Source organism: Pygocentrus nattereri, chromosome 10, assembly GCF_015220715.1.
Source record: "Pygocentrus nattereri isolate fPygNat1 chromosome 10, fPygNat1.pri, whole genome shotgun sequence".
Classification (NCBI taxonomy): Eukaryota; Metazoa; Chordata; class Actinopteri; order Characiformes; family Serrasalmidae; genus Pygocentrus; species Pygocentrus nattereri.
The window spans coordinates 24,989,235-25,051,862 of record NC_051220.1 but is presented as its reverse complement, the minus strand read 5'-3'; the positions used below and the strand labels follow the sequence as shown (position 1 = coordinate 25,051,862).

Below are 62,628 nucleotides of genomic sequence, written 5' to 3'. Positions count from 1 at the left end.
CCACTTGCTCATGTAATTGTTCTTAAGAGAAATATTAAGAATAATATTTTTTGGAAGAAAAAATGATTTATCTGAACTTTTTTCATAACTGTGCTGTCTTAAGACACTTTTCTGAATCCAGCCCCAGAGTCAGTAACTATAGATCTGAAGTGTGCTTCCTCCATTTTTTATGTCTGCCTGGAAAGTGTCTCAGCAGGCATAGCCATGCAGAACTATTTTGGAGATGCCCTTTTGCTGTGGCCTTATTAAACATAGACCATTACACAAGTAAATGGTGGAATAAAAGGTGGCAATGTAGGGCATCATAATGTGGGGCAGCTGAGAGCTTTAATCTATTTATTTGTCTCTCTGACAAGATTTTTAGCAGTGTAAAATAATGATAAGTCTCAAATTTGGAGCGCACCAAGTGCACTGTAAGGGGAAATTCAGTATTAAAGTTACACTAGTTATAAAACCTAATTGCAACATTGTATATACAGTAGGGATTAAAAGTCTGAGACCACTATTAAAAATGTTTCTATTTAACATTCATTTCTAATTTTTTCAGAATTTCTTTCTCATTTTTGTCACCGTTTTGATTAAATGACAGTGTGCACTTGGGCTGGCATGCGTTTGATAACCAACAGTGTCAGAAGCTTCTTATTAGTAGATTGAATCCACCCGAGAGTTATCTGAACATGAAAGCCAATTGATGGAACAAAACTCAAAAAACAACTGACTGAAACTTTTTTTGCAAAGGCCCTCTCATGGAAATGTCACAAACTTGTTTAAATTTGCATAGAGGCCTACAAACAGTACAGAATCCTGAACATTTCTTCTTCTTTTAATTTGTCATAATGTTTCTTTGTTTTATGTTTTGATTCCAGATTTTTTAATGTAGTGTTAGACCTTTGGACCCCACTGTATTTCTTTCTTTCTTTCTTTCTTTCTTTCTTTCTTTCTTTCTTTCTTTCTTTCTTTCTTTCTTTCTTTCTTTCTTTCTTTCTGTCAGCCATAAAGAAAGACTTTTTCTAAATTATCCTGTATTTATTTTGGAAATGTCTGTCCTTTTACAAGGTCCCTCTTGTGAAAGGCAAAAAATGTAATAGTAGATAATGTAGCGACCCACTATTGGCTACCACTGCCTCTGAGAAGCTCTGGAGCCACAATGCTGTCAGAAGTGGGATAGCACCACCAGTGGTCTGGAGCAGAACAGTATTGCAAAGAACTTCAAGGCATGCGGTAAGAGTGGCAGATCCCAGAGAAAGACCATGATGATGAGGTGTGGTGAGGCTCCACAGGGAAGATGGCCTGGTGAGACTTGATGGCAGAGGTGAACAAGAAGCCAGAGCAGGAAGGCCTGATGACATGGCCGCATAGGAAGGCCTGACAACGGGACCTAAGGCTTGAGGCTGGAGGTGGCAGGGCAAAGCATGATAGCAGTGCCAGCAAAGGGGAGGCTAGTGAAAGTGAACTGTCAAAGACTTCAGAGTGAAGGTGTGCAGTGGAGCAGTAGGTGAGCCAGTGTTGTGGAGAGAGGGAACACCACCCGTGTGGAGCTATGGCCTTGGGTCGGTGGGTAAACAAATACACCAGATAACTGGAAGGCAACCATTGTCCAGCTCAGGTCAGTGGGGCCCCAACATGCATGAGTGGCACTCATACCAGGGTTGTCAAGGAGGAACCATGCCTCTGGACGAGGACTGGGGGCACTGAGGAGCAAACGCCCCATGATGTTGTGCTGGCCGGGACTGTGCATACCAAGAGACTTGGCTTAAGCCAGTAGGTCACCATGATGGTCGACCTTTTGAAATTTGGAATTAGTGGCCTGCTACTGGCTGCCACTGCCTCTGAGAAGCTTGGGAGGCATGGCCATGTGAGCACTAGAGGCCTCCTACAAAAGGGACACTAATATTGTTGTTCTTCTTCTTCTTCTTTCGGCTGCTCCCTTTAGAGGTCGCCACAGCGGATCATCTGCCTCCATCTTGCCCTATCCACTACCTCCTCTACTTTTACACCAACCATCTCCATGTCCACCTTCACTACATCCATAAACCTTCTCTGAGGTCTACCTCTTCTCCTTCTACCCGGCAACTCCATCTCCAACATTCTTTGCCCAATATATCCACTATTCCTCCTGAACACATGTCCAAACCATCTCAACCTGGCCTCTCTGGCTTTATCTCCAAACTACTCCACCTTCAATGTCCCTCTGATCTGCTCAATTCTAATCTTGTCCAGCCTTGTCACTCCCAACGACAATCTCAGCATCTTCATCTCCGCCACCTCCAGCTCAGCCTCCTGTCTTTTAGACAGAACCACAGTCTCCAAACCATACATCATAGCAGGACACACTACTGTCTTGTAAACCTTCACTTTCACTCTTGCTGCTATCCTTCTGTCACACATCAGCCCTGACACCCGTCTCCACCCACTCCATCCTGCCTGCACCCTCTTCTTCACCTCTTTTCTACACTGTCCATTGCTCTGGATGGTTGACCCAAGATATTTGAAGTCATCCACCTTTACGACCTCTACTCCTTGCATCTTCACCTTTCCACCTGCCTCCCTCTCATTCACACACATGTATTCCGCCTTGTCTCTACTGTCCTTCATTCCTCTCCTCTCCAGTGCAAACGTCCACCTCTCCAGATAAGGATAAAGCATGATATCCAGTAATCTGGACATTTGGTAATAATGTCACGATTGGCTCCTCCCACTCCATGTGCTTTTTTTAATCTTCCATGTGCGTTTGTTTTGGTCCAGCACCCTCATTTCATGACTCCACCCCTGATTGTTTCCACCTGTCCCTCATCAGCCCTGTTGTATTTTAGCCATGTTTGCCCCTTGTGTTTGTTGGTCTTTGTGTTGGATGTTCTGTTTGTTCTGTTCTGCTCTGCTTGTTCTGTTGGATTCTGGTGTCTGTCATGTCTGCCCCCCCCCCCACCCCCCCACCCCCCGATCAATCTGTGTTGGCTCTATGACCCTGGACCGTTTGGACTATGACCCTGGATTTGCCCTTAAAAAATGTCACTCATCTCTGCATATGCGTCCACCTCCTCACTCCCCGTTACAAATAAATTATACTTTGATTTTTATAATGGACTTATGTTTTGTAAAATGCAGTCACTTAAGATTTTTGTTTGTTTTGTTAAAAGTATAATCGAATGTGTATTTTGGAGTGAGAGTAGGTGATGTTCCATGAATTTGGGGATAATATAGTTTTAGAGATTTCAGTGGATGTTACTGTCCAGTACACAGGACATTGGAATTAGGCACATAAAATCTGCAATTAAAATATTTATTATCGTCAGGATTACACACCAATATAAAGACCTACACATCGTGTTTCAGAAATATCATTTTTATCTATTACACTAGCATATAAAATGTATGTAATATGACTAATCATATATGTAAATCTGTGTAACATGTAATATAGTCTATGCAATGTTTTCTAACATTTTGCCATCAATAACCTTGATTGTTTCAACCATTTGTTGATTTTATATACAGTAATTAGATCAGTGTATATGCTATGTGTTGAAAAGCTCTTTGTTTATTATTATGATATTAAAAATTATTATGAAAACTATTTAATATTTTAGAAGCCTTTTATGTAAAAGGTCAGGTAGTTTCAAGAGCTCAAAACATCTTCCTGCAACTTTATGTACAGTAAAAAGTTGTAAAACTTGCTTTGTGTCTTGTGATGGTGATAATATGTTACATTTACAAAAACTCCCATTTTATGCACCTAAGTCTGAATATTTAGTTTCCCAGTACACAAAAAAACTGTTATAATTTTTATATGTTATTTAGCATGTAGAGGAGGACGTGTCATAACAAAATATCGGTTGTTTATAAAGCCTCCAATCTAAGGACTGAGGAGGATACTGATTTATGAGCATGTTAGACTATATCTTATGAAAATACTGATTAATATATTACAGAATAAGTATTTCTTTGTTTTCTGAATAATGCATGACAATGCAGTTAGTTGAGGCTTGCCTAAGCATTTGAGTTTAACTGTTTAAATCACTGCTATCCGAACAAAACCTCTCCAAAATGGTAACTTTACAGGAGAAGGAAATGAACATTCTGAACATTTAATGGAAGGTAATGTAACCAAATTCATTTCCAAGTCATGTCAGATCTCTTCTGTTGGCCTGATCAACATAAAATGTTAATACAATATAAAGGCCTACTGCTGTTTTCAAATGAAAAAAGAAAAAATAATGACAAAAAATGAGATTCTATTGTAACAGCAACAAAATGCTCAGGAGCTGCAGGAAGGTCATCTTCCATCCCTCTCTAACACAACTTAAGAGTGACTCAATCATTTTCATTTGTTTTCTGTGTAATTACTGAATAATAAGGATTATTACATCATCTTAGGATGTACTAAGTTAGATTTCATCACTGTCCAAAAGAAACGAAACAAAACAAAAAGTATGTCAATTTTTTCAACATTATTTGTACACAACAGGTGCCTTTTACTTCATGTTACAGACTCCTGGTAATTGGACCAATAGAAATGCTCCAATTCTATCTCTTTACATCAGAACATTCTCATAACATTCTCAGAACATTATCTTCTTCTGTAAAATTACTACTCTGGAGATATTTTTTATTTCATTTATCCATTGAAAATCAAATGTTTTTAATAAAAAAAGATGTTAATAATATAAATGTTTTAATTTTAAAACTGAAAATAAGATCATACAATGCATTCAATTTGTCTGAAGTTGTTGGGCGCAAAATCTTGGCTTTCATTAATTTGATGGATTTCCTGAGCCTAATACAATCTAAAATGACCTAATTATTGGTCCCACAGTGCTGGCAGAACTGCTTTGGCACAAATTACACTGAAAGGTTTATTATATCATGCTTTTTATATTTTTTCCCTTATGATTACATCACATGAGCACAGCATTTCAACCGTACACAGTAAAGTATGTATTATCATCACTTTGTACATACAGTTATGTTCTTATTTAACATGCAACCTAAAAGCTAGTTATGACCAAAAGTCATGTGTATCTTCTATCTCAGAAGCTGTAAGCTGCACCTCCTCATGTAACCCAAATAATTAAGTTGTGCATAAAACTGAAAACATCCCACACATTATTCAACTATTTATTTATAAGTTATGGGGATGTTTTTAATAATTTTGTACACTCAATGCTATTTTTAAGTTGAATCAAAATATTGCAATTCAATGTAGTCTGTTGCCATGGCAACTTTGAAACTGCGATGTTCAAAAGTTTGTCTCTCAAATTTTTAAAATTACTCAACAAACGTGTATAACTGAGTGAAACTAAGTAAAGTGTGTTGTTTAAGTGAAATACAGTAACATGTTTGTTTTGTTAACACAAACTTGTTGGATAAAATGTTTTCTCAGTGGCTCCTGGCTCCATCTATTTGAATATGGTGTATTTCTTTCCATTTGTTTTACTCACCATCAATGCTTTCATTCCACCCAGCCTACATTGTCCTTCTGCAATCACACTGCGGTATTTTACCTATAGAACGAATTACGAAAGTCTGAAAATTTGAAGCTAACACCAGCTTATCTCAGAAAATGCATCCTTGATCAACAAATCCCTCAAACTTTCACTTGGAGATGTTTAATGAGTTTACTGTCTTTGCTGGGTCGGTTATGTTTTTATTTCATTACAAACCGCTGCAGCACTGGTGGATAAACTTGATGTTGCCTAAAAAATGATGGCAGTGTGACTGTGCAGGTCTGTGTTTGCATTCACACTAAGGATTAACCTCTCAGTGTTTAACAAAGTAGTCAGTATCATCTATTCAGAAGTTTCTTGATTACCTGTTGAAATGTATAATTAAACTGGGAGTTTAGGTTTGACTAGGTCAAAAAGTCAAAATAATATAATTAGAAATTACAAGTTGCACAAGCATGTGCTCACCTTAATCTAACACATGAATTTTAGTTATTCTAACATGCAGTGTTTCCTCTCTCAAATATATTTAGCTGAACTTGCTGGTTTGTTCACCAGTGTTTAACCTATTCTTTTAGGGCAACAGGTTACCTCAATTTTTTATTGTTTTATTAAGTTATATGAACTTACTTGGGTTTGTAGTGCAAAAGAAAATAAATAAAATAAATTGTTACAAAGGACCAGCATTTTAGATAGTGTATCTCTTTATTAATAGTGGCAAAGTAGCAATAGTTTATCAACATCAAATGTATGTACAACATTAATAACTGGAAACAGCATTAAAATTCTTGACCCATGGTAATACATCATTTCAAATGAACTGAGCAAAATGCTCTGGTTATATTAATTAAAAAAAGGCAAACGGGCAAAATATATTCTGTTCACACTTTGCAACATAAATGTTGCTGTTTTAAATACAGTATAGACCTTTACTTTTGGTGTATTAATAAAAACCCTTAGAAGGATTTGGAAAATGTTAATTTGGCATAGACTAATGCCCCCAAGCAGGTCGTTTTCATATTCAAAGGCCATGCACACTCCTATTAGCAGCATATCTGGTTTCTTTGGTCGAGTTTCAACATTTTGCTGATTTGAGCCCAAAATTTGGGCTAATCTAAGGCATTTTAAATAGACAAATATAAAGTATCATTTATCACATATCAGCTTATGCTGACTGAAACCTGTCTCTCTTGTTGCAAAATCATTGCCCAAATCAACAAATACACAGTTGTATGGGCACCCCTGGTCAAATTACACGTTTCAAAGTACAACGAAGTACACATCCTCTACAGAGAACATGTCTGCACATTTTATTGCACAATTACTGTTTATATTCTGAATTTAATATATCTGAGACAGGGAGAGACATAAAATGTAGCACAAAAGTTTTATATTTTATGTTTTACTGTAAGAGAAAAAGATCAGCAAATAAACATAAGTTGTGCACAAAAATCTGCAGGAAAATGCCATATTTACATTTGTTCCCCTTAGAAAAACAACAAAACAAGGGGAATTCAAACTTGGACACAGTTGTACTAAATTCATCAGCTCATGAACTGCCATCATTGTGTACAGCAGTGTAGTTTTACTCTAAGTCTGGAAAATGGAAACACAGTGTAACTGTTGTCTTGATACCAGTAGAGGTCAGCATGTCCCTTGACAACGGGGCAACACCTATCTGAATTGTATCAGGCCTGTAACGCAGCCCATTATTTCCCAATGGACATGGTAAAGGATATTTTGGATTATGCTTATTTTTACTCAGTTGACAACCAATCTAGAAACTGGACAGGTCAAATTATGAAATAACTACGGTTATGAGAGAGTTACAACCTCTAGTTGGTAAGTAAAACTAAAAGAAGGACTATCTGCAACGGTAATTACATGCATTCTGAGAACTCTTTAATACTGCATAGGAAACAGCTAATCAAGTCAACGAATGAGCATCACAAAAGGTGAACTTCGGTTTTCTGGTATAGTCAACTGTTTTAAGTGATTCAGATTGGCCTGTTCCTTAATGCTTGAAAAGGAAAAAAATCCCAATTTGTACTAATGCTATATGTTAGCTAAGTAATTAGTCCAAAACAACCAAAAACAAGTTTTTCTCTACTGGTTTGCAAGCAATAAATAAAAGGGGTAAGAGACCATATAATAATAATAATAATAATAATAATAATAATAATAATAATAATGTTTCAGTTATAGCATCATCAAATTTGTAGTCCTGTGGGCTGATTTTCACCTCAGACACTGAGGTGGGCCCACTGTTGTGCTTCATGCGAAGCATGTCAGAACATGTCACCACACACCAGGCACTTCCTGTATATGAAATGTCCCCCAGGGTGGCTAGGGTGATCTCCCCATCACCATGACAACCCTGCACCTTGGATGTGGTGGTGGAGGAGACACAGGAGGCTGTGAAGAGCGAGGGGGGGACAGATGGTGGGGCTGGCACTGAAGGGGCTGACTGCACAGGATGGGCAGAGAGCATGGTGGGACTGCATTTACCTTCGAGGAGGCTGACACCTGAGAGAACATGCTTATATTTCAGTATTTAGCTCATTAGCGAGAAGCAGGAAACCTTTTCTATGTTACTTATACAGCATAGCCAAGTAACATGTGTGCCTAAAACCCTTCTTAACCACACAGTACAAACACTTTAAAACATGGCCTCAAGCTGCTTTAATATAGGCTAAAACATTCATTTTCAAGCACCTGGGGGTTATGAATTCAGCCAAAAGCAAAGTAAGTGCAAATGTTACAGCATAACTCACAAATGGGGTTAACTGTAACTGGGGTTAACACTGAGCTTTTATGTTTGTTTTGGTCTTTTTGCTTGTAATTGTTTGACTTTATTATTTTTTCCTTGAGGAAAAGCACTTTGCAATAAAAATGTCAAAAATAAGAAAAGATAAAAAGTTTAACAGCATTTTTAATGTATATGGGAGGATATGGACATTGTTTACTTTGACAGGCTTAGTTGTAACACTGCATTAAATCTAATCTTGCCATGTGGAGTCTGCATTTTAGCCTGGTTAACTCTCACTGTGAGTTTATATGCTACAAAATGGCGCAATACTACAGCCACCAAGAGAGTAGTTAAAATAATATAGAAGTAAATTCTGTGACTTATACAAAATTTAGTAATTGGAAAATGCTATTGATGAACATTTTTTGTACATTTATGGTACAAAAACAGACCTGAATCTTGAGAAATGTCTCTTCGACTGCTGTGGAAATTTACAGCTTACAACTTTGGGATCGGAATACAAGAAAGTGACCAAAAGCTGCTTGAACCTGTTTTAACTACATAAAATATCTGTGTTACCAAGTTAGGTTGTGTCCAACTCTTCTTTACTTCATTAACACTATAGTTGTCAAACAACATGACAGTCATATATAATTCCATGAACTTTGCAGTGACTTGATTATTAATAACCTGGTGCATTAATGCAGAATTTATGTGATGTTGCTTTGACATGGCTTGGCCAATCAAACATATAACCATTTATGGTAACACTTTACTGTATGGTGCTGTTCATAAGGCCACATAACACCTACATAAGCTTGTCAAGACAAATTACATAACAGTATATAAAAGTTTATATATCCTTACTCTAATAGGCATCATCTGTCACAAAGGTTACTTTGGCTAACTTTACCTTTACCTCTAACTTTATAGCAAATGACGCCTATTGGAATAAGTGTTTACAAACATCTTTGTAAGGTGTCATTTGTCATGACAAGCTTACGTAGGTGTCATGCAGCTTTATTAACAGTACCCTACAGAGCAATATGTTTGATTGGCAGAGCCATGTCAAAACAACATCACAAAACTCTGAATTAATGCACCAAGCTTATTGCTGCTGTCAAGACTAAACCTCATATCTCCAAAATGGTAACTTTACAGGAGAAGGAAAAAACTACTTCAATTTTAATGTAAGTCAATAAAATCTGATTTTTTTCCCGAAGTGTTTTTGGGACATTTCTTTTGGTCCATTCATCATGAAATTTACACACAATGTAAAGGGTAACAGGCATTTTCAACATATGTCAAAAACTCAAAAACAACAAAAATGAAGATATGAGGTTTTGTTCCGACAGCAGTGTTATGTAGGAGTTATGTAGCCTTATGAACAGTACTCTACAGTAAACTGCTACCCAATTTATCTTGTGTGTAAACAGCACATAGTCATTCTGCCCATTATCATTAAAGCCCTTACCCATCACAGTCCTTTACTCGCTGTTTCTCCTTCCTCTTTCTTCCTCTTCCTCTTGGTCTCCGTCTAAATCATAAATAATAAGAAAAAAATCGTGAATCTCAAGTAACTGCATCTGTATTCAGTTGCAGGCTTGCTTACAGAGACTTGCTCAGTAGGTTACCTGTCATGTTTCGGTGTAGGCTTTCTTAGTCTGAACAACACAGCATATTGGAACCCCGACAAGAGAAAGAGAGAAAAAAAGAGAGACAGAAAAACACTTTTAGATAAAGCATTTTTGGTCCAGCTATTTAAAATTTATATCACTGTGCAGAGTTATGATTAGCGAACACAGTTATGATGAGCAAAGCAAACAAACCATGCTGAGTGGTGATTTTCCCCTTACCTACATTCACAGCTTTTATGCTCCACGAAAGTCATCTCCACATACTCTTGGCTCTTCTCTGCTGGCTTCAGCTTTAATAACTACATAAACAGATACACAACCATTATTTCTGTCTTGTGCATTAAGACTTCTCAATAATCTACAGCGCCAGTTACAGAAAATACTGAGCTACTGAAGGTCCACAATGCTTTGTGGCTAATTATTCTTCATTCTGAGTCCTTTACGATAAGATCAGTCAAAACTGTCAGAACTAGGGCTGAAGGATATGGACAAAATCTCAGCAAAGCAATTAGACTGATTCATATTGTAATTGTGATATGTCTTCCAACATACTTAAAACCAATAACTGCTGTAAATGTACAGTGAAAATGCTGTAGTAATCTACTGTATTTTTTAAATACAAATGATTGCTATAAAGAATGATGCATTCTGGGAGAGACAGTTTAATCTTCTTTCCTAGATGTTAACTGTCATTTGCAAAGCATACCGGGAAAGTGACTTTTAAAATGAGAGAGATGGTTTTCTGTTAATTAGATTTTATTTCTTCATCTACAGTTGCATTAACATGTTACTTCACATTGTATTGCTACACTGAAGATACATTAAAATGCATTTTGCATGTGTTTTATTCTAATCATGATGGTGTTTTGTATTTAAATTCATCAGTTCATCCATTACTGTTCTATTAAAACAGATGCTGGGTTACTGTCTGTGATCTTAAAGACTGGCAGTGCATGCAACTGCTATGAAGTTTTGTGTAAAGCCGTGCTTAGTAAACAGTTTAACGCTGTTGTAATTAATAATCTGGTCATACTATTGGCTTTAACTAACTATATTCAATTATATGCAATAATTCCATGAAACTTGTGTCAGCAGTGAGGTATCTACAGGACACTACAGTATTAGTACTGCAATGGTGCTGTATATACAAAACTATGTACTGTAAAAACAGGTTTGAAAATGAAATAATACTGTGATAACCTGTATTTTTTTATTATAGCAATGCGTTATCATTGTAAATTGCACTAAATGAACAGCACTCTACTGTAGAAACTGCTGCCAGTTGATTGCTGTTATTGTACAGTGCACAGGTGAATCAATAATGTGACTTAGTTAAAGACTGGCCAGAATTGACCCAAATATTTTACTATTTTATACTTATGAATTTTATACCCACAGAAACATCTGTAAGTGTGATCAGTGGCTAATTCTATTGTTAACAGGCATCATTTGCATAATGTGGGCAGCGTTCTGTGATTTCAGCAAAGGTCAACATCAAAATAACAGTTAAGAATGATATATTATGTAGCCTTACTCGAGACAGGGAAAACTCCCTAATAATGATACAGACCAGTGGTTCTCAGGCCTAATCCTAGGCATCCCATGTTTTTTTTTATCGTTTCTTTGCTCCATTTCTTTATGTAAAGCACAGTGCAGATTTAAGAACCTCTGATTTAGAGAAATAACAAAACAAAGACATCTCTAAAAGGTCCTCATTGAAAGAGACTTGCAGGTCATCTGCACACTCAATAGCTACAAAGCAGCTCTTTATGGCCTTTAAACAACAAACAGCCGTAAAAACTATGAAAAGAATTCCACAGCCCTGTCAGTGGCTACAAATACAAAACTACTGATTGAGAAAAATTAATAAGTGACATTTTGAACAATATAAAACACCCCATGAGTATGACCTGCTTTGATCTACGGAGCGTGTTTAACTTGCTGACATTGCAGATCTCAGATGTCCGCAATTACTGTGCGATCAGCCTGTCAGCAGCTTTTCATTTCATACCTGCTGTCCTGTTAGAAATTCCCCATTCCTCTGTGGATTACGCAAGATTTTCTTGTCACTCTTCTGAGTTCACTACTGTAATAGTTTGTTGCATTCGGAATATAGACTCATTATATTTACATATGATAGCTCCATTATTTTAGGCCTACCAGCACCATTTTATCTATATTTGCAGCTTGTTTAGCTGAAGTTTGGATAGACAGTACACCTCACTGGCATCATTGTGTTAGTACATACTTGCATAGTGATGTTGGAGGTAAGTGTGGGATGGCACTCCAAGTTCTCGTCTCCACAGCAACCAGCACAACGTACCAATGGAACGCAAGAAGGGCTGTAAATGTGTTCCACCTCCCCAGGATACTCCTGCACTACCTCCACCAGCTTCTCAATGGTGCGGCAGAAGCTCCGCCCCCACACCTCCTGAAACAGGATCACTACCACAAGGAAGAACAAAGAGAGGATTACTGAGATGCTAATAATAATACATACATGTTATTACAACACATGAAATTAGCATGCTAATTAGCTACTCGTCTAAGCTGCATGTGATTGCTGACGTGCTAAAACATGCATGTAGAGCTTGGACCACATGATGGGATTAGCAGAGCAGTATCACCCACTCTCTACACTCCACGCACAATTGCCCAATAACTGTGTGCCTCAATAGCTTGGTCTCAAATGTGCGGTCATCAATCTGCCTCAGTCACACACATATTTATCAGCTATCTCTCTCAAGAAACTTCCTTGTTCCTTGTGCCCTGGACTAAATGCAGAAGGAAGCTCCTGAGGACAGGATTGATTCCTCATTGAGTTATCTTGTGTAGCATGTGTCTCAGATTCTTTATTAGATTCACTGTGTTCACACATGCTGTATACACAACATTCAGTCATGATAGCGCCAATATTTGAGGCCTGCCACAACTTTGCAAATACACACCCTGTCTATGTATAGTCATAAAAGTTTGGGCATCCATTGGCCAAATTACAAATGCTTTGTCTATTTGCTGAATTTAACACATTGGGACAAAAATCCTACCAAAAACATGGCCTGTGCAAAAGTTCTGACACATTTTATATTTTGTTTGTTTACTTCGTCCTATTTGTTGAGCTTGAGAAATGCACTAAAATTTTGCAGAAAACAGATATATTCAAGTTTGCTCACTGTAGACACGTTAACATATTTTTACTTAGAAAATCGTGTTTTGTTTTTCCAGCTAAATTCTAGTCAGCTGCTTACACTGGACATTCTGATGAAAAATGAGCCTTTCAGAGGAACATCCATTGGATTTTCACCATCACCTCCCATGACACACCCAAAAAATACAGCAGGCTGCGAATGGCCATTCTACATGTCAGCCAAACGGCCTCTTCCTGACAAAATAGGGGGTGAAAAGCAGCAGCCTCTTGGTCAATGCACAGAAGTCTTGCTTGCTTGTAGCGATTAGGATACCGAAAACAAAGCTCCTATGCAAGTCCATGTGTACAGTGGCATAAAGTGCTACATGACTACAACATCTCTGGGAGCAGGTGAAGAAAATGCATGGATGCTTCAAGGAAAAGCTCAGAGGACTCTCACTGAAGGATCCTGTCCTGTGCTCTTCCTTTCTCAATGTAAAATGTACCTCTTTAAATATTTCTGTTACACTTACTTCCTTAAATATGGACACCTCAAATTTATAATCTCACCAATACTTCCTGTCCACATGTACTTTTCACAAAATACTGTGTTCTGGTTGTATGATTAATATGTGCTTCAACACAGTGTTCCTGTATAAATCTAAATGCTAAAGAGAACTCAATGGTGCCACAAGCTTTACTTCCTTTCTTTACATCTGCTCCACGTTACCATTACAAGACCATGAGCGCGTGAGTGGGAGGGTTAGAAGACGGCGTTTCAAAGCTGCTAATCTGTCTGCCACTCCCTACACAATCCATCCAGTAATGAAAACAGACAACACAGGGGTTTCGGTAGCTTTAAGTTGTCCAACCATCCAGTCAGAATGAAGACATAGTATTTGGAGGAAGTCTGAGGTTAAAGAGTCGGATCATTCATCAAAGAAAACAAAAAATTAAGCCCAGATCAAAAATTGGAGCAATGGGCTATCTTTGAGTTTACCATGAGAAGGCATGACAAATAGACTTAACAGATGTTGTCTGAAGACCTCTGTGCTACGTTCATTCATGCTAGCGCCATTACATTAAACCTACCATGTTCATGCAAATGTTAGTTCATTGTGTCATTATGTTAGCCTTTAACCGTATAGGGTCATCCTGGGATGTTAAAGATGAGTTTTGACATTTTTTTATCTGCATAATTAAATGTTTAATATGTAAACAAAGTGATTCAGAGTAGTTTGATATGATATATTACATCATACAGCAACTTACTGTCTGAAGTGTTTAATAGCTCTAAAAAGCTTCACAGAAAGCTGTTCCACTAAATGGTTATGAATACTTTGTCAGAGTATTGCCAATGTCAGAGGCGTTGTTTTGCCAAAGTTTTGAGATAAGGTTTTAGATCACAACACTGTTTTAAAATTCACGCAGAGAGGAACATATAGGGAGTTATGAGAAAAAATAGTCCCCAAGGCAAATATATTACTCTGGCCTTACCACTATTTGACCATTATCAACATTACTTGTAAATTTCAAAAGATACAGATGTGAGACAGGAGTGGATTTAGACTTTCTTCATTTCTCTTAAAGATGCTAGTGAGCGTTCTGGTGGTCTACTAGGTCTTGCACAGTTGTTAGGAGTCCTATTTTGTTCTACGTCTTTTAAGAATATTTTTCACTTTATTTCTTTTGATTTTTCTCTTTCTTGTGCATGTGGATTATCTTATATCTCATCAATATGTTATATTTCATCAGAAATAACTCCTGAAAAATGAATAACTGTTACGTAAGGGCTGTTTTGATGAGAAACTAAATAAATAAAGGGGTCTCTGACTCTGACTCCACTACATCTACCACACCACCGTATCAACAACTAGGTAGCAAGTGCAGGAGTTCTTGATTGGGACTTAATGATAATAGATGGAAGAAAGTGATTTATTTATGCAGACAGGGCTGAGCAATTTGTGACTTTCACTGTGTAAACATCACACTTTGATATCACATTCACAGGAACCCAATCAAAAGTGAAATGATTTGAGGTAGTGCTGCTGACTGTGACCAGCATCTTCATGGTTAACAGTAAAAGTGTTAAATCTACAGTTTATCTTATCCATTTCTCTGTAGATTACTGACAGTTTTACCCATCAGGCAAATTTAATAAGACTGAACTAATATCACATTTGCTATATTTTTAACAAGCCTAGTGCTTGACATGAGTCATATCTTGCAATCTATTTTCATACTCTTACCTTTGGAGGTGCTTTGTGTAGTGGTTGAGGGGGAACACTGCAAAAGACCAAAACAAGCAACTGATTACATACAACGTTATACTGAGTTAGTCGTAAACATACAGTGAAATGTATCTCATCCTCACAGATATAGCATCACAGCTGAGTCATTCTTTGCCAACTCACCTACAGCGTGTCCAGTCATGTCATGGAATTCCATTAAAATTTAAGCAAAAGCTTTAATTTAATTCAAACAGCCAAGCAAAGGTATGCACTGCATATAGTTTTCATTCATGAATTTTTATTTTTTTCCAATGACAAAATGTTCTAATTCTAATCTTCAATATTGCTATAAGGGCGTACAGAATGATGGAACTCAGCTGAAATATTAACTGGCTATAAATACAACAATAAGAATATTATTTAAATCATCTAGTTTCATAATAATGAGGGCCATCAAGAGGTTAATTTATTAGTGGATGTACTCTTTGTCAAACATCATTTCATCCTGTAATTTGTGTTAAATTGTAATGTTTTGCTTGAATGTTTTCAGATAAATCCATGACTGGACAAACTTTATCTGAGTTATTGTGGAATGGCCCAGCTGTGTTTATGGCAGATACTACAACTTAAAATTGTGTGTGTTCCTTGTGGGTACTAACAAGTAAGAACAAGGAGACATCAGACATAAATGCAGTGATTGAATCATTTCTTAAGTTCTGACATGGACAAACACACCAGATTAATGTAACTCTGATAGCAAGCAAAACATACGGAACTCCAGCGCAAGCTATCTGATGCACAAACCACCAACAGGAACACCATTTTTACACAACAATGACAACCCTGTAAACTCTCTTTGAACACAGCACACATGAGTGCTACGAAACAGCATTATACATTTTTTCTCAGATATCGATCCAGGATCTTCCTGATGTGGCTGGACAGATAGAGATGTATCATGTTCCTGTTTGTGTCTGTTTAAGTTCAAAATCTGTTTCCTGTGGTGTAAAATTCTGCTATTTATTTTCCCGCTGGCCCATCTGCCCTCTGTAGATGCCTCCCATTAAGCTTCTGATATACAGAGATAGTTTCCTCCAGGCTGGAAGAACTCATTAACCAAGGTAGCTTCATGTCAGCTCTTAGGGGGAAACTTCAACAAAAGGCTTCTAAAGGGAGTCCTGCCACATGATAACGAATGATCATCCCACCTCTCTGCCTAAGAGGAAAAAAATTATATCTTACATATTTTCCACCAAGTGTAATAATGCGGAAAGAAGCTCAATCATCTAAAATGTGTGAGTCCTTTGTAATGAAGAAGCCCATTCAGTGTTAAATATGTTTTAACTGGCTTCAGATCCTAAAGGGTAATTCAGCTAACTACAGCAGCAAGCCACAGACTAATATGCAGCCATGATTCACTGGCCTGTGAAATTCCTCTGTCTGGGGTCAGGATATGAAAGCCCAGAGTTTATGAATTAGCAGATGTGTGGCCTACTATCACTCCATTTCTACTTTGACTGCCTCTATGTGACCCCTGAGCATTTCTGGTCAGGAAAGGTCTGACATAGGTTACACTCTTACAAAAAAGGTGCCATAAAGTGCTCTTTAAACAAAGCCTTAACAGAACCAATTCTGGATCCCTAAAAAACCTTTGAGTAGATGGTTTATTAGAGATCCAGTTTTGTAAATGAGAGTGAATGAACGTTTCAAAGTAAAGGTTCTAGGAAGAACCCATAAATTTGTATAGAACCTTCAAAATGTTCATCACACTTACAAATTTCCATTTTTTAAATATTTCTTTAGGGAATCAAATGGTACCTTTATTGCATCACTCAAAGAACCGTTTGTGCCAAAGGCCAAACTTTAAAAATGAAAGGTGCCATAAAGGTTTTTTTTTTGTGCAATTCATACTAGAACCACTTTTATAAATTAGATGTGTTAGTGTGAAGAAACTCTACATATAAAAGTTTCTGGTGTATAACAAATTATTGTAAAAGTTATATTTTCTATGAACCCTTAAAAGGTTTATAGAATCACACTCAAAATCTTTAAATCTTGTCTATAAGGAACCAAAGGGCGTACTTCTAGGTTATAGCTCAAAGAACTGTTTGTGCAGGCAACACTTTTGGTTCATACTAGAACCATTCTTGGTTCTAGTTTTGACCTTTTTTGTAAATGAGATGTATAATTGTGAAGACCTGCAAGGTCTACAGAGCCTCTTCAGACTCACAAAGATGGTTCTTTAGGGAACCAAAGTAGCCCTTCTGTGGCATTGCTCAAAGAACTCTTTGTGTAAGCTACACTTAAAAAAAATAAGGGTGGCAGAATGGTTGTCTGGAATGATGCCATAGACAAACTGCATTGAATTTACTTAAGAATCTTTTAATAGACGGGTCTTTAAAACGGAAAACTGAGTTTTTCACCTCAATCTCTATCTATATCTGCAGCTGTGTTTCATTACAACAGCCAATGATGTAGACACGATCCCTTGCACTTGAAAATACAGAAAATCCATGCTGAAGCAGCTGCCCATTGGCTTCTGTTATATGTTTATTTGTAGTCAACAAGTATTTGGTGCTTTTCATAGTTATTTTAAATGCTGAGGGAAAAACCTTCAAATTATTGTCTATGGTAATCGATGATAAGTTCCAGGTGCAGCATACTGAGTGAAGGAGTATTTCTGAGTGAACCTTCATCTGAAAGGCTGTTTAGGGTACTAATGTTGTTCTTCAGTAGCGTTACTTCAAAGAGCCCTTTTTCTTTTTATGTTCTACAAGCTTGCTCTTTTTATGAGCAGGAGGAGGGAAATTAGAGTAGATTAACACGGTCATGGTGCTTGCAATGTAAGGGCATACTGAAATATTTTTGAGTGAAGTAAAAAGCACTCATTATAAGAGATTTATTATCTCCTTGGCCATGTGAACTTCACAAATGGACCTTGTAAGCTGTGTGAGAAAGCATGTGATCCAAAGCAAGTGAAATGTAGGGGTTTTGGTAATATTTTAGGCAGACTATGAGTCAGGATTTCATCTCTCCACAACAATTCTTTTCAGCTGCTGTCTGGGATGCCTTTCGCTGAGCGAATGCTTGAGGTAGCCATGCTGATGGTCAAGGAGGAGGAGGCTTTTGGGGGAGGCTAGCATGTTGCCGGTCAGCCCGGACAGGAGAAGGCAGACACTTGGCACCTCCAGGTGCACAGAACTGGAGAGCGAGCTGCCCTGAAAAAACTTGGCAGATTAGCGCGGCTATGTGGAGGACCTCACGTAGCAACTCCTCACTGCTGCGAAAGTAAGCGTGCGAGTTTATGGATTAGCGTTTTGATACATTTTTAGTTGACGTGAAAGCAGAGAGCTTTTCCAACGGTTCACTTGTCGCGCTGTTCACCGCAGTCATGTACATTGTTGGAGACTGAATGAGACTCAAAGCAGAGGCTCTGTATGTAGATCCAAAACTTGTGGGCATGTTATGTGAAGCTCAAGAGGCTCTACGAGTAGAACGTACTGTGTTATTTTCTTTTGCTCTTGTTATTGTTTGGCTAAATGGTGTTGACAAGAGGAGGCTGTGTTCCCCTTCTGAGTCTTGGTTCCTCTCAAAGTTTGTCCTTGCCACTGTGACCCTTGGCTTGCTCACTGGACTCTGATTTTAGGTAAAACTGCTTTGTAATGGCACTTGTTGTAAAAAAGCTCTATAAGAGTAAATTTTGGACATTTTCTTTGTTTACACCTGTTGTATGGTGCATAGACATTTAAGCTTGAAAAAATGAAAAGAACTCAAGAGGTACATTTACATGGAGGTGCATTGATTTAATTGTTTTAAAAGTGTGCATCATTTCCACATGAATAAATTATATTACATCAACAAGAATTATGCTGATGTAAAGCTAGTACTCTGCAAAACCCATCTATTTATTACATTCCGAGCAAAAATGCCATTTAAGTACAAGTTAATCACTTTTTAGAAATCAGAAAACATTTAACAGAAAATTACACAGAAACCTCAACAACTACATATAATATATTTTTCAGTACATTGTATGTCCATCTTCGGCTTGCTTTCAGGTTTCTGCAGAAATATTTCTTCACACTTCCCAAGTTCAGTCTTAGAAGTTGGTTGCACTTTTTTTTTTTACTCCTAACATCCCAATTACAAATTTAGACTCATCCATAAAACATCCAGTTTTGGGGTTCTTGTAAAAATGCTCCTCTTTTTGGTCTATTTCCATTTCTCAGTAATGTCTTCTTGGCAGCTACACCTCCTTTCGTCTTCTACAGTGGAAGGTTGGACAGAAAAAGTAATGATTATTTCTGATCTGAGCAAGAGTGTAGCTTGGTTTTCTCTTATCTCTCAAAGCTGAAAGCTTTAAGTACTGTTTATCTGATGGTGGCAGTTTTGGTGGTCTACCAAGCCTTGCATGGCTGTTAGAAGTCTCATTTTCTCTGTATCATATAAAAAACTGCAGATGCTTTTGGAGGCTTTTGTGTAATTTTCTGTGACATAAAAGAAATGTATTTGCCTCAAATTGAATCAATTGTAAAAGTTTTGAATTCCACAGTTTACAATCAATAATTAAAGCAGATGTAAGACATACAATGGTCACAGAGGCAAGTATGAGGGTGTATGAAGAATATAAGGAGTCACTTGAGTCATTGTTATTGGTTATATAGCATTTAGGACAATATAATGGGTTCATGTGCTTTCCCAGACATATCACGCTGGCAAATCTGATTTCCATGAGAGCAGTGTGGAATTCTGCTACAATGCATTAGCATAGACTGTAGAGTTATTACTGTGTGCTAGATTTTCATGTCTCCTCTAACTGCAGAAATAATGAAGAATGTCTCCTGGTTGATCTGTCTGGGTTTGGCCATTGTCCTGCTCTTCCCCATTAGTGAGAGTTTATAAGTAGCCTGCAGGAAATGTGTGAAAGCAAAACACATTGAACCTAAATCAGCAAAAGCTTCACTGAAACTCTTTATTCAACCCACCAAAGTTCTGGAAATGATCTGTATATACTGCTTAATGTTGGTGGAATTTCCACGAGATTGATACTGCATGTATCAGTGAGATGCGCCTAACTTATGAGACGTCCATGATATTCGAGATGGATGTAATTGATTCCTTTGCAGATGTTGCACATGGCACATGGACAGATGGACAGACACATTAGGGAAGCCTGAGGCAATCATACAGCTGAGGGACATCAGGTTTAATGTCCTCTAATCACACGGTCAGGGGATGTGGGGCAGGAAGTTTTGAGAGAAACAGAAAAGCAAACAAAATGGTAACTAAACATTTCTGCAGACTTTTGGCTCCTCATAAAAATGTGGATGATAGCAACTGGGGCCATTACGATTGGGAAAGTACAACAGATAGGTTGGGAAAGTGTATTCGCTTTACATCAAGAATACCTTGCTACTAATAATGTTAGACACTTGTGTTTGTGGTTTGACTCTGCATACTGTAACAACAAGAGCATGACTGATAGACAGCATGAAGATCTATTGTGTATTCCATTGGTTCAGACTCTTTCCCTCCAATACCATTTATCTTATGAGTCACCTACACTTTCTGCTGCCAAGCACAACTTCCTCCATTAATACATCACATAGAAAGCACCTATATGGATAATCTCCAAAGGTCTGAAGTAGTACAGAAATTCTGTAGGCCACATCCTCCATCTGCATCATCTCAATTCCAATTGATAAACTAGCCTGAGAGAGGGCTTGCGCCCGCCATTGACAGGAAGAGATTTTGTAAACTGAAAAGGAGATTTGACACCGGCTAGACATGAAGACATGGGAACTTCTGTTTCAGTATCTCAAATGATACCGACCATGAATAATTTAAAACGTTTCATAGAACTAAAGAAATAATTGCATCTGCTGGTGAGGCATTCTGTAAATCTACAATAAATCATTAAGCCACAACAGCCTGTGTATTACAGTGATTTTACCATGGTTGAAGAGTGTAAAAGACCAAATTCTGACTAAATACAATATAATTCAATTCACTCCGTTCTGAACTGAGCATCTCAATGACAATACATTCTGACAATTTGGCTCCTTGCGCTTACTTAAATCTGCCACCAGAGGAGTTACAGCATGTGCATTTCACAACATCCTAAGTAAAATATACCTGTGTACAATCAGAGCTTCCTTTTTTGCTGGATGCACAGAATTTTTCAGAGTGAGCTCATTCAGAATGCAATTTCTATCTTTTTTAGTTTTATCAGACTAATAATAAAACACTACTAATGTGTGTCTCATATTTCTATTAATGTGTTTGTTTGCTTTTAAATGTAGTTGTGAGACTAAATAAAAAGCTTTGTTAGATCGCATTCTTCACATATCAAACAAATCCAACAAGAATACTGAGACATTGCTTTATTAATAAAAAAGAATGGTGGAAATTCCAAGTTCTTAAATCAGCCTTAAAGGTTTAATAAACAATTTATTATTAATAACAATCATAGGCTTGTGCCTGATGATGGTTAACACAGTAACAGCCCCCAATGATGGTAAAACGCTGATGTATTGATTTATTTCATACAAACCACAGCAAAAATCAAAACTGAAATCTAAACTTTTAGTTCGTAAGACAAGTTAGGTGACGTGATGTCCTACATTAATATCACATTTCTAATGGTAAAACAGTAGAGTATTATAGTATTGTGGCATCCACCACAAGGTCTACGGTTCAAGAGGAGCTAACACTTGGTATGCAAGGCTGTTCTGCTGACCCCCACCCCCACCATTAAAAAAGACAAATGTGTTGCTATGTTGTTGTTTATCATGTATGTTGTTGGGTTGAAATGTGTGTATGTGTTGATGTGGTACTGTGTTCGGCTGCTGGGTTAATTGTGTGTGTTAAAACTGTGTAGCTAGAAATGACCTGCCTGCTATTCCTGGCTGTTTTTCATGTGACTTTTCTACTGGCATAAATAAAAAAACACTTACTGTGGCTAAAATAATGGCCCTTCCTGCATCTCATGCATCTTCCTGCATAATCATAATAAAAAATTCTTTCACCAAGCAAGGCAGTTTCCTAATGTGGTACTTAACTATGTCTGCCAAACAAGATAACAATAAAAGATTATTTCATAAATAGTATAAATGGTTTTAAATACTTGGCAATATGATGAGTCTATACATGCATTTGTACTTTACAACAGCTTTGAAACATGGCTCAATCAGATTTTAGAGCCAAAACTACCCTTTCTAATACTTAATAATCATCTTTCTTTATATGTCACAATTTTTGTATCAATTTTGTATCAGTCCACACTAATGTTCGGCTCAAAGTATACTGTTTCCCATTAGAACCGTGCCATTTCCACAAGTGTTACTCAAAATGCCTTTTAAGGCTGTGGGCTTGTGTAGATCTGTCACATTAGTGTGCTGAAGGAGTGAAAAGAACGGCTGCATTTGGAGTAAGTTAATGTGATAAGTACTACAACGCCTCCTGCTCTAGAGTTGATGTCTTCCAGCTGCTGCTGTTCAGTTTTTAAGGTCAAATTAAGCAAAAGGTGATCCAGATTTAGCAGAAGCTTGCAACAACTTTTAACCGGTAAGTGTGCCAAAAAAGTGGTTAGTCTTATCTCTGTGTCAGTTTAAAAATGTCAAGTCATACTGGCCATGCATGATTGACCATGATTCTGACCAATACCTAGCATTTAACTCCAGCAACCTGGCCTTGCACCATATAAAAACATAGGCAAACATGATTATTTGGCCCAAACATACCCACACACACTACTGTGATATGGGCCAGCCAAGGATAATTGTGCTCCCTATTACAGTAAATGCTGTTGTGGCTGTGTAAACGGGAATAAATTGCCTCCAGATGAGAGATTAAAGCCCGTTAAGCAGATGACAGTCCCTTGAGTGCCACCAAAGGAAGGAGAGCTCCATATTTCCTGATTGTGATTGCACCCCATCCCCTGGGATCTACAACCAGGCCTGCACCGGAAGGACCAAAGCAGCTGTCACCACAACAACCATACATATAATCTCTCCTGTAATCGCGTGGTGGATCAATAAGTGTTTGCGGAAGAAGAGGCTGGGGTGGGATACTGTAGTAAGCAAAGGCAAAAGAAGGCAGTAGAAAAACACCAACATTTGATGGTTGTGCTTCCAGTGTGTCGTGATGGCAGTTCAGATATGAAGCACAGCAGTGGAGATATCTTGTGTCCTGTATACTACTTGTAAATGATCTAGGTTGATTGTCACAGTCCAAGATACGTTTATGTATTCAGGTTAGGGCATGCTTGATATATCAGTTGGTTAATTGACCAATATTAAAGGTCTGTGGATGTATTGGTGAAAATCCTACCAATATTGCTTTTGTTTGTTTGAATATTAGACAAATGCCTTAGCACTACAATATTAATCTCATTTTAAACCTAGTAGGTTTCTGTTGTTTACTGAAAGGGAATTCCACAGTTTTTTTTCCATTTCCACATAATTCAATTGCGCAGATTGCGGAGACTTGTTGACTGGTCGACTTTACTACTCTGTAATGGCGCTTTAAACTTGATGTCAACTAGCCGCTGATCAGGTGATTACTACTCTAACAACATGAACGCTTCAGAGAAGACACTTCTGACCTATGAAGATTGGCTTCATTTCACTAACATTTGCTAACATTTCTCTGCCAATCTATAGTTCTTCAAAGATCAGATATTAAACATTGCTGCCTCTGGTTTCCTAAAGACTACAATAAAAAGTCATTGGAGTTGGAGATGGAGCATGACATCTTATAATCCTGTACATTTTCAAGATGGTTACTCGTATTTTTGGCAAGCTATGGTGGTCAAAATTTCTCTTGCTCTCCAGACCTCAGGGTCTCAGCAGGCTACCTTGGGTGCATGTCAGATATAAATTTGCAAGAAAACTGGAAAGGGCACATCATGTTCTAGTGACCTGTGGAGTTTGGCTTTGTCTCAGATTACAGATTACAATCAGATCTTTAAAGTTGCTTTTGGCAAAGCATTCCCTTCTTCTGTGGTCTTATTTAGAATCAGGTGGTGAGAGGATCCAGGGGTTGCAATGCCAAAATGCAAATATAACTTCACATTATTTACTATCCAAAATGACCAGTGAATCTGCACACATCTTCTGAGTTTTTATTTGTAACAGTGATCATGCTAAAATGGTTGTATTTAAAAAAAAAAAACACTTTCGTTGGATACTATTTTCCTTACAATGCCTCTCTGCCATGAATGAATGGTAAATAATACATTTTAGGCAAAACTTTATTACCAGACCATCATAAAACAATGTCTCAGGCATCAGGGAACATATTTGTAACCATTTCATGTAATAAATCCTATGAGGGAGCTTTCAGAGCCATTGAACAGTTTAGATGTGTGCTTCCTCTCACCACCACTGTGAACAATTCTGACTTAGGAAGTTTTTCTAGAATTGAGCATCTAACATCAAACCACTATAAAATACTTTGTTTACTTAACTACAAATTCATTTTGAAAAATCGTTAGAATTCTAGAATTCTCCTCCAAGTTTAAGTGCTGGTCATTTTTGACACTTCATAGTATCATATCAGTGACACCTTTTTAAGGACAGAACATAATTAAGGTTGATTTCCTGAGGACATTAATGCCCATAAAAGACATTTGCTTCTGCAAACACAATAACAACCAGCAACTGGGAAATAAATTTGTTATGACCCAGTAAGACTGAGTTTGTAACATAAATTCTCCCATGAACACGTAACAGCCGCATGTTTACAGTCTGGCTTGGCCAGAATTCTTATCCCAAAATCTAAAAGGACAAAATAGAAATGTCCAACGTATGGATGTCAATACATCTATGACCGTGCAGGTAAGTGGTGGGTTAGCTGTCAGTGCTGCAACCTGAATGCAGGTGTTTAAATCGGCCAGCTGGCCAGCCAGTGGCACTTGCATAAATAGCACGCTCTTGGCAGTATTGAGGCAGAGGAAGCCGACACATACTCACAGCCGCAGATGGTCAGACTCAAGTATTATTTTGCTCAAGTGTTGATGGAGAGGAAACACCTGTAGTGAAACATGTCCTCGGCCTGCGTGCTGAAGTGCAGCAGCTATTACTCGCCCCTCTCTCTGTCCATCTTTCTGACAAAAACACTTATCGACCCTTATTCCACTGTTCCTGACTTCCCACTGCTGTTTCACTGTCTGACTGGTGATGTCACTTTGTCAGCTCACCTGTTCCTTTTTTTTTTTTTTGCTTTTTGAACTGTGTTGCTGTTGTAACAAACCCTCATATCTTCAAAATGGTAACTTTACAGGAGAATGAAAAAGTTCTAGAATTTTACTGCAAGTTTTTTTCACATGAAGTTTGTAGCTTTTCTATTAGTCCATTCATTATGAAATGCTCCTCCAATGTAAAGGGCAGCTGGCATTTTCAAATGGTTTGAAAAACATTCAAATAAAAGGGAACGCATGGGTTGGATGACTTGATGGGTGACTTTATCCAGCTTATTCTTCTCTTCTCTTATTAAAGCTGAGAATAGGACTCTAAATTTTATGTTTTATGTTATGTAGTTGCATAATTATTCCAGCTCTTTACACATGTCAGGAGACAACAGCTTGGACAGGAAATGTGAACATGGCAGCGGTTTCATCAGTTTCTCAGCACTCCATCACCCCTGTCCCTCACAGGAAGGGTGAAAGCTAAGAATACATATAATGGGGCAGACAACAAAGGAAAACACAGATATGGAAAAAGAACACAGAGGACACAGATGAGGAAGGAAAAGAAGAACAGCTCATCATATGCCATTTAAAAAGACTATGTGGCAATTGAAACATAGTAGGAAATGACAGAGCACAAGAAGCAGGGCTAGGAAGTTCACATGGAAATACAGATTGTGTTGACAGGCAAGGCAGAAAATAGCACATAAGGAAAAGGCATAAATAGCTTATGAAAGAATGTAAACCTGTGTGGTAAAGTGATTATGGAACAGGACAGTGTGATTGCAGGTGTCCTCCCCTTATTTATTTTATTTATTTATTTATTTCCCCCCGACATTACTCATCAGATATTCCCATACACTAACTACCTCTCATCTGTCATACAATACTCACAACTGGGGGGGGAGTGAGGGCTAACGCATGCCTTTTCAGTGACACATGCAGTCAGTCACCATATCTTTTTAAACCACCCAACATTAACAGCTGAAAGTGCTTGCAGTGCTGACTGTCCAGTTGTGTGTATGTGAGTCAGCAAAAGGCTAGAATGTAGTGTAGAGTAGTGGGCAACACCTCTGCCTTCTACACTATACCAATAAGAGTCCTTGGGCAATACTCCTAACACTACCTTCGCTTACATATACACACACACACAAAAAAAAGTCGCTCTGGCAAATGCCGTAAATGTAATGAATTGGACAGCACCACTGCAAAATAACAGCTCTAAAGAGGAACTAAAGCTGTCTCAAATGAAGTACTTCCATATCTGTGGCCAGGAGTCCAAAAGAACATAACTGATCTTGTTTCCCTCTACTTGCATCAGTAAGTGCAATGGTAGCTCATCATTTGTGGCTATTAGCTGACAAATACATATTTGGGCAGCTAGAGTTCTTCAACAAGCATCTTTAGCTGTCCACTGACCTTGCACATTTAGCAGTGACCCAGATGAAACACATGCTAGCCTTCACCCTCCCAGCTTGGTAGCATCATGCTACAGATGGGAGGTGAAATAGACAACAAGCTAAACTGGGAAGAAAATTGGGTAATAAAATCTAGCTGTTTGTATGGGGGCTATTAGCGCAAAACATTAGGATTTGGTTTGAGATAACACCCTACAAAAATCCAGCTAGTGAAGTACACAGTATATAGTTTAAGAATACAGTATCCAAAATGAAACAAACTGATATATCATGCTCAGACTATTCAAATTACTACCCCAAAGGAAGAAATACACATCTAACAACATCATATTACACAATGTGAGCATGAGCGTGGGATTCATTTTCCTGCCAATGTCTGATCCAACATTTTCCGCTGATATTGGCCTGATACTAGTGCTTGGCACTGGATTAGAGCCATCTTTACTATGCATATATGTGTAGTCACACACATCCTACTTACTGGCAGACAAGCTTGCACACACAGGCACACATTATCTATAATATCACAATCTATACTGTACTTGAGAGGTAAATGAGCTATAAATTCCAGGTGAGTTGGCAGCAGCATTGATGTTTAAAAGAAGGGGCATGGCAAACACATCTGGATGTACTGTAACCATTCTGGATCTTGCATGCTTTCTTCTCATTTTGCCCTCATCAGTGAACCATTTGCATCACTGCATCAAGGTCAGACCCAACATGTTCATGTTTCATGAGCTGAAACATCTATGTTGCTCATCAGGACATACAGACTTGTTCAACAACAAAATATAAATGCAGCTACTCCCAGCTGAAGCAATGCCAGATTGAAGTACAAAATGAAGCAAGCATGTGGTATTCAGAACGGCTTTTACCAAGCTAAGACATATCATCACTGACTACACTAACTCTAAGGTTAAACTGAGGACAGCAATTAGGCCAGTAGCTTAAACAGAATTCCTCCGTGTGCTTAAGCAAGGGCCGTACACATTTCAGGGAAACTAAAGCACTCCATCTGACACAAGAGGGCAGGAGAAGACATTTATAAATGGTCTTCCCAACCACATGGCCAATATTTACTTTTCCATTCTGTTTAGCTTTCTCGAAGAATGGCTAACAGTGGCCAAACAGAGGAGATAGGCAGCAGAGAGGAGATACAGAGTGAGGAGGAGTCTGCATAGTAGGGAGCATGCATGATTTTCCAGACACTGATAGATGTTGCCTGGTCTGTGGTATTAAAGGTGACCTCAAGGCATTTCATTAGACTGGCTATCAAGGGCAGAGCTGGCCAGGCTGCAAGAGGGAATGTAATGAGTTTACTGTAAGTAGCTGTTCAGTGATAGGACATTTGGAGCCTTCTCCAGGGCTACGGCTTGATGTGGAATGACTGTTATTTACTTTCTTTTTTCCGTTTTCCTCCAACTATCTTTTGCTCACAAACTATTCACTAGGTGGACCTATTAAGCCAGGCCTGTGTCCAGACATTTTAGGGGAGCAGGGAAAGAAAAGGACAAACTGAACATGAATGAAATAACAATGAAATGCTTTTATCCAGATAGGTGAATGCTGTGTTAGGAGTTTCCCACAAACACTGCAGTGTAGATTAATGTAGTTTCATGCTAATAGCTAAAGTAAGAAACATCTGTTATAACTCTCTTTAAGCAGGTAACCTCTCCACAGAGCCCATAAAACAACAACTAAAAACTTAATTCAGAAATTAAGAACTCCTTATTATGAATATTATGTTTGGTTGCTCAAAATAACCAAATAAAGGGATATGACGCTTTTAAAGAACCTATTGGTGCTTTATTGATGAGATTGCCACAGCTTTTGTGATGTATGCATCCACGACAGGTCAGCGTTACTGACAGGCAGTAAACCCTCCATAGGCAGTCAGTACCACAGTTGAGGGGCACCCAAGAGCAGTGAAGCTTTTAGTAGCCAAACCGTTCCACAAGCTCTATTGTCAGTGCAAAGCTGAGCTGAGCTGAAATAGATGTTGAACAACAGCATATTAAGAATAAACACAGAACTAGTACACATGCCAACTCATGCCCTGTGGTCTGACTGTGCACATGCCTATACTAAGCTGAGAACTAGGTCTGTGCACAACTTGGTTATCCATTCGAGGTGTTAATACTGAAATCCTGGAATCGCTATGTGGATATTCATTACAATTGAGATGAAGATAACATACAGACAAATAATTCAGTGAAACACTGATATTATGTTTAAACAGGACTGCAAAATATGTCAAGGTCACTCATTATAAGTACATTATATTACACTCTGCTACTACAAAACACAGGAGCCTTAACCCTATGGGGTCCAAGGGCAAATTCATCTTTAAAAGCGTGTGCTTATATCATAATACTAAAGTATTTCATATCAAAATGTCCTATTATCTTCATCATTACTTTCTAAAACCACAGCAGCAACTTCAGCAACTGTAAATGTTTTCCATGCCATTTTACATGCGTCTTCAATGTACTGAATGAAGAATGAAGGATTTCCGACATGATGGGTAAGGGATTTCCTGAGTGTCCATTGGTTAATTTCACACAAAGTCAACAAACATGAATCCACCAATTACACATGGTCAGAGGCACATGACACGTTTCACAACCCCTCTTCATAGCCTCATAACTCCAGATGTGAGCCATGTATGATCTTGCAATAAGATGGAATCAAAATGTCTGAACCACATTTATGTACTATATTATCTCAAAAATAGAGAAACATGCATACAAACATCAAATCTGATGTGTGGGTGAGTTTGTTGACCCCAGAGGGTTAACGTGAGCCCATTACCAAGGACACATTGTTAAGGACGTAACTGAGAAGGTAAAGAAAGCATGGCCAGATATGGTGCAGCCTTTCTGTTAACTTAGCTTCTGCAAGCTAAATTACTCTAGCTGATGTAGGCCAAGTCCAGAAAAACTGAAAATACAGTGTAATTCTTTGACAAACAAACAAGTTGGCACATCATCTACTTGTAGGACAACAACAAGTCCTTATCACTACTCAGTCAATCAATCAATAGCTATAAAATGTTTTAACATGAGTTCCTTTACATGCTGAAACACCACTGCTGTCACCAAAACAGGAAAGCCTACAGCCCTACATTAATGACAAAGCACCCGCTCATTAACCCTTATGGATACTTGAATATCCAAAGTAGTTGATCAGCACATTCCTACTGAGAAGTGGTTAACTATTAAAAAGATGTCTGAAAATATTTCCAATGTATTGTCAGTCACCCTTACTTTCAATGGCCTTTTTATTGCACCCCAATAACACCACCTATCTAGGAAGTCAATGTGCATAATAGCCATTTTCAATTAGAAACTACACCAAGTGATGGGACCCTTTATTTGGTTTTCATCTGCCACAAAACATCACCTAGATTACAGATGCCATCCGGTTATGTAAAACAGAGTTGAACCTGTTAACACTGAGCCTGTTCCCCATTCTAGTAACACTTTGAGATGGAACAATGCAATCTTAGAGCACTGACTGATGCTTGAACAGGTACCTGTTGTATGAAGTATGAGTCACCTGCTGCCCTGAAACCTCAGTGGTGGATTTTACTCATGTTTTCACAAAGCAGATTATCCTGCTTTAGGAACGTAACAGTAACTCCCCTCCTTGCTCAAGCAATATCACTCATTACCATCACACTCTGTACAAATCCCCTTGAATTACAGCAAAACTGGAGCCTTGCCACATCTACAGTGACAGGCGAAGGGGCTGAGAGGAGAGGAAGAGAAAGCGAAGAAAGTGGAACAAATGAAAGGGCTGCAAGAGAGATGTGGAGCATGCCGGAGGGAGATGGAGTAAGAGAAAGAGAAGAATGACTGAGGGTTTCGAGAGGAGGGGGGAGAGAGGGTGAGAGAGAAAGAGAAAGTTCCCATCAATTGTAAGAACGTTTCAGTTGAAGTATTTGAGTGAGATCTCATTAATGGGCACTATAAAAAGAAGTGAAGGGCCTTTACTATGTGTTAAACGTGATAGTCAGAGAGTCACCTCTGTCTAAAGGCCAACATGACTGAAAGGCTCTTTAACATAGCCAGGAACAACAGATGTTTGCCCGCTTCTCGGAACTCAGCACACCAAAGACAGTACAAGTACTGGCACATGCACAAAAAAACGGAGGCGTGGACACAGACACTCTCTCTCTGCCCGGAATAGTGGAGATGAAAGACACTCTGGTGTATTTTTGAGAGGAGATGAAGGGCTTTGTGGAGGTTTGGGAGGTGCGGGTGGAGTTTATTGTTGCTAACCCTGAGTTGAGGACACAGGTGTATCATTCTGACCAGTCAGGCTTACCTCCTACAACCATCAACCTGCTCCTGAAATAGAAACATAGTAGTGTAGCACTTGCGTCAAAGGTGGCTCTTGTCATAGTTCTAAACATGGAATGTATTGCTTTGCTTGAAAGCTGTTTAGATGAAAGTGCTCACTTTCTGATCTTCTTCACCCATTCCTTTATTCCTTAACTATATTCTGTGAGTGAGGGGAAATTGCTGCAACAAACAGATGAGATTTTAAAATCTCCTATTTATTTATTCATTTTTGGAAAACTTCAGCTACTCTTTACTGCATGTGAACATTTCTTTTTTATGAACAGACCAATATAAATGGTCAAAATTGCTTTGTTGCATTTTTTCTTTCTATAAAATGACCATTTCTGAGACTTTTCTTCCCCTTAGAGCGCTGTTAAAAAGGAATACCACCCTAAATTTCATATAATTCAATCATGGTGATGTAAATAACAACTCAGAGAGATCAGCTGTGAAATGTGTTCTACAAAAACTTAGCAACTCCGAATTGTTCCCAAAGGGAACCAGACCTCTGAAATACTGAATGGTTCTAAAAGCTACCTTACAGAATCATGCCCAAATGGAATGTTACCACAAAAAATGGGTTTTAAACAATAAAATAGTACTCAAATAACATTTATTTGTGTTTAGATCTACCACTAGCATTTTAAACTCAGAAGTGTATATTCACTGGTTATTTTGGTTACTAGGCATCATGTTGTACGCATCATAACCTATGGTTCCTTTTTCTAATTAAACAGCTCTGAATGAGTTTGCTTACAACTCAAAACTTGAATTTTTTTGAAAAATTGAATCCTGTGGAAATTCTGGACATAATCTAACAGGACAGAAGCACAGATAAAGAAGACCAAAGGGTGAGAACCTTCAGCACAAGTTAGGTTTATTTTACACAGGCCTATTAAAACAAGTTCTAAACACTGTATGCGCTTTCCCCAGCTTCTTTCTGCAAGAGAGTAATAGAGAGCTGATAGAGCTGCAGGTGGAGGAGATGAGAAAGGCTTCTGGCCAACATTAATCTGAGATTTCGCATTACAGCCAAGGCTCAGCTTTGCCATCTCACACAGCGGTCAGATACATTACCTAGTGTGGAGGGCAAGGCATGCTCTGGGACAATGATTTTCTTAGTCACACTCTGAAAAGTGAGACAGTGTATAGCTTGGCCAGTCCGCCAAGCGGTAGCCCACCTGTCATCTAGACCTCAGTGCGCACAGCTGCAGTTCCATGTCCACTAACACGGACAGCCTCCAAAGGAAAGCCATCAGTCTTTGTAAACTAAAGTAAACTAAAGTGAAAGTGTGTGAAGTACGACGCAAACTTCCAGGATGATGCAACACATCCTCTCGTTTTCTAATAGTTTAACGATGATGAAGCGCACGCTCGTGACAAAACACCAGTGGGCCACTGCGGTGGATGCAGTTTGTCACGTTTCACTTCATGACTCGACAGTTTCTGCGTGGCACCGATTCAAAAAGAGATCAAGTTATAAGCTACGGAAACAATAGGGTGTTAAAAAAGAAAACCAACAGCCCTGCGAGGCTTTGCTGAGTGTGAGGTTTCACAACTATGCCCGGCAAGCTCGATTGCGCTCATTCACAAAGTTATCTTGCGTCTGTAAAGCGGCACGTAGGCTCCTCCAATCACTTACATTCACACAACTGCTGACTTCGAACAGCTGGAGGGGCTGGAGACGTAAAGGTCTTAAAATGTCTTTTTTTCTGCAAACGTGCGCACAATCATGCCAAAATGGTGCACAATGGGAAACACAATAGGCTGGTGTACTGGTGTGTGTAAAGTCTGGTCTTGAGCGCTTCGCCTACCTGAGCTGGAGAAAGCGCGAGGAAAGCAGCGAGGACCGGCACGACTGACACCAGCACGCACATTTCTCGCTGTTTTAAGGTCAGGAAGGACACGAACGGGCCAGAAATCCACTCAGGTGTGGTCACGTGAGCGTCCGGACTGAAGACTATAATCCGCGTCTCGGTGTGTGGCGATCGTGGGCAGAGACGAAGATGCCCGAGAGCCGCTCGGAACTTCACCAAACGTTCTGCTGGAGCGCTGCTATGAAGTAAACTAGCTGAGACCGAGCTCAGGAGCGAGCCGAACGTCTCTGGAGCAGGAAAAAAAAAGTTTTGTTTTCCCACTGTCTAGCGTGTGGTCTTGGCTGAGTTGTTGGAGAAGATGTTGGGCCTTTGGAGAAGCTCTTCTCCCGCACATTTCCTCTACATAGTCGAACCACTTGCCCACTAATTGCCCCTCAGCTCCATTTCAACAAGTTGCTCATTGAAATCTCCTCCTCCAGAGCCTTTCATACTCGTACCAACCCCCCACCCCCCCTCCCCCTCCCTCTCTCCACCTTGCTTTCTCCTGCTGTTGGGAGCTGGATGCATCAGTGAAGTTATACTGTGTGAAGAGGTCCAGGTTTTGTAGCTGAGCAAAATATACCTTAACTGTGCAAACAATACATTTTAAACACATATTCCTATCTGAGCTTATTTTGTCCAGTAGCTGCTCTGGACATCTCTCTTTAGCTCTCACTCTCATTGCTGTTCTTTATTTCTCACATTGCCTAAGAAAATGTAAAACTCTACATTCCTAACATGCAATGTTTTAATTAGGTAGTAAACAGGCTAAAAGTATGAATGTTGATATTTGTTCATTTGACGCTAACTTGTGTGGTCAGAAGTCTCGGAATTCATCTTTTATTTTGAGTAGAACAGTAAGGGGTGGACAGCTCGACCAGAATAAGCATAGCCTCAGAATAGGCAGCCTGAGAAACAAACCACACAGTTCTCCGGGCAAACTGGAATATGAAATTCCAGTAGCAAAGCATTGCTGTGTCTAATTTTTTTAAACAGGAAAGCATGAATCATTAGACAACATAACAGAGGCAAATAGGGATGTTCTTTTCCATAGGTATTTGTTTCCATAAGACTCTTCTCTCTCTCTCTCTCTCTTTCACTCTCCCCCCCATCCAGGAGATCCTCACATAACATTTGTCCTCCATATAGTGGCATGGTGTTTGCAGTAACGTTGGAATGCACAGTTTGGGTATCCTTACGCGGTTTCACTGCATTCTTCACGCAGTGTTGAATGACAGGACTGCAATGAGCTATTATAAAGAGCACACTTAGGTGGACAGTGTCAGCAAACAGACACAGTTCCGCTCCTCTGAATTAGCTCTCACACACGCTGGACCGCAGAGAACAGAGTGAACAGAGGGGCTTCACAAGCCACCAAGCTAGTGTGATGCTATCATTTAATGAGACATTATCCTGTAGCTATTATCATGAGGTATTAACTCATTAAACTCTAGGCTTCTTATTCTGTTCAGTGTGTATGGGAAATTATTATGCAACTGAATTGAAATTAAACTAATATTTATGTTGTGGAGAAAATCAAGCTTCACTCTTGCTTCATATCTGGAAAAATCCACAGGTATTTCTGTCCATTCTTCCACTGTGACAAAACAGCTCACTATGAGTCTAAAAGACGGTGCAGCTGTCAGGAAGCCATTACTGAGAAAACAAAAGGGACGAAAAGAAGTAAATTTGCAAACCAAACCAAAAGGTTGCTGGTATACTCAAAACAATGCACTGACCACCCCAGTGACCACACTGTAAAAAGTGGTACAGGGCAGAAGTTGATTTGTAGTGTTTTTGAGCTGATGTAATATGCTGGTTTTTGGTCATCTGAAGTCAAATTTTCCTTTGTATTATATTAATTTATAATATTTATTTGAGTTTGAGATTTAAACCAGTTAACCCGCTTCTTACCATATAAAGTATGTTTGTAGGCTGAACTGAGAAATCAGTTTTACAGTGCAGTAAACAGCATCATTGGATGTATGTAGGATTATTTGGATTGTGAAAAGCAGAAAATGCAGCCAATTTCTAAGGCTGAACTTTGGAGGTGTAAAAATATCCTTGCAAATTCCTTTGAAAAATGGAAAGCAAGTCTCAACAAAAGAATGGAAGCTGTAATAAAGGCAAAGTGTGGACACATTAAATACTAAAAAATATTGATTCTGTGTAATTTCCACCTAAATTTTAGTATATTACATCTATATATATATATATTACATAATATTATCTCAGAAAAAAGGTATGAAACTGTCACTGGGGCAGTGCCCCTTTTGTCACCGGGGTAGTAATTCTGATACATATATTTTGTGCTTTTTCTGGATGCTGAAAAATAAATGACTGAAATTCAATGGCTGTTTTGACTGGAAATGAAATAATTAAGATTTTTCCAATGTATATTTTATTTATATTGAAATTATGTACACATTGGACACTGTGAACACAATGTATTTTCTTTTTTGATTGTTGGTTTGTTCCTTTCCCTGCTTAAACACTGTGTGGTGTGTGTGTGTTTGTTTCGCGGGGTGTGGGGTGGGGATGGTGGGGGCTGTGAAAAAGGAAAAGCTTAAACTAATAGTGGCCATCCCAAACACAACATGGCTTTGGGTTTTGTTTGCTTTGGGGCCAGACACGCTACGTGAGGCACGTCTGTGCGAGCTCATCGCTGCTGCACTGATGCCGGACTATCGGGAAAGGTGCAGCCTCCGATATTCACTAATCAGGATGTGCAGTGTGTTTGGAGTATGAATACTTTGTGCTGCCGGCACAAGCAAGGAGAAGGAGTCTGTGAATGCTTACACCACTGCTGGATCTCTTTTCTCTGGCAGCTGTGAGGAGCTACCCCAGGATGCTTGCGTAGACACGGCACATACCACTTCAGCTGCAGTTTAAATGTTTTCCTGTGGCTCCTCTCATCCGCTCTCAAACATCACATGTGTTTGGAGAGAAGGGCTGACTCCTCTTCTGAGAGCTCATCAGAGCCATAACAGTGAGCTTTAGCAAAGGGTCCACTGGACTGGCAGCACTGTTATAGATGGCTTAGTAGAAAACATGCTAATTAGATTTGAGAGAAAGAAAAATAGCCATAGTTACAGAGCATATGTTTAATTGCAGTGGTCAGGACCTAACTGGCTGCTTGGAAAAATAACTGGAATTCCCAGAAAGAAACTAAATATATCTGTTTTATTTAGGTGACCAAATTAAAAATGCATACAGAAATGTTGTGAATTACATGCTTGTTTTATTCCTAAACACATTTGGGCATCCACACTGTGAACTTAAATTAGTTGACTTTACTTAAGGAAATCATGCAGAGTTTTTACCTGAAGTTCTTTAACTAGTTGAGGCATAAATAACTTTATATTTGAGTTTTAGCTTCTGCTGCTGTATGTAAAGTCAACTCAAACAACAGAATCATTTGAAATAGTTTCATTTGAGCTACCCTTTTGAGTTCTGCTTACTCTTGATACAGTTACGTTAACTTGAATAAGCCTAATTATGTTAACCTCTCATTTATTTGTGCTTTGCTGTTTCTGCACTGTAAAAAAGGTTCATACTTTATGTGGTAACAAGTATGTCATTCTATTCTACTTGTAGCTGGTATTTAGCCGCACTAAAGGGTGAACCAGTAAACCTGAACATAAACCACCATGATGATCAGAATAAGAAAAAACATTAACATTTCAGTGTGAGAATATGCTGTAACACAAAAATAACATTATGTGAGGAAACTTAGTGAAAAATCTGAAAACTTAAAAGTTAATTAACAGAATCCAACAAATCTGCTACGAATGCTGGGAAAGTTTTTGGGCAAGAGACTCTTCAGTCTTTAGGCTATCTTAAAATGATCTTAATTACATGTACATAAGTCACTGAGGATTATACAAGAAATAATACATGTAAATTTAACATGTTGGAGTAAAGCACACCAAAAAAAATCAGCTGATATACTTAATTATTGAGCCAAGCGTTCTACATTGTTTTACGGTGTATTTTTGAGCTGTGCTGTGTCTCTGATCCAAACCAGCTTACAATTTCAACTCTTTTCCAATTTAAATCTAACACAGTTTCTTGAGTAAATACCTGTATTGTTGCCTGTACCCTGTGTTTGTGTTAGAATGGCAATGGATGAATCGCTAGAAATGGTCCAAAATTAGTTTAAAAACGGTTTTTCTTCTCAGAAAATGTGTCAAACCCCATGAATACAACTCAGTGAAAAAGACAAATGAAACAATTCATTTTGCAGTGTGAACATGGCCATGGACATCTGGTTAGTGCTTATTCTGGTTTCATCATGTATAGGACTGAAGGCTCTTGTGTCTGTGCTTTTGGATGTTGTTGGCACTCAAATACATAATCTAAAGTGAACCGAAATAGCAGCAGCTACGTTATTTATTCATTTAGCACATTTCATACACAGAAGACAGTTGAAAATGCATCAGTGTAAGAAGCTAAATTAAGGCACAGTAGGTTTGAAGTGCTTTTTAAAATTCCTTACCGCGGGTGCCTGGTGAATGTTTTCTGGGAGGAAATTCCATAGATTAGAAACTTGAGAACCGAAGGCAGCACCCTGTAATCTGTTCTTAGTTCATTTAACAATCACTGCAACTATTACAACTGACTAGTGACGACTCCATCTTTTCAATAGATACACTCTGTGGGTGTATGCAAATGTTTGAGCGCACTGGTAAAGATTTTTAAAACTTTTACATACAACTGTGTGTCCAAAAGTTTGCAGACATCTGCTCATCCAATGTTTGTCTAAAATCAAGGATATTAATAAAGAGTTTGCCAACTGTCGTTGCTGCAGTAAAAGCCTCTGCTCTTCTGGGAAGGCTTTACACTAGATGTTAGAACATTGATTTGAAGATTTGATTGATTCAGCCTTTAGTGCATTGGTTGATTAGTTCTGGATCCCAAACCACTCCAGCTCATCTCAGAGGTATTTAATGGTGCTTCAGAAAACACAGTTCCATTGCTCCACAGCTCAGAACACTTGGCATGGTGCAGCTGTTCCAGATTGTCCTATTCAATTAGCAATGCTTTTTTTATGGAGATTATACAAGCTGTGTGCGTGCATACTTTTGGACAAGTAGTTTATGCTTATTAGGGTCTGTGCTCACAATCTCTCAGCTGATCCTAAAGCTACTGTACTATTGTTTTTAGCCAAATCATCTTTACCTCCATTTTGGACAAAGTCTTCCATAAAACTCAGCAAAACTCAATACAATTATAAAGCAGCATGAGGCCCTCAGCAGGCACAACATTAAAATGATCTAATTAAGGCTATGTAGAAAAATGCCAGAAAAAAAGATCAACACCAGCTCAAGGCACAATGTTCAGCTCCTATTTTGAGAAGAATCTTCCATTCATTGTACTAAATAAAGCATTTCTTTTACATGTTAAAAATCTATGGATTTATCTGACTTTGGCTAAAAAGCAACATTGATTAATTGCCAAAAATGCTTTTGAGAAAAGCCAACATAAAACAGGAAACACTGTTCAAACCAGCATGAACCATATTGTGACAGATATCACATATGAATGCTCTTCAGCCTCTCTTCATCACCGCAAGGTGCTTTCTGAGGTTGTGACTAATGTGGAGCACCTGACCAGCACCTTTACAGGATATTACACCTCATATCCTGTCCTCTTGTGCTGATTTCACTCAGCCACACATCTTTGCTCCATCTCCACCTGTTGTCTGTGATGTAAACAGTAGCAGGAGACTGGGGGGGGTCTGGGAAGTTCTCCTGTCTCCAGTCAAATCCCCGTGGAGGATGTCTGAGATACTGCTGTAATGTGGAGCTTTGGCTTGGACTTTTCTGTGTCACTTCCTATTTACGCCTGAGATGACAGTCTTCACCACGTCTTTAAGGTCAACAGGTGTTGAGGGGTTTCCTCTCATATTCCCCTCCATTGTGTAAGTGTTTCTTTGTTTGTGAGGAAGTCCGGCGCAATGTGTGTGTATGGTCACACGTGGAGCGTCTGAGAATTCATGCATTTGTAACATAGTGGAATGGGAAGGTCAGGAAAAGTGGTGAGTGACACACTGATGTCCATTCTCTGCTCATATCGCCCTCTTCTTTATATCTTAGATTCATATAAACAAAACATATACTTTAATATCATTGCTGTTGTAACAAAACAGTAAGTCTACAAAGGAAAGAAACAATGTTCTTAACTTTGAATGGAAATATTGTTTCATCCATCATGAATGCTGCTGGCCCTCAAGCGTGTAGTGTGTCCACTCCTTGCTTTGATTACAGCTTCTATTCTTTTCAGGAGAAAAAAACACTTGCTTTCCATTTTTCAAAAAAGTCTGTAGAGATATTTTTCCTCCAAAGTTTCAGTTTATTAATTGGTTGCATTTTCTGCTTCTCACAATCCAAGTAATCCCAAACACCTTCAGTGATGTTGAGGTCTCATCTCTGGGGTGGTTAGTTCATTGATCTGAGAACAGCAGAACAGCCAACAATCTTTGTTTGATTTATAAATGTTCTTTTTGTCTGGAGATCTGAAGCAAGAGTGGAGCTTGAGTTTCTCCTCTCTCAAAGATGAAAGCATCAAGTGCTGTTTATCGGACAGTGACAGATTTGGAGGTCTACAGGGTCTTACCTGGTTGTTAGGAGTCCCATTTAAACTGACTGGCATTTGATGTTGTTGTTAAATATTTAATATGCACATACAAATGACCACACAAAACAAGTGTACGCTGTATTCATGCGATAAGTTATCAAAGATCATTGTACTTTTTGGATGCTGGAATACTCTTCAATTATAAAGTTAGTGTCCATATCCTACTCTTAACAAACTACACTGATTGGTGGAAAACTGTTTATGATGATTATTATTATTAATTATATTTACAAATACTATTTCTTGAACACTTATATATTTTGCTTTGATGCAATTTTTCATTATAAAAGCCATAAGCCACTCAACGCTGTGCACACAATATTTGTATCATTATTGTACAAGGTCCAACCCACTGGTCCAAGCTAAGAATGATGAGTGAAATTACTGAGCTAAACTGCTGTTCGTTTCCATCTTCTCAGCAGGGAACAGAGTCTCTGACAGCGTGCAATCTGGAAATCAGTGGAGGGAAGCCTTGTGTTTACTTTAGGCCACATTTCATCATTCTCTGCTAGTGATGGGTCAAATGCCTGAGGCCGGCTGCTCGTAATAATACAAGGTATGGAAAACAGTGTTATTTTTGTGTGAGGGTGTGCATTGTGTGTAAGCATGTCCTCTGGGCTTTGGTGAATAATTGAAGTGAGGAAGAGTGTGTGTTTGTCCAAGTGCTCCCCAAACTGAGATAAATATTAAGAGTTCCTACACATGCTTTTGAGCCAGCATAACCCCCAATGTTTATGTTTGTTAGGTTTATATTAATATAAGTGTAACCAGTGTAAATGTATCACTCTTAGGCGAAGCCTTCAGGGGAAACAAAACACAGAATACGTTCCATGAACAATACAAACTGTTGCATTGACTAATGAAGTTTGTTTTCAATGGAAGATTTTCCTATTAATTTATAAACCAACAATATTAAACAATTGTGGGTAATCTCATCATGTGGATATCACTGAACGGTAGGTAACGGGGAGAAAAATCGATTTGTGGTTCGTTTGCTTTAAAGGACATTTGCAACATGAGGGGGTCTTGCAAAAACACTGAGAGAGTTAATCAGGGAGGCGTTACATCTTTGAGACCCCTGCAGGAGCTCTGTTGTTTATTATGACAAGCGGCAAAGTGTTTTTGTACCCAGTAATCAGTTTATATGTTCTCAGGGGTGAAATTGAAGAGTTTTTAAAGGTTTGTACAGTGCACACACAAACACAACCACCCACACACATTTACACACACTCTCTCTCACACACACACCCATATATGCACACAGTTGGGTAAAATATTTTGTAAAAGTAGTAATGGCTGAATATTGAAGATACTGTCCTAAATATAAGAAATAACATATACTATCAAAATACATAAACACATAACATATTCAGAATAAATTTAGAATACACATAATGACAGATTTACATATGTTTTGTGTTGTTGCTTTATTTAAAAAGTGACAGTTGTGATTTATTTAAAAGGTTAATGAACCTTTAGCGTCAACAATAATATTGAAGGGGTGCTTGTTGCTCTTTTGCCTCATTGCATATGTAAATATAGGAGTTTCCCTCTCAAAGTGCAAAATACGGGGATGATATTATTATAGTGCACCTACATCAGTTTAAAGAGACTGATAATAAATACTGACTGTGTGTTATTTAAGGCCTGAGAAAAGGCCTCATTTTGTTGCACATGGCTGCTATTGTTTGTGCCTAAAGAGGAAAAAAAGTTTTTCGAACATATATATTTGTTTTCAATTGTAATTACATTATTATTACTCAAGGGTACATTTTGCCCAAATAATGATTTGGCTTATTAAAAGTACATATTGAACCGCTTTTGGCTCTGCAATCCCTGCTTTACTAATGCTACTTGTTACTTTATTATGCCCCTGTGCTGTAGCTTTGTGCAATGCATTAAGCTAAGAGGTTACAGTCAGAATCATACAGTTCCTAAAAACCATCAAAATGTGCTTACTGGATCAAACAGTGATGTTACAGTATCACAATGCATTTGACATAAAACTCAAGTTCATCCACCAGTCAAAAATGTGGTTGATAATAGAAAGTGAAATATAATATATAATATATAATGTATTTTCTCCAATTTCTAATGTATTATGTAAAAAAATAATGTCTTATTTTTATTTCCTTAAAGGAATTACTTATTATTTTAAAATAATCATGTTCTTTCAATAGGTATTAACTATGGCTTTGTATAGTGGTCCATCTTCAAAATAAAAAACTGAACAAAACTGTCTCGCTTCATCTAGTACATTCAGCCACACTGGGACAGTGTTTGAAAAGACATTATTACATGTTTTCTATAAGAAATTTGACATATTACAATAATGAGATTTTTCAAATATGACTGTTAAGAGGGCAGCTATGTGATTTTAAGTTGATATATATGTAACATCATGTCACAAAATGCATACATGAGTGATGTACAACATCGCTTATCACTCATGCACATGACTGCTGCTGAGGAGAGAATTTTCAGTTTAACCATCCCTCAAAAAAGCTTAATGAACATAGAGATAAATAACTAGATCATCACATTGATTTATCAGTCTACTCAGGCTTTAGCAATAATGTCAGTGGTTGCAAAGAAGTTATTTGTTAAGTACCTCAAAAGAGTTAATTTAGTAGGCAAGTAGTCTAAAGGTATTCCCCTCATTTTTTAAAAAGTAACTGTATTTGGAATATCATACCTTCCACCCAGTGACAGATGGGATGGGCTCCATCACCCCAGCATGACCCAGAAAGACAAGCGGTTTAGATTATATATGTGTGTGTGTGTGTGTGAGTGTGTGTGTATTTGGAACACTGCCTTTTCAAAATAATTCATATTCTGTTGCTGTTGTCATTGTGAAGAAGCATGTGCTTCAGGCACTACTTTATAAAATATTAATATTTTAAAATTCTATTAATTTTTCAATAACCAAGCTCAAGCACTGTTGAACACTGGATGTACAGTGGCTTTTAACATGTAATGCACACTCCCTGCAGGTATAATACAGCTGTCTTCCTCTTAAAGATTTATTATTATGTGAACACTTCTTTAGCATTTTATTACAGCAACAAACTGTAACTTAATCACCATTGTACAGAAAGCCTGAGAGTATCCAGTTACTAGGGTTTAAAGTAAAACATGCTAGAGGCAAACGCAAGGTGAAATCCAACCGCCTCACTGATGTTTACATGAACTGTGGCCAAGCAAACTTATTTTTTTTAGGTTTATTTATGTGTGTAGGAATACAACTACTAAATACAACTACTCAAATAGCTCCTGCCACTGCCTCCTGTTGTAGAACAAGAAGCATGTGGAATGGGTAAAGGGGAAGTGCGGTTTGTGTGTGTGTTACGACAGGAATAGGGGATGTTTTAGAGCTGCGGAAAGTTAATATCTTAAAACAATACACAGCGCAACTGAACGATGAGAATTTGGCAGTGTCCTGTCGCCTTGCCACAGCGGAACTGGCTACTGGAGGAGTCCTGTGCTCCAGGGCCACTGTGCACTTGCTAAAGTGCTGGCTTTGATTACCTCTGATAGCGTCTGTTTGTTATTTTAATGCTGTCCCGTAATGGACTTCTCTGGCACTGTGTCTGCCAGAGGGACTGTAGATACCAGAAAGCTACACGAGCTCCATGAGCTCCACCAGTCCACTAGCACCAGCATGGAAACACAACATCATGCATCGGTGACACACAGGAAATCCACATCAGCTTGCTAAATGCTGCCACCTGACTCTGTTAGTACAGTCAAGTTTAAGGAAATACATTATAGGCCTAAATGTATACTTCATATTACATATGACATCCTCATCCATTGTCCATGTTTTCCCCCCACATTCCTCAAAAAATTCACTCAAAAATAAATAATTCATTTTACTGAACTATGACAAATTAGGTATGTAATAATACACAGAGCTATAAACTATAAACATATAATTAGTTCTCAAAAAGCACTTTTTAATGCTTGCTGTGCCAGTACTACAAAAAAATAAGCTCCAAAAATCACAACCCCTAGAATTTGTGACTTTGCTTGCATATATACCACCCCCCCCCCAACCCACTTCACATTTATAGCATTTAACAGGCCCTCTTGTCCAGAGCAATATTGTTGACCACGTCAATATATCACTTGTAGCTCCATTTTTCTTTGTTTTTCAGTTACTCACATAATTTAAATGGACCAATAGAAATGACCCAAAATGACACTGACTCACATTACAAGTAAAGTATGTTTTTTTTTCTTCTCTTGTAAAGTTATCATTTTGGAGATACAAGGTTTTGTTCTGACAGTAGCGATGTCGTAGCTAAATACGTTGAAGTCCAAAGTACCCATTAGCTCAGACACTGCCAGAAAACAAAGCCAGTGTCTTCAGTCTATGTTTAAAGATGCAGGTGTTTGGAGAGCCAATGGAAATTCCACCGCCTGGGTCCCAGGACAGAGAAGAGTCTTGATGCGTGTTGTCTAAAAGGATCGTAGGTCAAAGAGTGCAAAGAGCTCAAACTCTGAACGGAGACACTTAGGCATCCAGTTTTGATAAGTGACTGGTTTCACCATTTTCATTATTTCATTTCCAGTCAAAATGGGTATAAGTTCTTTTTTGGCAGTAGAAACAAAGCAGAAAACATATATTTAACAGAAAATTACACAGAAGCCTCAACAACTAAAAGGATGACGATCCTCTACCTTTATTAGAGCTTCCATTTTTTTCTTGAGACTTGCTTTCAGTTTTTCAAATAATTTTTTTCCATACCTCCAAAGTTCAGTTTTAGAAGTTGGTTGCATTTTATGCTTCTTATAGTGCAAGTAATCCCAAACACATTCAATGATGTCATGGTGTGGTCAGTTCAAAATGTTTCTGAATGTTCTTTTTTGTCTATTTGCTTTTCTCAGTAAGGGCTTCTTGACAGCTACATATCCATTCAGACCCATAGCACTGTGTTTTTTTCCTCACAGTGGAAAGATGGACAGAAACAATTGTGGATTTTCTCAGTACTAGTTATATGAGGGGGCGGTTTTTGTGGTCTACCAAGTCTCGTACAGTTGTTTGGAGCCCTATTATCTTTTAATGGACCTCCCACTGTATAAACTTCTGTTTATTCACTTATTTTCTTTTGACTTTCCCCTTCCTTGTGCAAGCACTTTGTCATATTTCCTGAAAAATTTATAAATTATGCTTAAAGACTGTTAACTGAAAATTAAAGAAAGTGTGGTCTCTGATTTTTGCACAGTACTGTATGCCTAAATGACGTTAAGTACTACATTCTGTAATATTGTAGCCCAATTTCTCAGATAAATGACCTCTCAATTACCAAAATATAACAGATTATGCATTATTTTAGTATTTTGTTATTGTCAAACACTTCGACAATTTCACACCAGCATGACAGTCTCTTGATCAGTTTGTGTTAAATGTTAGCACCAGGTTGTTAAAGTTCTGAGGTGTATAGTAATGGTAGATAAAACACCTATGTATTTAGGGTCTATCCTAGCTGACAGTTTGTGGGTTTCAATGACCATCTACATGCATCTACAGTAGTCAGCAGGATTCAGTCACATTGCCGTCAAATGTGATGTTTTATTTTCCATGACTGACCACAGGGTAAACAAATAAGCAGAGGCACTTCAGGATGGTGCGGCTGGGATTGTGAGAATGCAGCGGCCTGAACTGGGCTTTACCTCACACTGACACAACAATAATGAATAAACAGCACACAATCTCAGACCGACCCTGAGACTCAGAATTAACATCTCTCCATGTCTCCTGTTTCATGGCTGGATCAATTCGTTTTCATGTCTTTCATGCTTTTTCATACATATTTCTTGATACTTGCTGCGTCTCTCTCTCACTAGCTCTCTCATTTTCCTCTCCTGTTCTCCTGTCTACCATCTGACTCTGTGAACGGAGACCATGGGAATCGACCCTTAAACCCAAACTGGATAAAAACAAAACAAAACAAAGCCCAGTGAATCAACTCAGATGCGCCAGGCTGATAAGAAAATGAAAAACTGAAATGAATGACTGAGTTGAAATGGCTTATGACAAAAAATGCAGATAAATGAGAATGAGGTGATTTCCCAAAACTTGTAGTTCTATAGATGGATTGTTTATTCGCACTGCACTGTGATTTTAGAATCTGGGTACAGTAAGCTTGCTATATAGCAGGATACAGTCTAGTCAAACTTTATGCAGATTGACTTTATTACTAACTGCAAGTTGTTTGATTATTTGAATGTATCTCAAATACAGTTTTCACATACACCTTTTAGACATGCTGCATTAATTCCCCCAATTTCACAACAAAATAACAAGTGTCCTACAATCTTCATTGTGCAGTGGACAGATCTACCAGCGAGTTAGCTGCAGGAGACCCAGCCAAGAGAGAGCCAGAGGTTGTTTCAGTTCCAAACTCATAATGAAGCTCAATGCCCATCTTATCAGGAAAACAGGACATGCCCCAGGGCATTAGCGATTATACAACCTCATTCTTCCTCAGCCTCTGTTTGTTCATTCGATCATTCTCCCCCCACTCACACCATGAACACGGCTCCAATAAGGGAGTAATTTTATCATGATCTAACGTTTAGATCATTTAGAGGCCAGTGATACTATAGACTGATCAGCCATGTCATTAAAACTACCCCCTTGTTTCGACATTCATTGTCCATTTTATCAGCTCCATTCACCATGTAGGTGCACTTTGTAGTTCCACAATTACAGACTCTAGTCCATCTGTTTTTCCACACACTCTGTTAGCCCCCTTTTACCCACACAGGACCCTCACAGAGCAAGTATTAGTTGAGTGGTGGATTGTTCTCAGCACTGCAGTGACACTGACATGGTGGTGATGTGTTAGTGTATGTTGTGCTAGTCTGAGTGGATCAGACACAGCAGTGCTGCTGGAGGTTTTAAACACCTCAGTGTTGTAACGCGGAGCGATAAGGCGGACGCATGTGCGGAGGTAAGCCACTTTTATTAAGGGCAAATCCAGGGTCATAGTCGAGACAGTCCAGGTTCATATAGCCAACACGGACGGATTGGGGGACAGACATGAAATAAACAGCAAACAGAGACCGAGACATCAAACAAAGACCGGCAAACACAAGGGGCAAACACAGGGCTTAAATACACGGAACAATGAGGGACAGGTGAACACAATCAGGGGCGGAGTAACCAAACAGGGGGCAGGACTTAAACCAAAACAAAGGAGCACATGGACAGGACTGGGAGGGGCCAATCGTGACAAGTGTCACTGCTGGACTGAGAATAGTCCACCAACCAAAAATATCCAGCCAAAAGCGTCCTGTGGGCAACGTCTTGTGACCACTGATGAAGGACTTGAGAATGACCAACACAAATTGTGCAGCAACAGATGAGCTATCGTCTCTGACTTTACATCTACAAGGTGGAGAAACAAGGTGGGCATGTCTAATAAAGTACACAGTAAATGGACACAGAGTTTAAAAACTCCAGTAGCACTGTCTGTCTAATCCACTTATAACAACACAGGGTAAAAAGGGGCTAACAAAGTATGTAGAGAAACAGATGGACTACACGCTGTAATTGTAGAACTACAAGGTGCACCTATATGGTAGGTAGAGCTGATGAAACGGACAAGGCGATGGTTTTAATGTTACGCCTGATCCGTGTATTTGTTAATGAGAGTTAGATTGTAAGTTACAACTAATTCATTAAGTAGCTATCAAGTCGTAATGAAACAGGAATGCTCAAGTATTTCCAACAGAAATGGAACATCTAGAATGAGGAATCTAAAAATAAAACTGGGTTTACTGTTAAAAAAAAACGAAACAGAATCTTTGCATTATGTGGAGCGTCTAAAAAGGTTCTTCACACTTGCACATCTGAAGCACTTTAAAAAATCTCCAGCTCTTTTGATGATGCATTAAGAAAGGGTCTAACAATGCTTTATCTTTAGACTATAGTGCACTCCAATGACATAGAGTTTCCTTATTTTGCTAATCACTTGATGTAAGATGAAAAAGCTTTGTGAATCTTCTGCTTAGAATGTGAAAGTAAATGAAATAAAAAATGAAAGAAATGAAATAAATTTGCATAAAGTGTAGTTAACATATACAAATATTTAACATCATGTAAGCAGCTAGCACTGTGCTGACGTCTGTCTCAGGCAAGCGAAAGTTAAACTTGTAAGTTTACCAGCTAACTAATTAGCAGTCTAATGCTGGTAACATTACCAACTACCAAGCAAGCTAATTATACATATGGTAGCTAGCGCTGTTGCTCCCTAATATTTGAGCAGCTAAATTTTAAGCATCTTTTAAGTGTTTTTGACAAAAAAAAACATTTTTCTGTGGCTATTTTTTTATAAGACTAGTACAGCACAATATTACCTAGCATACAGAAATGACTTCAAAAAGTAATTAGTTATAAGAAAACTAGCTAGTTGACAGCTTTTTTGAACACTATAAGGCAAATAACAAAATAACAGTTACACTGTCAAAAGGTAATGGGGACAACATCAGTGCCCTGAAGGCAAAAGCAGCATGTTCCCATTGTTCCCAGTGTAAATAACATCTAAAAGTGTTGGGAATTTGGTCATTGTTTGTTTAAATCTTTTGGTTCTTTTATATTTTGGTTTTAGGTTTGGTTTCTTAATAAAAGTATCGAAGAACCATCAGAATGCAAAGAAATATATGGTTTTCGGTCCTGCTGGAACCAGTTAGGGATCTATAAAGAACCTTTCAAGGATCATTTACACAAAGAAACTTTTCTACAACGTTGCTTTGAAGAACCATGAAGCATTTAATGGTTTTTAATAGTTCTTTTTGTAACCACAAATGTTTTTTGAGGCACCAAACATGATTCTTTAAAGAACCATCCATTGAAAGGTTCTTTAGTGAGAGACGGGGTTCTATGTAGCACTTTTATATTTAAGAGTGTAAAGCTATTTCTGTTGACCCTAATCTAACATATCCTCATGTAAACTTTTAATCAGTGGAGCATGAATTAAGAGTACAAACTCCAGGCACTTGAAGAAAAACAAGTCCTCAAAGAACACACTGAGGCTTGTTGTGACACTGCAAATAGTAATCTGGATTAGTAAATATTTTCGATGAGTGTGTTGGTTTCTATATTAAGATTCTGATGACATGAGGACATGAGAGAATTATTATGTAAGTATAGCGCTGGCAGGTTGCATTGTGTCTTTGTTTTTTTTTTTTGTTTCTCTCTGTTCTTGTTTTTGTTTTGTTTGTTTTGTTTCAATCATCTATATTTGGCTGGGCGTTGGATCTTGCCTAAGGTGCATTTGCAGCTAGTTTTAGTTCAGTGGAGTAAAGTCTGAGTGGTTTCAGAGATGGTGGTCTGTTTATGAGACAATCAGTTGTCCTGCATATTCATCAACCTGACAGACTGAAGTGGTGGCATTTATATTGTATTCTTGGGAGTATACAGACTATTTAAATATTACTTTCCGCATTGAAATCAAGCCATCCTCTCAATGAACCACACCACCTCTGCTTCCAGCAACAGCAACAAGAAATGAATAAAGAGAGGCAGCAATCAGCTGTAAGCAGCAATCAGCCAATCCTCAGGCCTGAAGTTTTTTGATTCTACTGGGTATTTTCTAGCCTTCCTATTAACGAAGTCATTTATAATACTAACAGATTTATTTTTCTCTATGTTGTGACACATGAAAAGCCATTTTGGGGCAGTCATTTATTTCAGTCATTCATGTTCTTATCAACCTGGCAGCCCTGAATTGATTTACTGGGGTTTGTTTAGTTTGTACGTGTGAAGCAGAAGGTAAATTAGCGCGGTGTAAGAGATATAGGCAGTAAATATTCTCACAGCTGAAAAAGCATATTCAATGGATCCCAACATCTTCATCATACAGGGTTTTTCCCATAGCAGATGAGAAGCAGATGTCTCCTTGCTCAACCCTCCTCTTTCTTCTCCTTCTCACTTTGTCAACAGTCAACATGCTTTTACGTCAGAGTACGTCTGTCTCTCCCTCTCGCTGTTCCTTACCCTCTCTCATCTACTCACCCCTACACATTTCCCCTCTGACTCCCCCCTTCTCCTTCTCTCATTATCTCTGTCTATCTCAAACCCCCCCACCCCCCACCCCCTACAACCACCCACCCCTTGTCCTCTGCCTCCTTCCCATTCCCCAGGGCCAAGCAAAGGAACACAAGCACCATGGGAAGGATAGTGGTCCCTGATCACATGATTGGAGCACCCCTCTTTTTGTGGGAGGCGTACAGCCCCAGACTTGTAGGTAGAGCTGTGAACTTCATGGACTCTATCCAACATCTCTCCTACTTTCTCATGAAGAAATGAAGAAAAAAAAAGAACAGTTCTATTATAGTGTCCTGCTTCTTTATATTCCCACCCGAGATGAGTAAACTCTGGCTGCCTCTAGGTAAAAAAAAGTTCCCGTGCCTAACCCTGACCAATTCTTTTCCGCTGACCAATTGTTGATCTTGGAGATGAACTCTGCTCCTCTGGGGAACTCATGTACATAGATCAGAGCAGCAGCCAGTGGACTGCTGCTGAGACCCTCTAACCTAAAAACATTAACTTTTTAAACTAGATGGTGTCCTAGTGGCTCATGGCACCGTCTCGAAACACCATTTGCATTTCATGCTGTTCCAGCAGTTGCCTCATCTTCAGAGGGCTTGTAGGGCAACATCTCAGAGTGCCATCCATGCTGACTGTAAACAGATCTGTTTTGCTCTGCATGGGTCACAGTACTGCTAGACAAGCTGTCTGTAAACACAGGGTTGGCAGAGGGAAAAGGAACTCCCTATGGAGAGCATTTACAACATTGGAGGGAAAGTTTTCTGCATGATTGTGAGGGGATGAGATATCAGGGGCTACAGATTTACATGGCTGTCCTGTGTTCTTGAAGCTGAGTGTCTCTCTGATAGCAACTTTCCCTTGTGAAAACTTACGACTGATTATACATAGCTCAGCAAATACGGGTAGTATAGGGCTTAAGCCCGAGTGAGCTCTTGCCCTCAGAGGAAAAGACAGATTGTGCATAGCTGCCAGCTAATAGCAAAGACCTACACAACGTAAACAAGCAACTTGCCACTCAGATCCTTCAGATGCCTGAAGCTCCTCTCTTTTTACTCTTCTTGCACACCAAAACAAATGAACAGAGACATATACTAATAATAGAAGAAGTTTCTAATGAACTCTGAGATCCACTGTACTGGTGGTCACAAATGGCCACTTTCCAAGCTTGGGAATTGTCCTGGAGAGTACTACTAGGAGATTAGCATAACATCTGGCTGATATGTGCGTCACAGAGAGTGAGACAGGGAAAGCAGTACAATGCCATATGTGGTAGTAGGTCAGGTGCACCTTGCATTTATGTAACAACTAGGAATTCTAAGAAAACAGAGTTTTGGGAAAGACCAGGAGGTTGTTACCAAGGGGTTACCAAAGATTCTTGTAAACACACTTGCAAATATCTGTTAAGAAAAGCCAGTTTGTCCTTTCAACAAAAATCAAACCACCTTGGGACCCACAACATTTTATGTCCATTTTACCATCTTGGCTGTAAATACACAAAATTTCCAAAAGTATTCACTCACCCATCCAAATCACTTCCACAGCCACAAGTGTATAAAAAGCACATGCAGATTGCTTCTACAAACAGGAGCTCAGTGAATTCCAGCATGGTTCCGTGATAGGATGCCGCCTGTGCATCAAGTCCAGTCGTGAAATTTCCCCACTACTAAATATTCCACAGTCAACTGTCAGTGCTATTATAACAAAGTGGTAGGCCACATAAAATGACAGAGCGGGGTCAGTGGATGCTGAAGCAAATACTGCACAGAGGTTGGCAACTTTCTGCAGAATCAATTGCTACAGACCTTCAAAATTTATGTGGCCTTCAGATTAGCTCAGGAACAGTGTAGAGAGCTTCATAGAATGAGTTCCCAAGGCCGAGCAGATGCATCCAAGTCTTACATCACCTAGCGCAATGCAAAGTGTCAAATGCAGTGGTGTAAAGTGCCGCCACTGGACTCTAGAGCAGTGGAGACGTCTTCTCTGAAGCGACGAATCACGCTTCTCTGTCTGATGGACCAATGGAGCCTAAAAGAGTTGAAGCTGTTACAGCTGCAAAGGGTGGGCTGACATCATATTTAACCCTATGGATTAAGAATGGGATCTCACTCAATTTCATATGCGTGTGAAGGCAGATGAGCAAATACTTTTGGCAATATAGTGTATGTCTTAGTATGTGCTAATGTACTAGTAAAGGCTAAAAATAATAATAATAATAATAATAATAATAAAATAATAATAATAATAATAATAATATTAACAACAACGCAGACTTACTTTGATCTGCTTTAAGCTTTAGGACAGATATAGCCACTTTTCTTGCATCTCCGGCAGGATGTTTATCTTCAAATATCCTTATATAATAATCCTTTCTTGTAAAATGTCTCTCAACATTCGATTTTCTTTACTGAAAGAATCACAGTAGAACTGCTACATTCAATGTAAAATATGCATTAATGTCTGTTGCAAGCTTCAAATAAAACATGGGGTGTCTTTTACAAGCCTCCTTTCCTTGTTTAATATAGAACAGCCAAAAACTATTCCTGTGAATCGCTTTTATCTTAGCGCAATTTTTTCCTGTTTTTGACCATGTTTTGATATTTACTTACTCAACTAAACACTTAGATCTAATAGCCATGGTTCATTACAGCATTTCACCAGCCAGTACTTTCTCTGATACTACATGCAAAGAGCAGACCAACTGCTGCCAATGACCACCCAAAAGCAGATGGAAAAAAGTTATGATTTGATGATGTAATACATTTCTGACTTTATAAACTGACAATGACCATCCAAACACAACATAACCTAACCTTCCTCCAACTTCTGCCCTACACCATTGAACACTCAGTGTACATCCTCTGCTCTATTTCTCCCTCTTTCTCTCTGTGTGGGTGTGTTTTTACAATAGCTGACCTACATGTTAGTCATAACTAAGCAAACACATTGTCATTTGATGTAACAGAGCCAGATTCACTTGGCTAAATGTTAAGGTGGCAATGTTTTGACCAACTTTCCATTATCTGTCAGTGTAATGACTCAAGTGAAAGCATTTACAACATGAGCACCGACCTGCTGGTCAAAGGGAATGTTCAGCTCTGTGCTTTTAAACCCCTGTTCCTGGCACACTTTAAAGGGCACAGTGCCCTTGCCTGAATGGCAAGATGCTCAGATAGTTGCAGAGAGACTACTTACAAAGAATGCCTTATCACAATTTGACCTCTATGGGTAGAATGGATTACAACAACAGTGAGAAGACTTATTAGAGTAGATTATATAACCCTTAGTAAAGATAAGTGCTCTAAAGCGATTGCACTCGTATGTTTTGATTAGCATTTCGCAGTCTGGTGAAAGACAACATTTACAGCACTGACCATGATTGGCATGTAATGCTAGAATGCAGAAAGTAAGGCATGCATGACTACAAATCCCCAAAACAGTATTAGCTATTGTTGTGTTAATTACTTTAGCCTTGATTCCAGGCATTTTTGTGTTCCACAATGTCCAGCATGGCCATACAATACGAATACAATCTCACCCACTTACCAGCAACACATGCTCAGTCCACTGTAGTACAGCTATTGGAAGAAACATGTAACTCATAGGAAAATTTGACAAAGAGCCAAGACAAATATTAAAGATAAATTGTTTAGTCATTTTAAAGGTATGTCAATTTCATTTAAACACTCAGTGAACATGATGTGACTTGCACATGAGCAGCGGTATTGCTACAAAAGGAGAAGGCGATACCAACATGATGGTTTAGCAACCAAGGCTAAGCAAGACAGTAAAGCTTTGTGTACAAAATCTCTCATATCAGCCCCATCGGGACATTAGTGAAGCGAAAAACTGTATGGCTAATCAACTGTTCACTATTTCAAGATAATTGGACTCAGAAATACAACTGTTGAGCCAGTGAGACACGGATAAGAACTGTTTGGCATCTACAATGTTTGTGTGAGCTTCAAGGTGAATGAGGAAAGTAAAGGATAGTGGCATTTGTGCATATCATAATCTGAAATTGAGCAGGATTTACGTCAAACTCAAAATGCTTCCAAGTTCTGCGGACATCTGGAATTTGCAGGAAAACAGCTATATCATTCAGCATCTCATCGAGATCAACACCACTCTAAATAATAGTAAACATGTGATTTTGGAGATGTCTTTATAGACCTTAATTGAATGTTTGGGCACCAAAATTGTGCAACCTTGATGACCATTAAAAGCTCATTTGTTCTTATCAGGGCATGAAAAACAGCTTTGTTCCGCTAAGAGTCAGTCTTTACTGTAATGTCCAACACACTCTCTAATCATTGCTCACAGCCTTCACAGCCTTCACCACTTTGCCTTTTGTTATACCCATAGTTTAACATGCAGTGAGTTCAATGAGTCCTTCAAAAGCTAATTTTGACTCCAGAGAAACACTGCATTGTCAGTTAATCACACCAGGCACCTGTGCTTTCCACTTCAGAAAGGCCCTTAGGCTGGAGAAATGAGTGTTGATGGGGGTAAAATAATGATACAAGGGCAGAAGAGTCGGCTTGGTCATATCATCTCCACAAAGAGAAAAGTCCCCAGCATCAGGGCATCAGCAAAGTAGCATGTGCTGTCTTTGATGATCTGTTATCATTATATCATTATCAGAGTAACTTACATCACGGTATTTCTGACTATCACACATATACATATCATATATCTCTGCTGTCGGAACAAAACCTCGTATCTCCATTTTTGTTGATTTTCAGTTTTTGACATAATTTGAAAATGGTCAAAAATGACTTGGAAAAAAATTCTGGTTCCATTGACTTACATTGAAAGTAATGTATGTTTTTTCCTTCTCCTGTAAAGTTACCATTTTGGAGATACAAGGTTTTGTTCCGACAGTAACGATAAGCTTCTAGAATGATGAAAAACTTGAACAATAACAATTGTATAGAAACTTTTTACTACCCCTACAGTTGAGTGTAATTCACTTTTACACCACTGTCATAAATACAAATCCCCCCTCATGGACAGTTTCACACATGCATTTGTTAACAAGCTGAAGGATACTGGACTAATTTACTCTTGTCCGACCTCTTCCTCACTTCCTTTGATAATATCTTCTTCTTCGGTCTCTTCACAGCCTCTGTCATTGTGTCAATGCTGGGAATACCGAATTATTGGTGTGTGACAAGCAGGGATGGCGGAGTAGCTAAGTAGCGCGCTACTTTTTGTAGTTAGCTACAAATTTCAGTAGCTAAGAGCCGCTACAGTATGATAAAATGTATCTAGTAGCTGTAGCGCCTACAAATTTTTTTGTGTAGCTATAGTGAAAATTTTTGCTACAATTTTGCTACAGGCTTCAGGCAATCTGAAATGAAATGCACAACAAAATGATCACAGAGGGTGGTCATTAACTGGACTGGTGGAGACTGTGCAATCCTGACTGAGCCACAAAGAGCTTGAGCACACGGGCACACGCTCGCCCCCCACATGTTGATCACCCCTAACTAACCAAAACTCAGGGGTCGCAACAGAAATAACATTAAGAAGAGCCGTTTTGTCCTTTTAGCAAAAATCAAACCACCTTGGGAACCACAACATATTATGTCTGTTTTTCCATCTTGGCTGTAAGTGTATCTCTGTATGAGCTGATGTACAGACTAGAAATATAAATGCAAAGCTCAACTGTAGCCACTTTTCTCACATCTCAGGAAACTTCTCCGTGAGTTTCTTGTAAAACGTTTGACCTTTGCTTCTCATCCTCCAGCTTCTCGTTCAAATTATCCCTTTCCACCTTAAATGGTGCCTGAGATGCCAGATTGTCCTGCTGCACCATTTAAGATGGAACGGGAGAATTCAAACAAGAAGCAGGAGAAAGAGATGCTGATCCACCCTTAGTTCAGAGACACTAGTGTGTGCATTACTGTCCTAATCCCCATCGCCTTGCTTTTCCAGCTTGTCTTGTCATGGTCATTAACAGCCTTAGCTGCTCTTCCTACACTTGTGACCCAGCGCTGGGACCTCAGTGTGCCGTGACTGCCTCCACTTCTAGTGTAGAGATAACCCAATGGGTTTGGACTGCAGGGTGTCCCACTGGACCATGTCCCCCCTTTGTTGCCCCAAAGCCAACTAAACCATCTTAATAGATTAGCAGTGACAAATGGGGCAGTCATTTGAGATCTCATGGTGGCCTGTGGTCTTTGGTGGTGGCTGCTCATTGGTGGAACTCTATCCTTCCCCTGTCGCTATCTATGTGGGATAAACAGTGGGGAGGGGAGGGAGAGTAAGCAAAGTAGACACTAAAGGAAATGCCTCCTTAACTAGAGGAGGTAGCTACTGCGCATATGTTTGTACACTGTCGCTCTTCTCTTTCTCGCTCTCTCCCACTAACCCAGCTGCCCAGCGGTATTCATCTTATCATCCACATTCCTCTACCATGCTCTCTTTTCACATTCTCACCATATTTACTAACACTTTAAACTCTGAGGACCTGTCAGTGCTGGTTTTCACTCACTTGAATACATGAATTCTGTAAAATAAAGGTTTCTTAATGGTTCTTGGCATGGACATATGGTTTTAGGAAATGTATTGCTTGTTACAGAACCTATACATGGAGTAAGTTCTATAAATTAGGAAAAATAGGTCTTTAAACTCACATATAAAATTAATGAAAATAGTTCTTTAAGGTCAAATCTTACGCCCATGCTGTTAATATTTCTATGAAATATGGGCGGCGTTCAGGCCCAACAAAACTAAACAAAATGATCATTTAAATAGGAAGGGTGGTGCATTGAACCGAGAAGGCCAATCTTGGCGTCTTGTAGAGGGTTTCATTAGTATTTGTTGTGTGCACTGGCTTTTTAACATGTCACTGCTGATTGGGTAACAATTCTGACACACCCACCAAATGAGAGAAAACGTACCTCAGAACCTGTTGCCCATTGTTTTGCACCATTTTGACAAAGCATCATTCAACCCAGAAACCATAGGATACGCTGCAAAACATTTTGGGATTGAACGTGCCCACAGTCTCAGGTAGACGCACTGATTTTTCTCTGCCTGTTGCTGCATGATGATGTAATCAACTCTCAGAAGACCTTGAAGAAGCAGACAAAAGTCGTTATATTTTGAGTGAAAATTGAGGAAAACAAGAATTTTGTTTTTTAAATGATGTGATATGATGCTTGATATAATAAGAGGCATAAACTAGTATGGCAAAAAAGCTCCTTAAATTAATGAAGCATCAAATTAAAGGTTCTTTAGTGAGCAAAAACTGGATCTTCCATGTATTTTTGGCACATTTACTTTTAAAAGTACAAAGATGTAACTTGGGAATTCAGCTACAATAAGGCACACATATTGCTGACATTAGTGTTAAAATGCGCGCACACAACCCCATAGTCTCCATAGAAAAAACACTGCCAGAACAGGACAGAAGGTGGAGCAGAAGGGTCACTTCTTTTGGGGTGATGAAATACCATCAAACACTTTCTGGTGGTGTTTTATTACTCCAATGGAAGTGGATAGGTTGAAATGCCTTTTTTGAGCCTTACCTAACTGTTCTTATGGCTGAAAGCAATCAAATTCTAGTTATACACTTTAGATTCCAAAATAACCCTTGGATTGGAGATATGGATATAACCTTTACCTGTTAAAGAACCTTTACGTCATGTGAATGTTCTTTAACCCCTTTAAATCTCAGACTTGTTACATGCCTAGGCTTATTAATCAGTAACTACATAGACTACATTGAAAACTGAGTTATTCTCAGGTTATAGGATGAGTAGTAGCTTGGGTCCTGGCCATTTAAGGGTTTCCTATTAATACACCTCATTTACAGAAATGGTTATTTAAAGAACTATAAGTGTTTTTTTTATTTTGGCACCTTTAAATGGACTGTCCTTTATGCAGCAGTTTGATAAGATTGCTCAATACTTCATTGCAGTTGCTGAATAATAATTCTTAAGATTAATAATGGAATAATAAGCATAGAGTTTAAAGGGTTAAGTTAGCTATGCTTCAGCCAAATAACTGTTCTTATTTTGACGTTCTTGTATTACTCCCTCTACAGTTGTTGACCTACTACCACTAAACTTTACAGATCATTTATTCTGTTCTCATGAGACTTGCTTGTGTTCCCTGTAATGGTTGCGCACTGCAGCTCTATTTTATCTCTTCTGTCTTAATTCCACTTCACAGACTTGACATAAGATGAAATCAGTATTGCATTGCTTATAATATTAGTAAGGGAGTCATATGAAGATTTCACTGTTATTTTGTGTTGATAATGTCGTGCATTAATCAGCCTGTGATATTTGTCTTCCATAAAACTCGAGGCAGTCTGTTAATCAAGTATTATTTTGATTACACCTCTCTCTCTCTCTCTCTCTCCTCTCTCCTCTCTCTCTCTCTCTCTCTCTCTCTCTCTCTCATTCTGTGTCATTATTTATGTAAATCCTAAGTAAAATGTTATTATTGGCATAGTCATGGATGTACTAAATATTTATTGTCCACACTGGTCAGTTTTTAAATGGAGCAATTTGTTTCAATGACACCCAATTCAAATATTTTAAAGCTAGAGTAGCTCAGCCCCAGCAATGCCCCCCCCCTCCTCCCCCCACCCCCAACACCAACATACATTGTTGACATTGGAACAGCACCTTACAGAGACAGCTGTATATCATGGAAAAAAAAGAATCTTAAAATTTGTCTGCAATGAGTTTTGAAATTAGACTTTTCATGTTTTGTGAAGATGCGATGAATGAATGGACCAATAGAAATTATCCAAAATTATTTGGAAGAAAATTTTGTTGTATTAACTAAGTTAAGACTGTTTTGGCTTTGTTCATGATTTTCAGAAGGTTTATGGAGTGAAAATCTGACTTTCTAACTGAATTTAAACTGAATAACTAAACTCACAGCTTTCTTTTATATTGGATTTTTTGGTTACGTCTGTGTTTGTGGCCAGAAATGCAAATTCAAAAAAAGAGACTGTCATTCAAATCTTGCACAACTGATCATAACACAGTAATGAACAGAGAGCAGTGAATGCACTTCTACTCACTTGCATTATCCATTTACTCCTGGACTGAGAAAGCCTGATATTATGAACAGTTTGTAGAAATTATAATGAGCATTTTGGCAATTTTGTTGGAATGTTATCAAAACAGCCACAGCTACAGCACAAGCTACAGCCCTGCTGCAACCTGTAATGAGCCATGAGCTCAGCTTCATGCAGTTTTTCATATGAGTCAATGTGATTTGCTATGAAGTGAAGCTGGGTACAGTGGCAGTAGCAGGCGTGTGCTTACTACAGTAGCAGACTGACAGAAATCCACAGAGTGTCCAGCTGTCTCTACAGAGGACATAAAGACCAGATCAGCAGATGTACAGTGAAACCACTGGGAAATCTCTCTAATTGTTGCCAAGGGAATTGTGAGCATACAAAACATCTCTGGGAACTGTCGGACTTTATCTGTGCCAAGCAAATCAGGGAAATCTTCTTAAATTTAGAATTTTAAAAGGTTTGCTGTCATGTATTTACGATATGTACAGTCCATCCTATCAGATATACATAGAGGTCACAGCTTATGCTCATGAATTACAGACAGCTTTGGCTCAAGAAGGCACTGAGGCCTTGAGCTCCAGAGCACTATTTAACTTCTCACCATAAGAAACAGTCCCAGGAGCAGCCTTGAAACGAAGTACATAAAACACAGGCCAGTTCTGGACAACAAGTGTTTGTTTACTTTGGCAGCTTTGGTTTTGGCATGTGAACCTGTTTTTGGCAAATCTAAAAAGAAACTCAATCAAGTTGACTGAAAGGAGACTTGAAACTGGGTATTTTCCTTGGCTGCAGGTTTGAGTAGTTTAAAAGCAGTTGTGTCTCTGTGGCCTCAAACTCCTAATAATTATGGGGATTTTTAGGAAACATAAAGGCACTTGAATTTATAGCAGATTATGCATAGTGCATGTCATAGCATTGCAGGTTATATACTTTGTAGCATTGTACTTAGATCAAAAGAAGCCCAAACAACACAGACAACTGCAAAAGTGAGAGTTTCTATTAGCCCTTGCTGAGTTTATGCACAGTAATGTAATTCAGGCTGGCTAGGGGGCACAATTTTATAAGCTCTTCCCAATGGATAGTGAGATTCAACCACTGCCATGAATTATTCAGTATTTAGTTGAATTATTTATTATATTATGAATAATTTAACATTTACTATTAATTACTCAGTATCTCCTATGAATTATGTGATAAGTGTTATTTATTAATAAGGAATTATTAAGAAACTATCAACAATTATACGGTACTTAGTGTGATGTATTTGGTAAATATGAATTTTTCAATGTTTACTAGGAACTACTCAGTATCTTCTATGAATTATTTGGTAGTTACTATTAATCACTTAGTAATTATTATGAATTATTTACTATTCACTATTCATTATACAGTTATTTCTATAAATTATAGCAATATCATATCATTATAACCAATCATAACCATAACTAATGGATCTTGAAGTCTATAGTACATATATTTCCCGTCCTTCAACGTTTGGACAAAACTTATGCCCCTGGCTGAAAATAAAGACAGATTTTCAGAATTTAACTGTCAATAACATTTCTTACTTGTGACATAAATGGACAAGACACAGTTTAATGGTAATAAAGCTTGGCAAGATACCACTGCAACAATGCAATCATGTCTACCATGCAGTTCAAACCTTTTCAGACTTTTACAATTGTCTTCTCATGAAGAAGAACACTGGCAACAACATGAGTGTTTGGAGATGTCAGGAGCTTAAATACAGCTATTCTCAGGCCTCGTATTTCAAAGCCCTCATCCAGTCCAGATGTTTGCTAATCATAAAAAAAGAATGAGGGTAGAAAGGAAGGAACAATGTTAGGTAATACTGAATGGTCTCCCTGACTGAAGCTTATCTGGCCTTCTCATAACTCTTTGCACTTTATTTGACACCTGCACTGCTATAAAGCAGACTGAAACAACATCCTCCTATTCAGGTGACAATAAACCACACTTTACCACTTGGCATGTTTCAGTTACCTTGTCTAGCTTCAATTTCAAGTCACTGAACAATACACATGCTCACCTTGATCTTTATGACTTTAGGTAGAGTGCACTCCAAGTTGAAGACCAGAAAAGTATGGACTCTCAACAAAGCAGACTTATTTCACTTGGATTTGATCTTAAGACAGATAGGTCTCAGGGTACAGTACATATATGTGCTTAAAAAAACTCTAAATAAATGTAGTTTTACAATAGAAATAGGAGCTTCCACACCTTCAATGAAAGCATAGACCTTGTACTTATTGGCCAAACATTTAGGCTCACACGAGCCTTCTTATGCTGAGGTTGTTTCAGTATAATATAGTTTTCAGTGCCAACAGGAAATTGCCGTTCAATCAGTTAATCTCAAGTGCTCTTAAAAGGCAGTGTATTTATTACATCACCAGGCAGCTTTATTGGGTTTGGCCATCTTTGCTGTGATATACAGTATGATATTCTTATCTAACATCAAATTCAATGGAAACCATTTAAGCATGTAATTGTGACATTGTTAAGCCACACTTTAGACTTATAAAATGTACATCTGCATGCAAAATCTAAAAGACCTTGAATTTACTACTTTTTGCTGAACACTGACACCACTGACTTAACAGATATTTATTTCTTTTAAACAGCCATTATCAAATACAATCAATGCAATATAATTTCAAAACTTGTTTCAAAACTAATTTCCTATGGCATTCTAGTAGCATGTCAGTGCTAAGCTAATGGTGATTAAAATGAACTTTTTTGGCCCATTTTAGATTAAGCACTGATATTTGGAGCTTAGAAAAGACAACCAATTTATTTAAAGCTTGTAACAAACATACTGACATGTATTTTACCTTGTATCCAACACTTGTGTATTGACTCAGTCACTGATTTAGACCTGCCACTGTTTTCCATTCATAACACCTTACTGAAGCACATTTATCAGGCTACCATTCATGCTCACAGTCAGTGACGTCTAGGTCTTCCAGACATATCTTCTCATGAAATTGATCTCAATCTTTGTAAAAAAAATGTGATTGTGATTCCACTTTCACTTCTTTCTTATGTTGGTGGTTAATGTGACACACAGGTCTTCAGTTCAGCTACTGAAGACCTTACCAATGAGACAGCTTGCTTGGCGAGAAAACAAAATCATGATCGACTTATAATGATGATGGATTATAATAATGATGGAGAAAACAAGGTATGATTGGATTGTAACAGAGATCTGTTTTTTGTTGTTACTGTGTGGGAATCATAAGGCCTAGAAGGCCTAAGGGTTCAACACTGGGTAATGACAATGTCAAATTTGATATTGTTTGCTGTAATGCAGTGTAGATTAAAAGAAGAAAGACAAACAAAGAATAATGTGTTTTATGGAGTAGATGTGCTATTGCATGAACACCAAATGCATATTTTGGGTTAAGGTTTCATGTGGAATTTATTACTTTGAATGCTTACCCAAGTGCAGTGATTGTGTAAATAGTAAATGTCTTCCAAAGTCCACTGGGCAGGCCTTTTTTCCAAATCTGCATTCATAGCATCTTTCTTTTGAACAATATTATAGAGAGAGAAATACATGCACACCCATGTATTAATAAACAAACCAAAGTAAACCAAACCACAACAGCCACCACATCATCTGGTATCCCTTTGAGAGGATGCAATCCTGGGTTTTGTTTTTTACGAAATTCCAGCCTACTCCTCACAGTGATAAGCTAATCCCCCTGGCTTGGCCAACATTTCACTGTGACCTTAAATTTCTTGTGTGGTGCTTAGAACTGGAGAATAGCTCAGTGACAATTATTAGATCCATTAATCATGAGGTTACTAAACAGGTTGAGAGGCTCCTGCTTTCCTCTTAGATGAGTCAGCTTGAGTGGGTGTG

At 38.5% G+C, this 62,628-nt stretch overlaps 1 protein-coding gene across 1 annotated transcript; it reads right to left on the bottom strand.

Annotated features, from left to right (window-relative positions):
- Nucleotides 1–6,869: 6,869 nt before the first annotated feature.
- On the bottom strand, nucleotides 6,870–33,402 carry pgfb (placental growth factor b). The gene is made up of 7 exons (XM_017711774.2): nucleotides 32,953–33,402; nucleotides 15,204–15,240; nucleotides 12,076–12,272; nucleotides 10,047–10,126; nucleotides 9,825–9,854; nucleotides 9,665–9,727; nucleotides 6,870–7,967 (listed from the first exon to the last, which is right to left on the bottom strand). The coding sequence occupies exons 1-7, from the start codon at nucleotides 33,013–33,015 to the stop codon at nucleotides 7,946–7,948; spliced, it is 492 nt and encodes a 163-aa protein (XP_017567263.1). The 5' UTR covers nucleotides 33,016–33,402; the 3' UTR covers nucleotides 6,870–7,945.
- Nucleotides 33,403–62,628: the final 29,226 nt, after the last annotated feature.

Excerpts from the sequence above, each read along its gene's own strand:
- pgfb (XM_017711774.2), bottom strand. The coding sequence starts at position 33,015 with ATGTGCGTGCTGGTGTCAGTCGTGCCGGTCCTCGCTGCTTTCCTCGCG. Across the intron at positions 15,241-32,952 it reads TCGCGCTTTCTCCAGCTCAG|TGTTCCCCCTCAACCACTAC; the intron begins GTAGGCGAAGCG and ends GGTCTTTTGCAG. Across the intron at positions 9,728-9,824 it reads CCTACACCGAAACATGACAG|ACGGAGACCAAGAGGAAGAG; the intron begins GTAACCTACTGA and ends TTTATGATTTAG.